Here is a 70,610-nt window from a genome sequence, read left to right as displayed (position 1 = left end):
GATCTTCCATCCCTGGTTCACTCCCCAAATGGCCATGATGGCCAAGTCTACCAGTAAGAAGCTAGGAGCCTGGAACTCCAACAGGGTATCCTACATAGGTGGCATGGTTCCAAACACTTCGGCCATCTTCCATGTTTTCTCAGACATATTAGCAGGGAGCTGAATCAGAAGCAGAGCAGCTGGGACTGGAACAAGTGCTCATATGGGATGCAATTGTCCCAGATGGCAGCTTAACTCGATGCACCACAATGCTGACTCCTGTGTTTGAACCCTAATCCACCTTTCATTACCTGTATGATACTGAAAATCCTGATCATCAGTCTCCTCAATTATAAATTAGGAATAGTAACAAGCACATTTAAGTAAATATAAGCCCTGGCACATATGTGCTCAATAAATGTTAACTGGTGTAGTTTTCAGTATCTGCCTAGAGATGTGTGTTATCTAGCCTGTTTCTAAATAAAGAGTGCAACTAGAGAACATCAATTGAAAAAGAGGTAGACTTTGATGGTTCAGTGGGAGTAGGAAGCAAGTACAAGTGATCAGTTTCAGGGTCTTCAGAATGGAGTCTAATGATAGTGCCCTGGTGGAAGAGCCTAGGCTGCTCGGGAGCTGTCTGAGTCACTGGGTTAAGAAGGTCAGAGGATCCCAAGAACACCAAGGGAGTACAGCAACATCAAGCACAAGTTTAACCACATTTATCACACTGTAAGAATACTTTGATTGTCTCATCTTTAAAAAAAAAAATCTTTACCCACTATGCCACAATGCCAGCCCCTCATTATTTTTAGTGACCGGAATATATAATATTGTATGAAGGCACTACAAATTCACCTATCCAGTTATATAAAGCAGGGTATTTTGACTATTTTAAGTTTTTCACTGTTTCAGATAGCAACTATTACACATTCTCTGAAGATAATTCACATTCATTTTTAAATACTGTAACTTATATTTTCCTCCATTAATGCACTTTGCTTCACTTTTCAATTTTATTATATTTTGTCTTTGTGATGTATTACATTTAAAAACTAATTTTCTTTGAAATAGTCTGTGCCTAAGACTCTTCATTTAACTAAACCTGGGTTGCAGGGGCAGGCATCTAGCTTGGCAGTTAAGCTGCTAGTTGGGAAGTCCCACACCATATCGGATAGCTTGATTTTGAATCCTAACTCTGGCTCTGCTCTCAATTTCGACTCCCTGCTAAAGCATACCTTGGGAGGTGACGGTGACAGCACAAGAAGCTGGGTTATGGTCACCTACCTGGGATCTCTGGATTGGGTTCCTGGCTCCCCCAGCTTCAATCTGGACAAAACACAACACTTGTAAGCATCTGGAGAGTAAACCAGCAAACAGAAATTCTGTCTGTTTCTCTCTCCATCCCTATCCCCCAACTAGATTGATTAAATAAATAAAATAATTTTAAAACAAGGAACAAACCTATGTTGCTCAATAATTCTGAATGAATATTTGTGAAGTGTAAAGAACCGAGACAAGAACTTAGGGCCTTATACTCCAGTTAACAAGCCTAGAAGTTCTAAGTTCTTGGCTATGGATGAACAATTAGTGCTAACAGGAAACTGAGGCTTAATTGAAAATGAAGGCAATTTGGAAAGACAAAATATAATTCTCAGGAGAACTAGGTAGATTCTTTGAGGTTGTCATTCTTTCTTTCCAGTGGAATAAATACTCATGGGTAGCACATTCGTAGCTAGAAGTTTGTTTGATGAATAAGGAAACAGCCTGAAGATTTGGAGGTTCTCCAGGGTCCCTATCAACAGCCCCTAATTGTTGACAGCATATGTCCCTTACTGGCTGCATAGTGTTGGAAAATTAGACACCAAAGCAATTAGGAATAATGAAGCTACACAGTTGTAATATTCAACTGTATTTTTCATTGTGTGTTCATTAAAAGGCAAATACAGAAAAATATACAAGTTAATTTTGGTCTCTTGTGTTCCTACCTTTCTTTCTCTTGTGTGCATTTATCTGTTCTTTGCTCTATTTGTATTTATAATCCTTGAAATTCATTCCCTTTTTGCTTCTTTTCCAATCTTGTCTTTCCATTTTTCTTTCTCACCCCTTTCCCTATTTTTCCCATCTCCTCCCTTTGATTAATCACAACATACTAATGAAGTATATTTTGTAAAAACAGTCACATCTGAGAGTCTTCAGAAATTGAGAAAAACACCAGACACATTTTCCATTTTTTGGAATTCAATGCACTTTAAAAAACGAGGGCTGTGGACATTTGGTTGGACACCTGCATCCCTTATCAGAGTGCTGGAATTTGAATCACAGGTCTGCTCTCCATTCCCGCTAATGCACACCCTGGGAGACAGCCAGTGATGGCTCAAATACCTGGGTCCCTGCTACCCATTTGCAAAACCCAGGAGTTCCTAGCTCCTGGTTTCAGCCTGACCCAGCCCCAGCAGTTGCAGGCATTTGGGGGCGACACAGCTGATAGATGATTCTCTCTCTCTTTATTCTCTGCTCTACAAATAAATAAAAATAATTTTAAATGTTTTTTTCCTCATACTATTTGTCTATTTGTTGAACTCTTCACTTAGTGTAGGGTTGATCTTCTGAGTATATAGTTAACTGAAAATAGATTCGTGTAAAAATTGAGAATGGGGATAGGAGAGAGGGGAGAAAGAAGGGTAGAAGAGAAGTATCACTATGTTCCTGAATCTGTATATGATTGCATATATATATATATACACATATATAATGAAATGTGTATATCTTAAATAAAATTTTAAGAATAAAAATAAAATAGTTAATGATGAAAATGACATCATTCATGTAGAGAAAATTTTTTATAATTGTAGAAAATGTTTACTTCCAACAATTAATTACACAGTGCACATATTTCTCCTTTTAATTCTGAAAGTGTGTTCTGCTATATGGATAGTTTCATTTGAAGATTATTTTATTTTTTAAAGATTTATTTATTTATTGAAAGGGGACACAGAAAGGGAGGGGGTATCTTGGACATCCTCCACTGCTTTCCCAGTCATATTAGCAGTGAGCTGGAAAAGAAGCAGAACATATAGAATTCTAACCTGCACTGTAATATCGGATGCCAGCATCACAGGGGGCAGCTTAACCTGCTGCGCTACAATGCCAGCCCCTGAAGATCATTTTAATGAAAAAAGGTGAGATGATTTGAGAAGGTGAAGCCTGGACCTCTTGATTCTCTTCATGAAAATCCTGCTATTACTTTTAAAGTATATTTTAGGGACCGGTGTGTGGTGCAGCAGGTTAAAGCCCTGGCCTGAAGCACCACCATCCCAAATGGGCACCAGTTCTTGTCCCAGCTGCTCCTCTTCCGATCCAGCTTTCTGCTGTGGCTTGGAAAAGCAGTAGAAGATGGCCCAAGTCCCTGGGCCCCTGCACCTGCGTGGGAGACCCAGAAGAAGCTCCTGGCTCCTGGCTTTGAATCTGCTCAGCTCCAGCCGTTATGGCCAAGTGGGGAGTGAACCACTGGATGGAAGACTTCTCCTCTGGAGTTCTCTCTGTAACTCTGTCTTTCAAATAAATAAAATAAATATTAAAAAAATATATATTCACTTTGGGGTGAAAAAAAAGCAGATTGTTTACCTTCTGCTTAGATATGCAAATTTTCTGTACATGATTAACTGTCAAAGATTTTTTTCTTGTCTGTTTAACACCCCATGTGCCAAGTATCAAAAATGTATGTGCCTAGCCTAAAGACAGGTATTGTTTGATCATTGTAAAGTTACAAAAAATACAAGGGCCGGCGCTGTGGCTCACTAGGCTAATCCTCCACCTTGTGGCGCCAGCACACCGGGTTCTAGTCCCGGTCAGGGTGCCGGATTCTGTCCCGGTTGCCCCTCTTCCAGGCCAGCTCTCTGCTGTGGCCAGGGAGTGCAGTGGAGGATGGCCCAAGTGCTTGGGCCCTGCACCCCATGGGAGACCAGGAGAAACACCTGGCTCCTGCCATAGGATCAGCGCGGTGCGCCGGCCGCAGCGCGCCAGCCGTGGTGGCCATTGGAGGGTGAACCAACGGCAAAGAAAGACCTTTCTCTCTGTCTCTCTCTCTCACTGTCCACTCTGCCTGTCCAAAAAAAAAAAATACAAGGACACATCTCTCACAAGAGAAGGGAGTTGGTGCCAATGTACCTCTGGAGAGTTCCAACCTACTCTCTCTATATGCAAAAACCACAGCATGGTAATTCAGGCTCTGATGGAATTAATTCCCATTGATACTGCTGAGCATTGGCAAACTTTGTGCTGCACTATAGTGGACAGGCCCATTCTCCGGTGCCTTCTTGAAGAGTTTGTTAACACTAGTGATTGAACTGATTCTGAGGGTACACAGAATCTTCCATCTCCGCTGTCATCTCTGTATGCTTCCACCACAAATTTGGAGCAGTTGAGAAAGATGTCTTTCCATCCCTTACCATTATGTTTTTCTTCAATGCCAGAAAATTCTTCAAAAGACGCAAAGGCAGGTGGCCCTTCAATGCCTTTGCAACTCAGGGTTGATGTTAGAGGGATGGAAAATCAAAGGAAAAGCCTGTGCTCGAAATCAATACCATTGAATTCTAGAGTTGCTTTCACTCTGCATCATATTCAAGAGGAAAACACTCAGGAATAAGGAAATTGCAGTTGTAATTTTCAACCATAACACAACATCAGCTACATTTTGCTTTACTTTAAGATACTCAGATGAAAGGCAGGCTTGTTTGAATGCATAAGGTTATTACCTATCTTCTCTTTGAAGCTGCAGTTGTTTAGTAATCATTCTCAATTAAGTCGGTCTTACTGTTCTATGCATGGTTATGTTTCAAGTTCAGCAGGAAGGCAATTCTTATCAGAAAAGCCACCTTACTACAGAGCTGGGTAAAATTTAAAGTCACAAGAAAGTGAATATTTAACAAGAGTTAAGGCTTTTGAGGAAGCATGCAAACATGTTACAGAATTAAATTAGTCTGCATTTATACTTTCACTGCTATGTTCCTTGGGATGGTTATCTATGTATAAAGGCCTCAGATAATCATGTTTTCTATTTCCTAAATCATTGGAATGCTAGAACTGAAAGGGCTCCGGGGTGTGCCATTCACAATTGGGCCTGTTCCCTGGGATATGGACCCCACAAGTCATATTAAGTGGACCTCAACTTGAGGCTTAAGACATCGTATCTGGCTGAGTTCTTAGGAGCACAAAGACTGAAATAAAAACCAGCCTGATTTCAGTTGAATTTGGGTGATTAGGGCCTTGCAATCCCAATGCTGTCTCCCTTCCCAGCAATGTACCAGCAAATGAATTGATAAATGTTATAGCCAACACTAACCTATATATAGGCACCCTTATTGACTTAGAAAACAACACACTTTGAGGAACTCAACAATATGCTCTACAGTAAGATGAATCTCCTAGAGTGTTGATAGATATAATTTATATTGGCTTCAGAAAATACTTGAATCTATCCTAAGTAATGTATTTGAAATAAACTAGGGGGGCCAGCGCTGTGTGTAAAGGCTCCGCCCACAGAGCCAGCAGTAGAGAATGTCTAAGTGCTTGGGCCCGTGTGGGAAACCCAAAAGAAACTCCTGACTTCTGGTTTCAGATCAGCCCAGCTCTGTTTAATATGAGGGAAATACTAACTTGATCTGATCATACATCATGTACATGAACAAATCATCACACTGTACCTCATAAATATGTAGAATTAAAATATTTTTCTAGAAAAGAATTGGGAATGTGCTCATGGTTGTATCAACTTAGGGAGACTGGTAATGGCTTTCTAACTTGTCTATTTATTTAAAGGAGCAGGTTTTGTGGTACAGTGGGTTAAGCCTCCATTTGGGACACCCACAGCACATCTCATATCAGAAATCCCAGTTGGAATTCTAATGAAAGGCAACAGCGTTAGTCTTAGCTGTTGTAGGAATTAGGGGAGTGAATTAGTGAATGGAGATTCTATCTTTCAAGCAGATGAAAATAAATATCAATAAATATTTCATTAGTTCACTGAAGTCTTTTTGGCAACTTGTCGGTACCAAATAGTTCTCTTTTTCAAATATATACAAAATTTCGGGGCCAGCGCTGTGGAATAGCAGGTAAAGCCACCGTCTGCAGTGCCAGCATCCCAAATGGACTCCAGTTTGAGTCCTGGCTGCTCCACTTCCAATCCAGCTCTCTGCTATGGCCTGGGAAAGCAGTGGAAAATGGCTCAAGTCCTTGGGTCCCTGCACCACATGGGAGACCCAGAAGAGGCTCCTGGCTCCTGGCTCCTCACTCCAAATCATTGCAACTATGGAGGTTGCTGCTATCTGGGGAGTGAACCAGCAGATGGAAGACCTCTCTCTCTCTCTCTCTGCCTCTGCCTCTCTGTAACTCCGCCTTTTAAATAAATAAATAAATCTTTAAAAATAAAAATAAAAAATAAAGACCAATGTATACAAAATTTCATATGCTCTAATGATAGACCCAGGACACACAATTACTCTGGCAGTTAGTGAAAACCTGATTAGCAAGAAATGCCTCTTCTGGACCACAATTAACTGAGCGCTTGAGGGTGCTAACAGGAAAAAAGCAGAAAGGAAAGCATATTAGGTGAGAGTTTTAGGATTTACTGTTTTAAACTAATGTATAAGTAAGTATATGTGTATAGTATACCTAAGACAGATCTGTGCCCCCTGAGATCTCACAGGTCCCTCTGGAGAAAAAAAAATAGAGCTGGCAGCATAATAGTGCGGTCATGGGCTTGAAGAAGTTCTGAGTTGGTGATGGCACCTGTGACGACGACTAGAGCAGGCCCTGGGCTTGTCGCTCACCATGCAGATGGTAGAGGAGCTTTACTGCAACTATGATATCCTAGCTGATGTCACGGGGTAAGTGGGCCAGCATAAAGATGCCTATCAAGTGATACTGGATGGCGTGAAAGCTGGTACTAAGGGAAAACGATTAGCAGCTCAGTTTATCCCAAAGTTCTTTAAGCATTTTCCAGAATCGGCTCATTCTGCTATCAATGCGGTTAGACCTCTGTGAAGTTGAAGATGTATCTATTCGACAACAAGCAATTAAAGAGCTGCCTCAGTTTGGCACTGGAGAAAATCTTCCCCAAGATGGCAGACATATGAGCCCAACTTTTGCAGACAGATGACTTTGTGGAATTTAACTTAGTGAATAATACCCTGTTAAGTATATTTAAGATGGATGCAAAGCTCCTGGCCCAGCCCTGACAGTGGTAACTATTTGCAGAGTGAACCAGTAGATGTTAGATCTCCCTGTGTGTCTCTCCTCTATGCAATTCTGCCTTTCAAATAAATAAATAACTTTTTAAAAAAATCTTATAGATACTAAGATTTTTATTTATTTATTTGACAGGTAGAGTTACAGACAGAGAGAGAGACAGAGAGAAAGGTCTTCCTTCCATTGGTTCACCCCCCCCCCCCAGATGGCTGCTATGGCCAGCATGCCGCGCTGATCCATAGCCAGGTGCTTCTGGTCTCCCATGCGGGTGCAGGGCCCAGGCACCTGGGCTATCCTCCACTGCCTTCCCAGGCCACAGCACAGAGCTGGACTGGAAGAGGAGCAACTGGGACAGAATCCAGTGCCCATATGGGATGCCTGCACCACAGGCGGAGGATTAACCAAGTGAGCCACAACACCAGGCCCGATACTATTTTCAATTAAGCACATTTTAAATTTAAATTGTATTGACCTGTTTCATACATAGCACGTCAGCTAATCCATTTTTTTTAATAATGAGTGCAATTCTTTAACAATCGTGCTCTTCATAATGGCAGTGGTGCTAAGAATTCATAAAAATCACAATCTCAATATACAATACATATCTTGATATTCGAGTTGCAGTTTGTACTTTGCCCAGGAATAGATACCTCAGTGTCTCAGTTTCTACTTAGTTCAGAACTCAGCAATACAACCTCCAAGTACACTGAGAAATGAAAGACGTTCCCATCTTGCTTTTTACGCATGATCGTTGACAAGTCTTCAATGGTTGCTATCTAAGGGTGGGAGTAAAGGACTGATAAACCAAATCCCTGCCTTGATTCCCCAGGATGATCGCAACTCTAAACACAGTCTGTGCTTTCCTCCTGGGTGCCAGGGGTCTCACTCACCTAGTCCACAGCCTGCGCTTCCTTCTCGACTCTTGGGTTCCCTTTCCTTCCTCTGTCTGTGTATTTCCAACTTGCGAGCAGAGTATCACCATCTTTATTCAGGAATCCTCTCTTTTTAAAATTAATTAAATCATTTGTAGTTATTCAAAAGGCACAGAAGCAGAGAGACAGAGGTATTCCATCCACTAATTCACTCCCCAAATGCCCACAATGGCCAGGCTGAGCCAAGCAGAAGCTCAAAACTCAATCTAGGTGCCCCTTGTGGCTGTCGGGGACCTAGACACTGGAGCCGTCACCCATGGCCTCCATGCTACTCATCACCACAGGGCAGGAATAGACAGTGGAACCAGGACTTGAATTTTGGTTCTCTGATATTGGATATCAGCTTTTCAAATGGTGTCTTAATCACTGAGCCAAACACCCTCCCAGGATCATCTCATTTCATCATTTTAGGAGAACAGTGAAATGTAGAGAAAGCAGCAGCAGCAACAACATAAGGACAAAATAGAATTTGCAAACTGGCAAAAAATGTCTGAATCCCACAAGCAATCTTGTTTCTTTTTTTTTTTTAATTTATTTATTTGTTTGTTTATTTTTGAAAGAAAAAGTTACAGAGAGGCAGAGGCATAGAGAAAGAGAGGTCTTCCATCCACTGGTTCACTCCCCACCTGATGCCAGAGCTGTACCGTTCCGAAGGCAGGAACAGGAACCTCTTACAGATCTCCCACGCAGGTGCAGGGACCCAAGGACTTGGGCCATATTTACTGCTTTCCCAGGCCATAGCATAGAGCTGGATCATAAGTGGAACAGCCGGGACTTGAACCGGCACCCATATGGGATGCTGGCATTGCAGACAGTGGCTTTACCTACTACACCACAATGCTGGCCCTGCACTGTTTCTAAACATAAGAAATCCTTCTCTTCACATCTCTGATCCCTGATAAACTGACATGGATTTTCAAACTTTTTTACTTAAAAATTTTTTTCTTTTTTTAAAAAATTTAAATATTTTATTTATTTATTTGAGAGGTAGAGTTACAATAGAGAGAGGGAGACAGAGAGAAAGGTTTTCCATCTGCTCTTTTGCTCCCTAAATGGCCATAATGTCTGGAGCTGGGCTGATCCAAAGCCAGGAGCTTCCTCCAGGTCTCTCATGTGGGTGCAGGGGCCTAAGCACTTGGGCCATCTTCCATTGGTTTCCCAGTCCATAGCAGAGAGCTGCATTGGAAGCGGAGCAGCCAGGACTCTAATTGGTGCCCATATAGGATGCTGGTGCCACAGGTGGAATCTTAGCTTACTATGCCACAATGCCGGCCTCTGTTTTCCATTTATTTGAAAAATAGACACAGAGGAGCCAGTGCTGTGGCGTAGTAGATTAAGATGCCATCTGCAGTGCCAGCATCCCTTATGGACACTGCTCTGAGTCCCGGCTATTCCACTTCTGATCCTGCTCCCTGCTAATGCTCCTGGAAAAGCAGTGGAAAATGGCCCAAATAGGCTGCCTCCCAAAGTGAGCATTAGTAGGAAGCTGGAATCAGAAGCACAGCGAGGATTCAAACCTGTGTGTATTAATGTGGATACAGACATCCCACACTGTGTCTAAACTGCTGCACCCAATGCGTACCCTATGTTTAAAGAGAGAATTTTGAACTGATTTGGGGGAATCAGTAGGCTAAGGGCTGACTGTGATATCAAACAAGTCAACAATAAGGTTTGATCCAACTTTTGTCATCTATAAAATGGGGAACAATAATGGTTGAGAATTTTATTGTGTTTTATTTCCATTTATTTAAGGGACCAAGAGACAAGGAGAGAGAAATGCAGAAAAGACAGTGCTCCTACTTTCTGGTTCACTCTCCTAAGGCCCACAACAACTGGGGCCCTGAAGCCCAGAGCCAGGATTTCAATGCTGGTCTCACATGTGAATGGGAGGAATGCAATCACTTGGGCCACCCTGTGATGATGCCTCCAGAGGTCTGCACTAACTTTAATCAGGAGTTGAACCAGGTACTGAACTCAGAGGTTCCCAATATGAGACATAGGAATCCTAACCAACATCTTTTAAACCTGGAATTTGATACACAAAAAACACTGGATAGACTTTTAAAAAAAGCAAAACCGGGGCTTGTGCTGTGGCAGAGCAGGTAAAGCTCCTGCCTGCAGTCCCGGCTGCTCCACTTCTGATCCAGCTCTCTGCTGTGGCCTGGGAAAGCAGTGGAGGGGGGCCACTGCACCTGTGTGGAGACCCGGAAAAGCTCCTGGCTCCTGGCTCCTGGCTCCTGGCTCCTGGCTCCTGGCTTCGAATCAGTGCAGCTCCGGTCCTTGCAGCCACCTGGGGAGTGAAGCATTGGATGGAAGACCTCTCTCTCTCTCTCTCTCTCTGTGCCTCTCCTCTCTATGTGTAACTGTGACTTTTGAGTAAAATAAATAAATCTTTAAAAACAAGGTCACTTGGGAAACCCATATCCCATTACCTGCTTGAGTTCCTGATTTTTTTTCCTCATCCGAAGCCAGGAGTCAGGAGCTTCTTCCAGGTCACCCACATGGGTGCAGAGGCCCAAAGACTTGGGCCATCTTCCACTGCTTTCTCTGGCCATAGCAGAAAGCTGGATGGGAAGTGGAGCAGCTGAGTCTCAAACCAACACTCATATGGGATGCCAGTGCTTCAGGCCAGGGCATTAACCCACTACGCCACAGTGCTGGCCCCAGTTCCTGATGTTCTATTTCCCAGTCAGCTTCCTGTCAATACATTCTGGGAGCAGCAGATGGCTCAAGTCCTGGGGTTCCGGTACCCGTGTGGAAGACCTGGACGGAGTTCCTGGCTCCTGGCTGTTGCCGGCATTTGGGATGTGAACCAGCTTACAGAAGATGTCTCTCTCTGCCTATCTGCATTTCTTTTTAAAATATATTTATTTATTTATTTATTTATTTATTTGAAAGGCAGAATTACAGAGAGAGGGGATCAGATTGGGGAAAGAGAGAGGGAGCGGAAGAGAGCTCTTCCATCCACTGGTTCACTCCTTAAATGGCTGGTCCAGGCTGAAGTCAGAAGTCCAGGGCTCCATCTGAGTCTTCCAAGTGGGTGTCAGAGGCCTGGGCAATCTCCCACAGCTTTCCAAGAAGCATTAGCAGGGAACTGGACAGGAAGCAGCTGGGACACAAACCAGCACTCATTTGGATGTCAGCCTTTCAGACAACAGCCTAGCTTACTGCACAACCCCAGCCCCAACTCTGCCTTTCTTGCAGACGAATATAGATAAACTTTAAAAAAAAAAAAAAAAAAAAAAAGGAAAAGAAAATGTAAGTGGTACAAGAAGTTTAGCTTGCTTCAGGCAGCTGGTCTGGCCCCTGCACTCTATTTTTTCCACAATTCCCTTGTCAAATCCCTGGTCACCTTCTCTTCAGGAGTCTCTAGCAGGTTTTTTTTTTTTTTCCCCCTTAGAGTTACCTTGAAGAATTTTTCAGCTTCCCAATGTCTTGTTAAGCACACCTTGTATTAAAGTTAAATGTTGACCGAAAAGGGTCCGGAATGGCATTTGTAATTCAACTATGCGCTAATCACCTCATGAATAAGCAAATACACGATTTAACATTCACAAATGGTGAGGGAGGAGGGGACAGAGGGGAAGGGAGAAAGAAGAGCACCTTTGGTAACAGGAAGTGGGCGGAGACTCTCTGAAGAGCACTCTTAGGCTAGGGACCATCGTGGAAGTGAAAAGACCTTTCTTTTTATCAACTTCATTTGTCTTCCAAGTATGGAGAATTCTAGAGGCAAGGAGGTAAGTTGAGTTTTGGTGGGTTTGTATCGCTTCTCGGCTTTTTGACTAAGATCAAGTGTAGTGTTAATGGGTTTGTTTCTTGTGCTTGTGGGTCTCCTCCCGTTTCTCTCCCCTTTTGAGCTCTCATGATCTCTTGACAAGAAAACAATGAAACAATGTGCCTTAGAATTTTCTCCTCATACCTAAGAAAGAAAAATGTAAATCCTTGGATATATTTACACCCTACAATACTGGAGCAAGGAGACAAATAAGAAATGAGGATTCCTCTTTGATTTTTGAAGAGATACCTTATCTTGTCAGAGAAGAATCTGTGGCTGGAAGGAGATGGCAATTGGAGGAAAGGGGCGGTGAAGGGAAAAATTTCAGAGTCTGGGAAGGGACAAACCGCCTTCATTTTCTTTGGGTAAACACAGATCTGAACGCAAAGGCGCTGGGTCTGAATTCCTCTCCTGTTCCCGGAGTCCTTAGACCTGCGGAACGCTCCGCCGTGAGACCTGCTCTCGGGCCGTGAGGCAATGAAGGAGGAGAGGCCTAGAGACCTGTTCCGGAGGCGCTGAGCCGCGGTGACCCAAACAGCTGAGCATGCTCAAAGCCCCTTTCCGGAACCAGGTCATTTTTAGCCTTCTCAATTTAAGACTTTTGTGTGCCCTAAAGAGAGTGCTCGGAGTAAAGGTAATGCAAATATGCAACTAGAATACAGATGTAAAACTGCTATAGAGATGTAAAAGTGCCATGCAAATGTAAATTTGTCCTGTACTCCTACTTTGAGGGTGATAGAAAAGGATTCAGGTTTAGGAACAAATTTACCTAGGCGTTAAATTATCTCTAACGTGCTTTTCTTTTAAAAAATTAATTAACCAGATGCAATACAGTTCATAGATACAATTCTAAGAATATAATGCTCCCTTCCACCCCCTACCCCCAAATGTGTCCTTAACTTTTGTGTCCTTAATTGTGTAACCTCTGGGTCTCAGCTGCTGGCAACTGAAAGATAAAGTGGTTGCAAGATTGTTAGGAGGATTAAACAAATGACTCTGAGGAGTCTGTGCAGCCAAATGCCCGGGGCATGTATCTTTGTATGGAACAGCTTTATTCCCACTGCTTGTTTGTTATTTTTAATTCGGTTAACCAATATTTATTGAATGCCTATGATGAAAGGGGAAGCCTACCTTTGTGCCTACAATCAAATGGAATCACAGGCATTGATCAAATTATACAAGCAAATATAAAATGTTTTTTTGACAAGTGGAGGGAATGAGGTGACCTGTAGGTGATTTAGTCTGGAAGGACTAGAAAGGGTTCTTAATGAAATGATACTAAAAGTGAGACTCTGAAAGAGGAGTAAGATTTAAGAATGTAAATAGAAGTGGGAGCAGGAGCTGAGGGATGTAACTTCAGGTTACAGTGATAACTCAAGAATTCTATAATGAGAGCTTGGGAAACAGCAGCTTCAGATGGGGGTAGGATAAGAGGCCGGCCGATAGATTATGTTCAAGACATTTATTTATCTTCACTAAGATTAATCCTAAGAGCAATCAGCTGGTGAAGTTTTCCATAGCATAACTCTGGTTTCCATATGAGAAAATAATTTATTAGAAAATAGTCAAGAATGAAGGAATGGGGGCGCAATTCCACGTGAGGGGTGATGGATGTAGACAGTGATGATGTAAGGGCTTCTTCCCCCAGGACTGAGCCTGTTTTCTTCTGCTTCTTTCGTTTTTATCTGAATGTTCTCCTGTACTTTCAAACTGGCTTCCTTCTATTTCCCCATCATTGTTTCCATCTTATGAATGGAGCTGTTATTAAGATGATCCCTAGAGGGGAATCCATCCCAACAGCCCAGTGCAGTGACTGTCTTGGTGCCTCAGCAGCGAGTTGTATTAGGGCAGGTATGCTATCTTCTAGTTTGAACTCAAAGAAATTGCTGACTAGCTTCTGTATCCCCAGAGAACCGCCACAGGATGGTCGAGGGAAGAAGAACAGTGGGCCTTAACTCAACCAAGCACATCTTTACCAAGAACATCAGAAAAGGAGGGGAACAAACGAAAAAGATCTATGAAAGATGATAAAGGTAAGAGGTTTACAAATCTCAGGTCTCATTTCCTCAGAAACCTGAGGATTTTTTCTGAATGTATGGAAGAGGCAGGAAAGAAATTTGCCCCCTGAATCCTGCAAATCTGAGATTTCCTTTGAAGCCTATGTAAAATTGCACTTCACTGAAGCCTTGTGGCCGCCTTTAACTGATCTGTTTCTACATTCAGATTCCCACATCACATTTGGTTCTGATAATCATTTGCCTTAACTTGCTGCTTGGAGTTAAGACTCTCAGGTGTGGGGGACAGTTTGAAATCCATTCTTTTTTTTTTTTTCCTTTAATTTGCTTAATCATTGTTTTTTCTTCCTTTTTCTTTTCTTTTCTTTTTTTTAAGATTTATTTTATTTATTTGAAAGGTAGAGTTACAGCGAGAGGGAGGGAAGAGAGATCTTCCGTTTAGTGATTTACTCCCCAAATGGTCACAATGGCAGGGCTGGAGCAGACTGAAACAAGGAGCTTGGAACTCTACCCATGATTCCCACAAGGGTGCCAGGGGCCCAGCTACTTGGGCCATGATCCACTGTTTTCCCACATTTGCAGGAAGCTGCATAAGTCTAAGAACAGCGAAGTCCCCTCATAAAATTTAACACCAAATAAAATCTTAAAAAAAAAAATTCAGAACCACCTGGGTGCTGCCATGACTGAGGCAGCTGGCAGATTTACGAGTGTTTGTGGTTGTATGTGTAACTACTGAGTTTATGAACTCAAAGTCTTAACACTTAAGTCATTCTCCTGGAATGGAAGTGCAATGTATAGTGCAGCCACCTGAATTCTCTGGACTGGGCAGTCCACAGAGGAGCAAATGGGAGCAGTGGGAAGCTTTTGAAGTAAAGCTGGCATCTGGAGGTGCCAGGTCCTAGGTTTGAAGTTCTGTCCCATGGAAGCTATCTGGTCTTTGGCAAGTAATTTAACTGTACATTAGGGGATTGGAGCATGAGAACTAAAAGTGATTGTAACTACAGAAAATCTGTTAATTTTATACCATTTTCCCTCAGTTGCCTGTCCTAAGGAAAGGGGACAGTGTGATGGCAACCCAAAACCTCGGAAGAAGGTACCAATTCCTCCGTTACCTGTAGATCTGCCACCCATCGACCTGGTTCACAGAGACATTTTGCGGGCCTGGGGTCAAAAGCTGAGGTTAAGCACTAAAGGCCCGGTGAGTTTCCAGCATGTGAGACCATGGCACTGGGAAAAGGAGTAGGAACACTGCTTTCAGTACTAACTCATTATTCTCTTTTAGAAAATAGATCTGTATAAGCGACTATGTGAATATGCTTACCCACACCAGAAGGTAAGTGCCTTTTCTCTCTCTCTCTCTCTCTCTCTCTCTTTTTTTGGAGCATTGAAAAGTAAAAGGTTCAGTTCTTCTCTTGATTGCTAATTTTAGCACCAAAGAGTGAGAAAAACTGTCTTAGTCCTTTCCTCCCTCTCCACTCCTAGTTTTAAGGAAGAACAATATTCTCATATCCATTTTTATCATTGCTACAAATAGTAATAAAAATGAAGTCAGGCTTTTTAAATTGATAATAAAAATTTTGTATATTTATTGCACGCAACTTATGTGTACACTGTAGAATGACTAAATCAAGCTAATTAATATGCATTGCCTGACATTCTTTTTTTCTGTCGAGAACATGTAAATCTAATATTAACAATTTTCAAAAATTCAGTGCCTTATTATTAGCTATAGTCACCATGTTGTAATAGATCTCTTTAACTTAACTTCTCCTATCTAACCTATTTTACCTTTGACCAGCTTCTTCCCACCTAAGAGGCCACGCTTCTAATAGCACTTTATTCTTTAGCCTTGTTTACAGGCTATTCCCAGCACAGCAAAGGAGGTCAAGATCAAAACATCCTTACAAATAAAATCAAAGGTGGGCAAAGAGGAAACATCCCAGGAAAGTGCTAAGAAAACAGTGTGTTCCGCGGGGACCGACCCCCCTGAAGTGGCTCCTCCACTCCAGGAGGGCGTACCTGTGCTCCTGGAGGACGTGAATACAGTTGAGGTGACAACTTCTGCCCCAGAGGCTGTGCTGGCCTCTTGGGCCAGAATTGTCGCTGGTGCTGGGAAGAGGAAGGCAGTGGAAACACCCCCAGAGGCCTCCGGTAAGCCCGAGACCTGACAACTTCCCGGGCAATACTGAGGATGCTGGTTGGGGGACCACACTGAAAACTATGCTCTAAGTTATCGGTGGCACAAAAAGAGGATAGTAGCTGTTTGGCTTCATTTCTTTCCCCTCCTTTAGTGAATTTAAAAGCGAGTCTAGAATGTCTGAAATCCTCTGAATCTTCTGGTGTCTGTTACATGAGTAACATTAACAAACTTTTGAAACAGTCCTCAGTTTGCTCACTATAAACTGAATTAATATAAACTTTTTATTTGTAAAGATTTATTAATTTTATTTCTTTGAAAGGCAGAGTGACAGAGAGAATCTGCCATGGCTGGTCCAAGCAGAAGCCAGGAACTCCATCCAGGTCTCCCATGTGGGTGGCAGGGGCCAAAATATTTGGGCCATCCTCAGCTGCTTACCCAAGCATTAGCAGGGAGCTTGATCAGAAGCAGAGCAACTGGGACTGAAACTGGCACTCTGATACAGGATGCTGGCATTGCAAGCTGCAGCTTAACCACCGTGCTGGCCCCATAAACTTCCTATTGTTAAGACCTAGAGGAAGTACAATGAAAGATGTCTATAAACTGCTTGACCTATTTCACGCAGTCCTTCCCAGATCGCTCTAAGTTAGTCTATCATTTGCCCACCAGCACTAAACCTCTTCCAATTAGATTTTTTTGTTCTTGTTAAGGTTTCGGGAGGAACTGTTTTGCATAAAGGTACAGGAGAAGGTGGGGAGGGGTTCATAGGTTCATGTCTTGCAGCTGGCATTTAAGAAATCCAGTAGAATACAGAGTGATAGGCCATAATGCAGTCTTGAGCGTGAACAGGTGGTCCTGATGTGTTCATACTTAATATCTTCCTTTCCCCAGGTGACAGATGGTGTGTGGTCCATGGGAAAAGTCTCCCTGCAAACACACATGGTTGGGTTCAGCTGCAGTTTCATGCAGGACAAGCCTGGGTTCCTGAGAAGAAAAAAGGAAGAGTGAGTGCACTCTTCTTGCTTCCTGCAAGTAATTTCCCACCCCCATACCTGGAGGACAATATGCTGTGCCCCGAGTGTGTCCACAGGTAATTACTTGTTGCTTTTCTTAATTAATATTACTTAGCTGTGTATTTCAAGCCTAAGTTGTCTAGAAAGAGTTGGAAGATAAAGATATGTTATCTCAAAACTGAAAGAGAAGGGGGAATGGGAGAAGATGAGAGAGAGAGAATGGCAGGGAAAGAAGGAGAAAAGGAACATTATATTCTTAGATTTGTTTCTATGAACTGTATTGAATCTTAAAAACTAAAAAAAAAAAAAAATTTTAAATTTCTCAAGAAAAAAATTTGAAGAAAATTATTTTTCAAGTAAGCTTATCATCTAGAAAAAGAGCATTTATGTGTGAAAGCTAAGGCGTTTAGATTCCTGGAAAATGATTCTAGAGGAGCAGACATTGTATTGTATTTGATATATGCATTACATAGTACTGTGTACACTACTTTGTCTGTTATCACATTTTTTATATGCCTGTAAAGAAGGTATCTGTCTTTTTCCAGAAGGCCCTTATATTTAGTTTTACAAAGAACTAATTAAAGAAATCTGTACAGGGTTTTAATAAAAAATGTGTAAGTAAATTTTTTTATTTTTTTATATGAAAATTTTGAAGCATTTTTCCAGGAGTAGAGAAAGGGATAAGGAATTTGAAGTCAGGCAGCTCTTTATCCCTGGGTAATAGATCATTGAAAGATTTTTTTCTTTTTTAAGTTTTATTATTTGTAAGGCAGTTACAGAAAGAGAAGGAGAGCCAGGAGGTTCCTCCCCAAGGACTTAACCATCTTCTGCTGCTTTCCCAGGCCGTTAGTAGGGAACTTGATTGGAAATGTAACACCCAGGACACAAACCAGTGTCCACCTGGGATACCAGCATCACAGGCAGTGGCTTAGCCCGCTGTGCCTCAATGCCCATGCCCCACTCCACATGCTCAAAAGGATTCCTAAAGGGGATTTTGTATTCATTTGTGGTACAGAAGGTAAGAAACTAACTATGCCCTTGGGCGTGACTTGGATGAGAGACCTATGGAGAAACGACAGAAAACAGACTCCCTCTGAAGAGGGCTTGTCTCCCCACCTTGCTTTACTTGTCCAGGAACCATCCTGGGCTTCATGCCAACCTGTTGGCTCAACTTTAGTTTCCAGATTACTGAACACTAGAGGTTCAGGGCAGCTGACAGAGAAGAGAAACCAGAAGTAAATGTGCCCTCTTAGTCTAGACTTCTCCATCAGTCCCTGGAGAAAGAGAGGCAGCATCTGACAGTTACCTTCTCCCACAGAGGCAACTGTGTGAATGTGTGCTTGTCTTTCCTCCAGTTTGGCTGCCCTGCCCTGCTGCAGTTCTCTTGAGAGTCTGCATACCAAGCAAGTTCAATAGAACTGAGGTCACTTTGAATAATAACCTCCATGGGCCACTAGGCAAATAACAAAAATCGTCTTTGGGCCCTTGCCTATACAGTTAAAGGCTTGATTTGCCTGGCCAGTCTTCATATGAATACTGCTATGAACGACAGTCACCCAGTGTGCTATGGAACACATGAACTTGCTTCTATCTAAACCATGGGTTTCTTCCAAGAATACAACTTGATCATTCTTCTTGGTCCCCATTTTTTTAAAAACAGACATTTTGTTTGCTTTCTAGGAATAAAATCTTATCAAAAAGCCTTCAATGGGACTAGAATATCAGGATTTAAAGGACATTTACAGCTTCTGCTTCCTTCTTTGACATCATCTAAGTTCTTGAGGAGTAGGGAGCCTGCGGAACCATAGCCATGACTGATGATGTAAATTCAAGGCCCATCCCCTCACAGACCTACCTCTTCAAGAACTACTGGTCACGTCACTACAAGCAACTTTGCAAAGGTACCTCTTGGGCCACCAACACCCTCAACAAGGGCATCTCTGAGTCCATTGTGATGGTTGTGAGCATCAAGCACCCGGAGATCATCCTGCACTTCCTATCATGGGAAGACAAGACTGTGTCCGTTTGTGTTTGTGTACTCCAAACAGGCCTGTGGGGTCTCCCATCTTGTGGTTCTTTTCTCTGTCACCAGCAAAGGAAGTTCATAGCTGAAGCAGTGGTTTCCTGTCCATTCAGCAAATAGTCCACGAGAGCATATAGGCTCTTGAGCTCAACCTGTTGCCTCTTCGTAATTCTGCCTACTGAGATCATGCGTCATATTGTCTGGGTTAGCATGCAGCGTTACTCAACTGCTTTCCATTAGAAAACTAAATCCAGCTTGTAGATTCTGTTTTGTTTCACAGTATTGTTTATCCCCTTCAGCCCTTTCACCCTCTCTTTGTGTGAGCAATAGTGCCTAGAACAGACAGGGGCCAAGTGGTGACAGAAGAGCCAAAAGAACTGAGTCAGGATCAGGACAGAGATCTCTTTCTAGCTTTCACCTGCCAACTTCCTACTATGTGTCAGGTATGATGACAGTAAACAATGGCCACTGTGCATCCTGGCATTCAGAATTATTTCATACATGTTAACATGACTAACGAGTTTCTTTGCTCTCTGAGGGATTATGCATCATTTGGGGAGAAAGCTCGTGTTCTGCTATGTTGTCTGGTTATACCCAAGGTCATTTACTAATGTTCCCTGCTGCTTGATTCTGCTAATGTGATGTGTTCTTTCTCCAGACCCCACTCCTCCTCTCCCTCCTGTGCTCCCAGAATACTTTCAGAAGGAAGAGAGACAAATAATTAAATCTATTTTTTAAAAAGGATTTATTTATTATTTGGGGCCAGCACTGTGGCATAGCTGGTAAAGCTACTACTTAACAGCACCAGTGTCGCATATGGGCATTGGTTCAAGTCCTGGCTGCTCCACTTCTGATCCAGCTCCCTGACAATGAACCTGGGAAAACAGTGGATGATGGCTCAAGTACTTGGGCTCCTGCACCCATGTAGGAGACCCAGAAGAAACTCCTGGTTCCTGGCTTCAGGATGCCCCAGCTCTGGCTGTTTTAGCCATCTGGAAAGTGAACCAGAGGATGGAAGGTCTCTCTCCGCAGCCCCCCTCTCCACGTAACTCTGTCTTCAAATAAATAAATAAAACCAGAAGTTAGGAGCCTCTGTGGGTCTCGTGGTTGCAGCAGCTCAAGCACTTGGGCTACCTTCTGCTGCTTTTCCAGGCCATTAGCAGGGAGGTGGGACAGGAGTGAAGCATCCGAGACTCTAGCCAGTGCCCATGTGGGATGCTGGCGTCACATGCAGCAGCTTCACCTGCTATGCTACAATGCCCACCCCCAAATAATTGGATTCGATTACTTTTGCCCCAGATGAGTTCCATGGCAGAGGGAGGATAGGGTATGATGATTGAGCTGCTGTGGGGGAGCCCAGAGAAGATCTGCATTCATTCCCCATCTGAATGCTAAAGTCACAACCATGCAGATAGGTCTGGGCCCACAGCTATGTGTGGTGTGAACAACATGTGAAATATAATAGGAACAATAGAAATCTGGAGCCAGAACTTCAAATTTTCCTTGGTTCCAGAAAGGAATGGAAGACTCCATGAGCAGATTCTAAAGTAACTGAGCTGAAGACAGGTTTAGCAAGATATCATTGGTAGAGGCAAAAGGGTCTGTAAAAAAGAAAAACAGTGAACTCCTTGACAGGAATCAAAGGTGGATGTGACACATCTCCTGAGGAGGGATAAAGGGACATTTTTAAATTCCAATTTATTACAGTGGCGTTAATTTACCAAAAAATGTTCCATATAAATTTCTGTATGTTAACAAGTTAGAGCTTACAGATAAAAGTTGAAATTTGGCATCTTAATTATGTATACCTAGTACCAGAAGGAACGGTAAACATTGAAATGTGTTTGGCATGATGCAACGGGAAGTCAAACAAACATCACTGGTCATGTGAGTCTAATCACAGGGAAGCAATAGGTCCTGATGACACTAACTATCTCTCTACAGTCATTAAGTAACCTTAATACTCAGATGTACTCTTTTCCCCATTTCTAATAAGCATATCTTTACAAAATAAATTATGCTTCACCATTAAGACAATTTGTCTACTCCTAATATACTCACATTATGAAGTGAGCCTTGTTTGGGTAGTAGTTTCTTGAGCATATCTATATGTAAAAATCACAGAGCTATGCACTTAAGATGTGTGTATCTTTTAAAGAAGTGGAGCAAGCCAGATCTCGAACCAGAGCCCATTTGGGATGCCAGTACTGCAGGTGGCAGGTTTACCCACTATGCCACAGCACTGGCCCCTTAGAATATTCAAACCTAAATGTTGTTACACATGTGTTTATTCTGTATCTAATTAGCTAGTTGGGTTTTTTTTTTTTTGTAATATTTGTAATATATACATAGTTCTATATAACCCCAATAATTATCATAATCAAGAACTTTGTAAAACATTAATTTGAGGGAAGCCAGTGCTGTGGCACAGCAGGTTAAAGCCCTGGCCTGAAGCACCGCATCCCATATGAGCACCAGTTCTAGTCCCAGCTGCTCCTCTTCGGATTGAGCTCTCTGCTGTGGCCTGGGAATGCACTAGAAGATGACCCAAGTCCTTGGGCCCCTGCACCTGTGTGAGAGACCTGGAAGAAGCTCCTGGCTCCTGGCTTTGGATCGTCGCAGCTCCGGCTGTTGCGACCATCTGGGGAATGAACCAGCAGATGAAAGACCTCTCTCTCTGTCTCTACCTCTTTCTGTATCTCTGTCTTTCAAATAAATAAAATAAATCTTAATAAAAAAAATTTGAGGTGTCGGTGTTGTAGTGCAGCAAGTTAAGCCTCTGCCTGCCTGCGACTCCAGCATCCCATATGGGTGCTGGTTCAAGTGCCAGCAGTTCCACTTCTGATCCAACTCCCTGCTAATGTACCTGAGAAAGCAGTAGAAAATGTCCCAAGTGTTTGGGCCCCTGCACCAAGTGGGAGTCCTGGCAGAAACTTCTGGCTGTTAGCATTCAATGGGCCCAGTCTTGTTGCGGACATTTAGGGAGTGAACCAGTGAATGAAAGACCTATCTCTCTCTCTCTCTGCGCCTCACCTCTATAGTAAATATTTAAAAAAAAAAAAGGTTATAAGTAAAACTTGCAAAGATATTTTCATATGTGAAAAGATCATTTTTGAAACATGATATTTTATCCCTCTTGGACACTCTGGTTTCCAATATATCTTTAAAAAACCCCATGTTTGGCATGGTTAAGCATAGCTGGTACATAATGAATACTTATACAACGAATGAATGAAAGGTTTAGAATGAAAAAAACAATTCATGTTTCTAAACAGATTTGTGTGTTTATTTGTAGGACAGACTGACGACACAAAGAGAAAGATTTTCTATCCTCTAGTTCATGCCCCAGATGGCCTCAACAGCTGGGGCTACGTCTAGGTCAGGCAGAAGTCAGGAGCCCCAACTGGCTCCAACTGGTGGATCAGAGGCCTAAACACCTGGGGCAGCTTCTGAAGCTTTTCCAGACACATTAGCAGGGAGCTGGATTGGAAGTGGAGCGCAGTGCCATGTGGGATGCCAGCGCTGCAGGCAGTTGGTTAAACACTGCACCACAGAACTGGCCTCAGCAAATTTTACTTCTGGGCAGCAATGTTTGTCTCTCCTCACTATTTTATATGAAGCCCAAAGATGGTAGTACAATCACTATTTCAACTGCCATTTCTTATCTGTAGGATAGATAACATTGTTTGAAGGATAGAACTACCTATAGTGAGGGAAAACAAGAAGCTAGGGGAGACACAAAAATGAAGGAACTGGGATGGGAAGACTTAATGAGGACTAACTTGGTCATTATCTTTCATTTAGACCAGAATGGCATGGGGAGGCAAATAGTTCTTGAAGGTGTTATTTCTCTCAAGTGAGTCCATCACCTAATAGAAAATTTCCCTGAGAGAAACTTGGACTAACATTAGACTGAAGAATATGAATTGAACTTAAAACAATGAGGAAAAGGGACATCACAGCCTGTAGGAAGGGCCTGTGGAGATTTGAGCTGAATAGCAAACTGGAAGGCCAATATGTTCAGAGCCAGGGAACATAGATTATCAAACAAGAGTGGAAAGCAATGGAGTCCCAGACAATGCAAGGTTTTTGTTTTGTCTTTATCTTAAAAAGCATTGGGAAGCCATTAGGAGTTAAGGGACTGGGCTTAAATGTCAAATTTGTATTTTGAAAAGATTCCTTGCCTCAAATGCAGAGAAACAGCCAGAGGACAGATGTTGTGTATTCTGAGACCAGTTAGGAAACATTTGTTTTTGGCGAAAGATGCTCATTTGGGCTCTGGTGAGTGGTGGGAATGGAGGTGAGATTGGCAGGCATCAGTAATGGCCTAGGTATTGAAGGTGAGATAACTCAAAAAGTAAAGAAAAGGGTGAGCCTCAAGTGGATACTTATCAATAAATTATCATTTCCCCTTGTTCATTTTCTAAATTTTTTTTTTCAAGATGTATTTCTCTATTTGAAAGTCAGAGTTACACAGAGAGGAGAGGCAGAGAGAGAGAGGTCTTCCATCCTATGGTTCACTCCCCAATTGACCGCAACGGCTAGAGCTATGCCAATCTGAAGTCAGGAGCCAGGAGCTTCTTCCGGGTCTCCCACATGGGTGCAGGGGCCCAAGGACTTAGGCCATCTCCTATTTCTATCCCAGGCCATAGCAGAGAGCTGGATTGGGATTGGAGCAGCCAGGACTCAAACCAGCACCCATATGGGATGTCGGTGCTTCAGGTCAGAGTGTTAACCCACTGAGCCACAACACCACACCGCCCCCTACTTTGTTTTTTCTTATTTCATTTATTTGAAAGGCAGAGAACCAGAGATCTCTCATGTGCTAGTTTATTCCCCAAATGCCCACAAAGCCAGAGATGGATGAGAGTGAAGTCAGGAGCCAGGAACTCAAGAGTAAATCTCCCCAGTGGTGGCAGTGATCCTATGTACTGTCTCAGGGTGTTCATTAACAGGAAGCCGGAAATTAGAGTGGATCCGGGGCTTGGACCCAGGCCCTCCCATATGAGATGCAGGTGTCCCAAGCGCTACTTTAACTGCTGTGCCACAAGTGTGCATTTCTTGTTCACTTTTATATTCTCTATCATCTCTTATCAAAACCTTCTGAGAAGCATACAAGAGGACAATCCATGTCTCTACAGTAAATAAGATGACATTTCTGATAACCATTTTGCTTGTTTCCTATTCATTATAATGTAAGAATAGGTGGTTTATAAACTGTGGCAATGGTTTTCATGTAGTCATCGAATCAGCAGGATCCACATTAACCTGAAACTTGCTAGAAATGCAAAATTGTGGGCTCTGCCTCAAACCTTCTGAATCTGAAGCAATGGTGATGGGAGCCAGCAATGTAAGGTTATTAAGCCCTGCATGTGAGCCTGATACATAACAGACTATGAGAACTGTCGACCTATTTTTTTAGAAAATGTTTTTTAATATTTTATCATCTCTTTGCATTTATAACAATTCACTTCAACAATCACAGAATTCTTCCAGTGACACAAACCGTGTTGCAAATGAAAGCTGGTAGTGATGCTTATCAAAGTACACAAGAAAATTGATGTTAAATATAAAAACACTTTATATGTTAACTTGTTACCAAAACCTTTCTTTTTTTGCAGCCTGGCAACCATCGACCTTTTTTTTTTTTAAGATTTATTTATTTATATAAAAGTCAGAGTTGGGGCCAGCACCGGGGCCCAGTATGTTAATCCTCCGCCTGCGGCATCAACATCCCATATGAGCGCCGGTTCTAGTCCTGGCTGTTCCTCTTCCAATCCAGCTCTGCTGTGGCCTGGGAAAGCAGTAGAAGATGGCCCAAGGACTTTGGCCCCTGCACTCACATGGGAGAGTGGGAAGAAGCACCTGGCTCCTGGAGTAGGATCGGCACAGCTCCAGCCATTGCAGCCATTTGGGGAGTGAATCAGCAGAAGGAAGACATTTCTCTCTCACTGTCAGTAACTCTACCTCTCAAATAAATTAAAAAAAAATCAGAGTTACACACAGAGAGAAGGAGGGGCAGAGAGAGAGGTCCTCCATCCTCTGGTTTATTCCCCAGATGGCCGCAATGGCTGGAGCTGCTTATTTATTTATTTGAAAGGCAGAGTGACAGAGAAATCATCTGTCTGCTAATTAACCCCAAATGCCAACGATAGGGTGGGTTAGGCCAGAACCAACAACCCAGAACTCCACATGAGTGGCAGGGATTCAAGTTCTTGGGCCCCCACTCACCTTTCCAGGGTGCTTAGCAGGCAGCTGGATTGTAAGTGAAGGCAGGACTCCACCTGACTCAGCTTGTGGGCCTAGCAAGAGGTGGCCTGACCACTGAACCACAACGCATGCCCCTTATTTGATTTTTTTTTTTAACTACAGAATTCTTCACAAATTTGCATATCATCCTTGGCAGGGGCCATGCTAATCTTCTCTATATCATTCCAATTTTAGTATATGTGCTGCCGAAGCAAGCACCCCTTATTTGATTTTTAAGATGAAGACAACAACTCGCCCTCACAAAGCTGCTGGATTTTAAAAAGTAACAAAAACAAAATAATTATTATAGCACTAGAAAAGTACTAGGTACTTGACCAAGAGTAATTGAGTAATTGCTCTAGCTCCTATTATGTATTGTCTCTGACTTTCCTGCACAAAGGTGATCCATAATTACCTACTGTGTATTAGTCATTTCAATGGCTGTGTGGCTTTTGGGATTTATTTAATCTCTCTAACATTAGATTTATTGAAGTATAATTTACATACTGTACAAGTTACCCCTTTTAATATATAATCCTATTAGTTTTGAAAAATGCATGTGGTTATGTTAGTGCCATCACAAGGTGTAGACCATTTCCTTCCTATAGGAAATTCTTCTTCTTCCTTGTTGGTAGTAAATTATTCTCCAGCTCCCGGCAATCAAGGTTCTATTTTCTTGGCCAATGTGGTTCAGCAAATTAAGCCACCAGTTAGGACACCAGCATTGCATATCAGTGTGCTTGTTCAAGTCCTGGCTGCTCCACTTTTAGGAGCAGTACATCATGGCCTGAGTGCTTGGGTTCCTGCCACCCACACGGAAGACGCAGATGGAGTTCCTTGCTCCTGACTTTGGCCTAAGGCAGTATAAGCTGTCAGGCTTTTGGGGAGTCAATCATTAGATGGAAGATCTCTTTCTCTGCCTTTCCCTATCTCCCTGTCACTCTGCCTTTAGTATATATAAATAGGGGCCTACATTGTGGCATAGCTGGTAAAGCTACCACTTGCAGTGCCCACATCTCATATGGGCACTGGTTCAAGTCCCAGCTGCTCCACTTCTGACCCAGCTCTCCGCTATAGCCTGGGAAAACAGTGGGAAATGGCCCAAGTGCTTGGGCCCCTACACCCACATGGGAGACCTGGAAGTTCCTGGCTCCTGGCTTGGATGGCCCAGCTCTGGCCATTGAAGCCATTTGAGGAGTAAATCAGCTGAAGGAAGACTTCTCTCTCTCTCTGCCTCTGTGCTTCTGTAATCCTGCCTTTCAAATAAATAAATAAATCTTTAAAAAAAAAAGAAGCCAATTATTATTTTTAAATAATCAAATATTTGTAATTTTTTTCTTTGACTGAAGAAACTTTTCCAAACCAACTATGCTATTTGGTATTTTCATCAAAAGTGTGAGATTCAGTTGCTTTACATAATTGCCAGCACTTTGTGTGATCAGTCTTCAATTTTACCTGTTCTAACAGATGCATAGTTGTGTCTTACTGTGATGTGAATTTGTCCTCCTATTTTCTTTGTAGTCAGAACCCAACTTTATTATTACAACCAATTTCATTTTTAAGGGAAAGGGTTTATTGGGGAACACCCAACAGACCGGAGTGAAGGGGCGGCGAAGGGAGAGAGAGAGAATAAGAGAGAAACAGAGAGGAGAGGAGCTAGCAAGGAGAGAAGAGAGCAGAGAGAGGAGCCGAGAGAGAGAGAGAGAGAGAGAGAGAGAGCGCGCCAAGAGCCCAGAGGAGGAGGCTAGAGAGGAACCGAGAGAGCGCATGAGAGAAGGGCCACGAGGGCGTGTGTTCAGGAACATACCCTTTTAAAACTTTGCCTGAGGGCAGGCAGGGAAGCTGGAGCAGTGAATCCCATTAGGATGGGGGTGGAGCCTGGCTCAGGTAGCTGGGCCATGGGGCCACCTGGCTAAAACTGCGCCATTTCCTAACATTCCCCCCTTTTTTTATAAAGCAGGATTTGTATGGGGTTACTTTAGTCCCAAAGTCCAGGAGGGGTAGAGGGACAATGATCTGTCTTTAGAGCTACTTCCTGCTGACATGGGGCGATGTCTCAAGCTGCTGTCTCCTGGGTGGGGAGCTGAGTATATCCCTGTAGCAGCATTTGGTTGACCGCCTGGTTGCTGAAGGCCTTGGTTCCATCCATTATCACCTGCTGTAAACACTTAAACAGACACTGTAGACAGCGTGAGAATAGTAATCAATGATCCTAAGAGTAGCATTAACCAGGTAATGAGAGGATTTTATAGAGGAGAGGAAATGGAGGGGGGGGGGGTCTCTGGACCCTTGTGGGGACAGTTTGATGGATGTGGCTTAAAGCTGTTTCCAGCCAAGACCGGGAGAAAGGCCACTTTTGCAGGTAGCTGGGTTTGTCTGTAGAGAAATTCTGAACAATCATACAACATTAAGGCAGGGAGAGGGCCATGAGTACACACAGGTTGGGAGTAGAGCCATTGGTGGTAGAGTAGAGGTTATGATTACAAAGGAATGAGACCCAAATGGGCAAGAAACAAAGGACAGTCATTATTAGAGAACCTAAGAAAAGTGCTATCTGAGCTACAAGTAAGTTTTCTGATTGAACAACCAATTTTAAATACAGAAAATAAATCTATTCAAAAAGATGCATTCCTTCATTTAATCAATGGTAAAAAGCCTTATTAAATAGAAAGATAGCCTAAACATCATTTATATTTAGACAGAAACACAGTTCATTAAAAATGTCGCCTCAGTGTCTTGTGGAGTGTCTGTTAATGTATTTCCCCATTTTTGATTAGGTTGTTTGTTTTACTATTGACTTTTGAAAGTTATTTACATATAAATTTAGAATCAGCATGTGACTTTTCATACACAAAAAAAATCCTACAGAGATTTTCATAGGTTTTCTGGTTACAGGAATAAGAACCACAGTAGCATTTTTAAAGGCCCAACAGGATAGAATAACTTGAAGAAAGTGATATTTAGCATTGTGTTTTTATGTGATACATGTGGGAGCAGAAGGGTATTGGTACATTTCCTCATTCATCATAAAGATCACAGCCTGTACTCCTATAATAAAAGGCAGATTAACAAAAGAAAAACATAGCACACTTATTTAGTCTGTGTTTTGTGTGACATTATGCTGTGGGGATGGGGATCCTCAAATTATATTGAGACATTTGTAAACCTGGGTGGGCTCAGAGACTTAGCCCAGTTTCTTGTCTTCCCATGTTAAGACTACAGCTGGGAGATATAGATAGAAGGGAACGGAGGAGTAAGATTTATTGAAGGGTGAAAGAACAGTAGACACACAGGCATAAATGCAGGTACCCGCAAGAGAGGATTACCAGGAAAAAGGATATGAGTGAGTGTGGGCAACTTCAAGGGGGAGAGAATCACACCCACCCAGGCTGGGTCCTCCTTTTTACAGGAGAAGGGCGGTGCTCAGGGCAGGGTCTGATGAAAGATACAAAGGAGACAGGAATTGGGTGGGGCTGCAGCACATGTGGGAGGTCTAGGAGAGTGTCATGGCATCGGGGGAGTGATGGAAAGATTTAGCTGCCTGTGGAAGAGATGGCGTTCTGAGTCTTCAGCCATGTTGACTCAGCATGGAAGATAATGGGATCTGGGTGGTGCACACGGCTTTCTGTTGGTGTTGACAGTCCTTAGTTCCTTTTTCCCTTTTTTTAAAATTTTTTTAAACTTTTATTTAGTAAATATAAATTTCCAAATTATAGTTTATGGATTACAATGGCTTTCCCCTCAAAAACTTCCCTCCCACTCACACCCCTCCCATCTCCCACTCCCTCTCCCATTCCATTCACATCAAGATTCATTTTCAATTATCTTTATATACAGAAGATCAATTTAGTATATATTAAGTAAAGATTTCATCAGTTTGCACCCACACAGAACATAAAGTGTAAAATACTGTTTCAGTACTAGTTATAGCATTACTTCACATTGGACAACACATTAAGGACAGAGATCCCACATGAGGAGTAAGTATACAGTGACTCCTGTTGTTGACTTAACAATTTGACACTCTTGTTTATGGTGTCAGTAATCTCCCAGGGCTCTAGTCATGAGTTGCCAAGGCTATGGAAGCCTTTTGAGTTCGCAGACTTCGATCTTAGACAAGGTCATAGTCAAAGTGGAAGTTCCCTCCTCCCTTCAGAGAAAGGCACCTCCTTCTTTGATAGCCCCGTTCTTTCTACTGGGATCTCACTCACAGAGATCTTTCATTTAGGTCCTCCTTTTTTTTTTTTTAAAGATTTATTTATGGGGCCGGCATTGTGGTATAGCGAGTTAAGCTGCTTGGTGCAGTGCCAGCATCCCATATGGGTGCAGGTTTGAGTCCTGGCTGCTCCAATCTGATCCAGCTTCCTGCTAATGTTCTGAGGAAAGCAGCAGAGGAGAGCCTCAGTGCTTGGGGCCATGCACCCACGGGGAAGACCCGGAAGAAGCTCCTGGATTTGGCCTGGCCCAACCCCAGCCATCTCTCTCCCCCGCCCCCATCACTCTGCCTTTCAAATAAATAAACTACATCTTTTTTTCTTCTTTTTTCTTTTATTTTTTTCTTAAAGATTTATTTTATTTATTTGAAAGACAGAATTACAGAGAGAGGTAGAGAGAGAGGTCTTCATCCGCTGCTTCAGTCCCCAGAGAGAGAGAGAGAGAGAGAGAGAGGTCTTCATCTGCTGCTTCACTCCCCAGATAGCCGCAATGGCTGGAGCCGTGCTGATCCGAAGCCAGGAGCCAGGAGCTTCTTCTGGGTCTCCCACATGGGTGCAGGGGCCCAAGGATTTGGGCCATCTTCTACTGCTTTCCCAGGCCATAACAGAGAGCTGGATCAGAAGAGGAGCAGCCAGGATTAGAACTGGCACCCATATGGGATGCCAGCACTAAGGGCCAGGGCTTTAACCCACTGTGCCACAGCACCAGCCCCCTAAACTACATCTTTTTAAAAAAGATTTACTTTGTTAGTTATTTGAAAGGCAGAGTGACAGAAAGAGGGGGACAGATGGAGAGAGAGAGAGAGGGGTCTTCCATTCTCTGGCTCACTCCCCAGTTGACTGTAATGATCCCGGCTAGGCAGAAGTCAGGAGCCTGGAGCTTCATCCATGTCTCTGACATGGTGGCAGGGGCCCAAAGATTTGGGCCATCTTCCACAGCTTTCCCAGGTGCATTAGCAGGGAGCTGGAATGGAAGTGGAGTATTTGGGACATCAACTGGAACTCAAACAGGATGCTGGCGGCAGCTTAACCCGCTGCGCCACAACTTCTGCCCCAGCTCTTATTTCTTCCTGGCTCCCTGCCTCATCCACATCAATTATCAGAAATAAAGACACAAAGATTCAGAAAACCATCTAATTGGATGGTTAGGATTCATGAAGAATGGATAGTTATGTAGAAATGTGATTGGAAAAAGGAATCTAATGATAGTAGACTGAGGACAGGCACCTAGCAAGACCTATCTGTTGAGACTCTTCTTGGCCTCTCTGGGTAGCATTCCTCCCTTATACCCACAGGTATAGGCAGAATCCTTTAGAACAAGGGTCTTGTAACACAGCTTCATGGATGGTAGCTCAGAGAATTTCCTTATGACCAGTTCTTACTACACAGTGTAGTGGTGGTGGAAGGGGATCAGCATGATCTTGCTTCTGACACCCTTCCTATTTCCTTAGTTCTTTTTCAAAAATACTTTGAGGTAGCATTTGCTGAGCCTTGACATAGGGCTTCTTATTATTCCTGAAAGAGAATGCCTTTTGATTTTGTTCATACGTAAGAAAATGCCTAGAATTTAGTAGAATGCAGAAGTGTATTAGAAGCTCTGCAAAGTGGAAGAAAGCCCTGACGGAATGCAGTAGGGTTGTAAAAAGTAGGGAAGGCATTGTGAAATGTAGATAACACTCAGCTGAGTATTTGTTTGTTAAATTCTATGCCTTCATTGCCCTACATGACTACTAACTCAACTCAGTCCAACATAATGATTTGACTTGTGGGAAGGGGCTATAAAAAAAAAAGATGGCAGACATACGTGTTGGACAGTGCTAACAATCTGCAGAGGTGCCTGGCCTACTATGACACAGCACCGTCCCTCCCCCTCTTTAAGATTTATTTTATTTATTTGAAAGGGAGAGTTGGGGTGGGGTAGAAATATATATATATATATATATATAGAGAGAGAGAGAGAGAGAGAGAGAGAGATCTTCTATTTCACTCCTTAAATGGTTGAAACAGCTGGGGCTGGGCCAGGCTGAAGGCAGGAGCCAGAAGCTTCTTCCAGGTCTCCCTTGTGGATGCAGGGGCTCAAACAGTTGGACTATCTTCCTCTGCTTTCCCAGGTGCATTAGCAGGGAGCTGGATCACAGGTGGAACAACTGAGACCTGAATTTGCATCCATGTGGGATGCTAGCATTGCCGGCAGCAACTTAACCAGTTATGCCACAATACTGGCCCCAGTCTGGGAGTTCTTTATGTTTTTCAACTATTATTAGAGAATCTACAGTCAAATCAATTTCTTGTCTGATCATCTAAATTGCAGTCCCCCAGTCATTTACCCCTGGCTGCGACGCTCCCCTCCTAACCACACCCTTTGTGTTACAGAGAACAGAGACAGCAGACACTATCAGATCTGGATTCTGGATTTCAGATTCTTCCAAGAGAAACTGTTGCTCTTTGAAACAGAAGAGGTGTGTTCAAAAGAAAAACAAAAATCAAAAATATCCATTTCTTCTTAGTAAGAAGGTGAAGATCTGTAGCTACCACTCTAAAGCAGAAATAAATTCAGTAGTCCTTGTAAGTGGGAATTTTTTGAACTGGAAGATGTGGCCAAGTTAAAAACAACTTTCAGTGCACTTTTATTTTCTTCCTAAGGGAATTGAAGACTAGTAGCTCTGGCTTCCACAAGGTAGAAATATAAAGCCAAGTTTCCAAACTGTTTCTCAGGGTTCTATAAGATCCCTTATGTTTTTGTTTTTGTCTTCTGCCCTCATCTGGAGTTGTTCAACTTTATTCTATTGAGAGTATTTCAAAAAGTTTGTGCAAAAATGGAACTAAAGGAGCAGTACACATAGGTGTACACACATACAAATCCATGCATAGTTTTTTTTCATAGCATGTATTCTCCATAAACTTTGTGAAGACAGCTTACATGCATACATGGATTTTAAAATGTTTGCATCAGAATAGATTTAACTTTCAATTCCATTTTCCAGGAACTTTTTGAAGTACTTTCTTTTATATTGGTGATCTGTAAAAATTTACTTTTGTAGAGCATGTTCCTTTGATAAAGAAAAGATTTTGAAAACACTTCTCTAAATCAGAAATACTATGCATTTGTAAATATTTAACTGACAATATAGGAAAGAAATCACATATTTGAAATAGGTGATGCATTTATTGTTTTAGAACTATTTCCTATGCTTAGAATAAATATTAGAACATATTTTTTTCTTTTAAAACTCAGTTTACAGTCTAAGTGATTTATTTTTTTATTAGTTCTTCAGATTTATTTATTTATTTGAAAGAGTTAGAGAGAGAGAGACAGAGACAGAGGTCTTCCATCCACTGGTTCACTTCCTAAATGGCCATAGCAACTGGGGCTGGACCAGGCCAAAGCCAAGAGCAAAGAATTCTCTCTTGATCTTCCACATAGGTGCAGGGGCAAAAGTACTTGGACCATTTTCAGCTGCTTTCCCAGGCCATTAGCAGAGGGCTAGATAGGAATAGAGCAGCCTGGTCTATGAGTCTGTGCCCATAAGGATGGCTAGAGATTTAGGCAGCAATTTAACCAGCTTTGGCACAATAGCCACCCCAGCCTAGTTTTGTTTTGTTTTTTTTTTCAAACAGTTCAAAATCCTTTTAGTGGTTGGTTACTTTTTAATTTTTTAGCTCTCAGAGTATACTAAGCCCCCAAATTAAATCGGTGGCGTAATATATTTTAGAGTCATTTGTTGCAATTAATTGAGAGTCTTTTATGAACCAGGCAGTAAAGCTGAGTCCCACCAGTCTGTGAGTGCATTCCCACCATCACTTAGCAGGAGCACGGAGAGGGAATCAACCTCGAAAGGGAATTGAGAGCAGGAAGGGGAAGTGTGGATGCCGGGACAATGTGAATAACCAGCATCCACTGAGTAGTCTGAGCTGGACACCATGCAAGGCTCTGGAGACCCAGCATGGCCCATTGCTCTCTGGAGCCTGCTGTCTAACTGGGGAGAGGGAATGAAATGTAAAACTCCAAATACATACAGAATTACAGATACAAGTGATTTCTATAAAGGAAAAGAGTGAGAGAATGACAGGAACAGTCTTTATTAGTATCACTTCAAGAAACTGAAATCTAAGCATAGGGAATGAGGAGTAAAGAACTGCCAGTGTCCCTGTTAGAAATAAGAAGTCAGCAAGCACTGCCTCTGATCAACCAATTTACAGTAAACAAAAAGACTATAGGAATAAGTTAAATGGAGGATTGTGTAAGATTAGCAAAATCTATATAGAAAATTGGGAAATTCACATACTCTTTCAACAATAACCATAACAAAAAATTGTAAGGAAAGTAAGAGATGGAGAATGGATTAACAGATTAAAAAAATTTAAGGCGTGGGGCCAGCACCATGACTCAGTGGGTAAAACCACTGCCTTCGGCACCAGCATCCCTTATTGACACCAGTTCAAGTCTTGGCTGTTCCACTTCTGCTCCAGCTCTCTGCTAATGTGCCTGGGAAGGCAGTGGAGGATGGCTCAAGAGCATGGGCCCCTGCACCACGTGGGAGACAGTAGAAACTCCTGGCTTCGGATCAGCTCAGCTCTGGCTGTTAACAACCATTTGGGGAGTGAACTACCAGATGGAAGATCTCTCTCTTCTCTCTCTGTAACGCTTTCAAATAAATAAATACATCTTAAAAAAAAAAAAAACTCAAGGCACTTTCTAATCACCATGTGTAAAATTTATTTGGATTTTTGTTTAAAGAGGCTGTTAATAGAAAAATATGAGAAGAGAAAAATATGATAATGGAATTTTGAATATTGCTGAATATTTGAACATGGCACTTGTTTGCATAGTTTGATAAAATTAAATACCTATTTTTATGTTTAAATATGAAGAATATATTGTAATTATGGTATAGAAAAGTTTTTCTCTGAGTTTTTGAATACAATTTTTAAAAGATTTATTTATTTATTTGAGAAGTAGAGTTACAGACAGAGAGGGAAGAGATAGATCTTCTGTCTGCTGGTTCATCCCCCAAATGGCGGCACTGGCTGCAGCTGAGCTGATCTGAAGCCAGGAGTCAGGAGTCAAGTCTCCTTGGGCTGTGCAGTTTCTGTGGTGGGAGGGAAGAGCTGGGATTCCAGCCATTATAGGCACTATCTCTAAAGCCATCAGGTCAATGCGTCCAGACTTCAGGAGCATAAGAATGACCCAGAGGGCTTGTCCAAGCACAGATTTCCTGGGTCCCACCCTTAAGAATCTGATTCAAGAGGTCTGGGTGGAGCCTTACAATTTCAATTTCCAGCTAGGCCCTCAATAGACTGAAGTTGAACCTTTGGGACTATGCTTTGAGCACATTCTATAATAACTTAAACTGACCAGGGCTCCCTAGGTCCTCAGACTAAGGAACCAAAGCATTTTCCCACATGCAGAGTAAGCCCACTCCAGGGGCACTGATCCTAGTGCTGCCACGTTGTCTGGGAGTGACAGTTTCTTTTCAGAAGCCATGGCTCACTGATCATCTGCTGTATCTGCCATTCCCAAGCCCTTGTAGTTCTTCCACATTTTGCTTGCCTTAGTGCTTTGCCCCTTGCTGCTCATCTTCTGAACACCCAACCCCTCCCCGACTCAATAATAGTACCTAATCTTTGTATTGAAAACTGGATTTTGAAATTATTTGGTAAATGTCTACAATTTAAATATAGAATTTTCTAGTAAATGACACACCCGTGGAAATAAACCAGTTATAAAATACCTCCCCATATTTTGTGAATCTTAAAAAATTCCCTCCTTGATCAATTGTTTATCACCTGTATTGTTCTAGAACTGTGCTAAAATAATCTGTTCTTTCAATGGGAACTTGGAGCAGGAGTTTGTCACTTGTAATTTTCTATCAAGTATCACCTTAAAGAAATAAAGACAGAAAAATCTAATTTTTTTAATCAGAGCTACTGTATTTATTTGACATATAAACACATATAGTTAGAATGCTAAGTAGGCATTCTACTATTACTTAACAATCTAATTTCTTAGAAAAGGATTTGGAGCGAGACTACTCGATAATTGAACTATAACTTCACTTTGGACGAGACAGGTTATACAACTGATAAAATCATCACATTGTCAGATAATGAGGGAGGGGAAGCCGGGAGAAAGGAAAACGGAGGAGAAAGGAAAACAGAGCTGGGCTGGGTAACAGGAAGTAAAAGGATACATTTGCTTAAAAAAGGAGAAATCAGAAACCCTCGGGTCAAGAGACGTAAACTGCTGATGTCTTTAACATTGCCATCTTTACATTCTCCTGGCCGATCTGAAAATGTCAGACTCACATTATAGCAGCAGCGAGATGGTAAGTTTTGTTCTACTTATTAATTTTGTCACAGAGTTGCTTTTCAAAGTCTTTCTAGATCTCGTGTGTATTTCGCCGCAAACCTTAACTTCTGGATGTTAAGAAACCTCCGTCTGGTAACCTCCTCTTTCCAAGTAGATTGTTAACTTTTCTTTCCCACGTGATGGTAGCTGTGTGTCCGGGCGAGAGTAAAAAGTAAAGTTTCCTGTTCCTAGTCCAAAGAAAAAGATCTTTTTTGCAGGAAGGACCAAGATGTGCTGTAGCTGGGAAACATAAAAATGATAAAGAAATGGAGGGTTAAGGTAAAAAGAAAGTGAAAATGGGTAATTCAGGTAAAAGCAAAAATAAAGTGACCGATTCAGTTCTTTCCTCCGGGAGTCAGAAGAAACCAAGCCTGGCTGGCCTTACTGCCAAATAGGTTTCCAATCTAGGCTCCGGTGACGCGAGCAGGGTAAGAAATTAATTTAAGGTGTCATAAGTGTATTTAGTGGGCGCACTTCCCCAGGCTGGGTCGGGGGTCTGCTGAACTGGCCAATGTTCGGTGTGTGACGGTGGGAGAGTTACTTATCTGCTTTAAAGTTCACTTTTCTCCATAGTGAAGTAATACCTACAAATCATGTCACTGCTTTTTAGAAGCTGACCACCGTGACTGTGTGGGGGGAGTGCCTTGAAGAAGTGGTATACAAATGCAAAAATCACTACGGGCTAGCTGAGTCTGCGAGGAATGAGGAGCCATTGAATAGATTTAAATGAGGGTAGGAGGAGGGGCGTGGTGTCAGGTTTGGAAGTGTTAACCTAGGCTGCGATGGAGTCTGTTCACCCTCAGATTTTAGAGGAAAAGCTAAATTTACAACCTTACGCCAGCACATGTCACTCCATGGCATTGTTTAACTTCTGAAACTTGGTTTCCTCAGATGTAACACAGGAAAAAAAAAAGCAAATTGCCGGTGTTCTACCCAGAGCTGCCGTGCTGCCTGTGTGCTATAGAAAAGCAGTCAGTGTTAGTTCCTTCCGACCTGCTTGCTTTTCTCGTGGTTTTTCATTCATTAGATCATCACAGTAATACTGAATGCCTACTCTGTGCTGCAAGAGTTACTGCAATGCTACAGAGTAAAACACTCTCCCCTCAGGGCTCAAGAGCTGGAGAGACAGGCAAAGACCCAAGACTTCAGGAATTTGTAGGTTACACAAATTTCTGGGCTAATTTGAGTTTCCTCTTTAACCTGGAAAGCAGTGGCAAGCCATTGAGGAATTTTCAGCCAGCAGGAGAGCAATCTGGGCAGCAGGAATGGAGTCAGAATGCATCTGGGGTAACAGCTTATTGCTTGTGCCAGTGAGCTTGAATCTTGTGAGAGAAGAGAAGGCAGCAACACATTCCACACAGAGTTAAGAGATAAAATGAAAGTACTTTGTGTTTAGCTGATTGGGAGAAGACCATGAGGGAAATAATTCCCCCAAGCCCTACCCTTCTATTTTCTCTTTCCTTATCACCCTCTTGTAAATTGACTTTTGCCCCATCCTCATTGTTTCCCTTATCTAATAAAGGGTGTGCCAATCAATCACAAGGGATCTCAGTAACTTCTCTCCACCACGGAGTCTACTTCTGAAGGTTCCTGGGAAAATAAAACTCAAAGATAAATTTATTTTTTTTATAAAAAATAGTTGAAGTCTGTACAATTTTTTCATAATATGCATTTTCGTGACCCCTCTTTATACATGGATTCTTTTAACCAAAATAAATTTGTTTTTTAATTGCATCTTTTCATGAGTTTTTCTAAGTACCCTCATATTGTCATCTTGGGTTCTTATTCATTAATTGTACCTTGAAAGTAAGTAGTTATGTGGCATCAAATGAGAGTTGGTGATTGATTCTTCTCTTTCCAGAATTACTTTAAGGAGGCATTAGATGAGGACAATGTGATTTTAACATTGGTTCCAGTTGTAGAGGAACCTAAAAAAGAACATCTAGTGGAACCAAGTGTTTCTTCAACCGCAGATATCAAACCTGCAGATATCAAATCTAAGAAGCCTTGGCAAAGCAGTAAAGGTATGTTGACAGGGATTGCTCACTTAGCAACTCCAACTCTGGGAAGACCAGGAATAACATTTTTCTTCCTTATTCTCTGAGTATATGATACCCACATTAAATCTCACCTTGATTGTGCTAAGAGATCTCTCAAATGCCCTTCCTTTTCCCTTGCTGAGCTGCATGTTCTGCCTTTCTTCTAAGACTCAAATAGGCATGTAGAACCCTTTGGGCAGGGCATACTCTTATGAGTCAGCTGGACATGAGTTTAGAATCCCAGCCCATGGCGATCAATCTCTTCTATAAAAATGGGATTAATGCATACTTGCGTCTTATGAAGATTAATTTTAAAAGGTATCTAGTAGCTTTTTAAAAAAGATTTATTTTATTTATTTGAAAGGAAGAGTTACACATACAGAAAGAGAGGGAGAGACCGAGAGATGTCTTTCGTCTGCTGCTTCACTCCCCAAAAGGCTGCAATGGCCAGGGGCAGAGCCAAGCTGATGGCAGGAGCTGGGAGATTCTTTCAGATCTCCCACATGATGCAGGGGCCCAGTCACTTGGGCCATCTGCTGCTGCTTTTCCAGGCGCATTAGCAGGGAGCTGGATCAGAAGTGGAGTAGCAGGGACCAGTGCCTATAGGGGATGCTAGCTTCACAGGTGGCTGCTTTACTTGCTATGCCACAGTGCTGGCACCAGCCAGTAGTTCTTAAAATCATGACCCTTTGTATCTGTTCTCCATGCTTTACATAAAGGCATCAAATATGAATTTCCAGAGTGATTTTATTTTTGGGGGGGTCAATGACGAGGACTTCATGGTGAAGTAAATAGTGGCAGATCAGAGCCAAGCAGAGTGTGAGCTGACATGAGGTGCAGGATGCAGGCTGACAGGCAGACCACTCTTAAGGAAGGCAGAGTTTGGAGGTACTTTCTCTGATTCCTGTAGCAAGAGCTGATATTTCGTGATCAGAAATCTAGACATTTGAGGGGAGAAATTTAGTATAATGTTCTCTCCAAGTGGTTGTTTAGGGCCATAGAAAACAGACTGTTGTATGCAGTATACAAAACATGGAATTTATCGTGTAAACATAGGTTCAAGTCCCCAGTCTTCCATTTTAATGACTAGGTGATCTTGGGCAAGTGCTTTAATCCTTGAATCAGTTATCTCATTTATAATATGAAGAAAAGATTTGTCATGTATAAATTGGGTGTGGGTAATATAAAAATCTTTGTGAAATTTTAAAGAATCTAAAAAATATTAAACTATTACTACTTTGGTTCCGTTCTCTTTTAGTTGATTTTCCACAAGCAAACGAACAATTCAAAGCTTCCCCAAAACCTAAGTGCAAAAAAGCAGTTTTTCCCCTGCCAACCATTTTGCCCCCAATTACTAAGGTGTCTCGGAACACTTTGCGGAACTGGTGCCAACAACTTAATTTGAGTACAGATGGCCAGGTTAGTACACTGGTGGGAATATTTTCTGCTCAGATTAAGTATGAGAATTTGTCAACTTTTAACTTTTGTTTCACTCTTAATTTCCTTAGAAAATAGAAGTGTATCTGAGGCTCCAGAGACATGCGTATCCTGAACAAATACAGGTCAGTGATGAAATGAGGTTGCAGTGTAGAAGTGGTTCTCATTGTAGGTTGTTCACTCTGCTACCACTTTTATCCATTTTGTACCTGTAAAGTAGAATTTCTTAATAACCAGGGTTTCTGAACTGGGACTATTGACTTTTTGTTTGTTTGTTTTGGCAGTGGTTCTGTGCATTGTAAAATGTTTAGTATTCTTAGTCTCTACTCACTAGATGGCAGCAGCAACCCTACCCCCACCCCACAATTTGAACAACCAAAAATGTCTCCTAATTGAGCAACTCTGCTGCTTAAGAACCAATATCCCTAAACCTTTCCCAACTGATACATGTTCAGGTCAGTATAAAAAATGATAAAATTGACACAAAGTCCTGATGTTAATAGCAGTTTACTGAATACTCTTCATGAATTTTGTTTGCAGGATGTTCCTGACACACCACGAGAAGCCAAAATGCAGTCATGTCCAAGAAAAAGTACTAATAGAGCAAGGCTGCAGGACAGTTGTACTAGGAGCAATGGAGAGGAAGAAACTAATATAGTTGAAGTGATAACTTCAGCTCAGGAAGCCACGTTGGCATCTTGGGCAAGAATTGCTGCAAGAGTCAGTCAGCCCAAGGCTGTGAATTCGTCTTCCATTCCTACTTCAGTTGAAGCCTTTTTGCAGGAAGCCTCTGGTAAGATCAACCTTAAAGTGTGGATACCATTCCAGAGGACAATTCTATTGCGACTTCAAGACAGAGAGGTGGTCAAAGTGATGGAGTTAGTTAAAATACATGTAGATTAGAAATTGAATTCGGGAAGGATATACCTCCTCCTTTACTGATGGATAGCCAAGTTTTGTTTGGATGGTGATTGAGTGGTGACACTTTGTAATCAAATTTCAAAATGGGAAGAAAGTATAATCTAATAATGTGGTTGGCTATACATTGAGGTCTTCTTTCTCCTTTCCTTAAATATTCATAACATAATGAATAAGAAGAAAAATCTTAGTTGAAATCCTTGTTTTACTGTTACTAAGATATGTGATATTGTCATGTTCCTTAGTGTAAGCCTTGGTATCCTGATCTATTAAAAAGATTACAACTACCTATCTCAAGGAATGATTGACTTAAATGAGATACCTAAGGTGGCATAATGAAAACAGACAATAATGAAAAGGCTTGGGACCTCTGTTCTTTTTTTTTTTTTTTAAGATTTATTTTTATTTATTTGAAAGACAGAGTTATAGAGAGAGGTAGAAACAGAGAGAGTGGTCTTTTATCTCTGGCTCACTCCCCAAATGGCTGCCATGGCAGGAGCTGAGCCAGCACAAAGTCAGGAGCCAGGAGTTTCTTCTGGGTCTCCCACGCAGGTAAAGGAGCCCAAGGACTTGGGCCATCTTCTACTGCTTTCCCAGGCCAAAGCAGAGAGCTGGATAGGAAGTGGCACAGCTAGGACTAGAACTGGCGCCCATTGGGATACCGGCACTGCAGGCTGGGGCTTTAACCTGCTGCACCACAGTGCTGGTCCCTGAACCTCTGTTCTTTAAGAAATCTTGAGGCTAGGGTAACCTGCCTTTCTCTAACTCCTGAACTCTTGGTCTTCTTGCCATTTTTTATTTCATCTCCAGCAGATCCTATATTAGGCCAGCAGAAAGTCAGATCCTCTGTGGCTTGAAACCTTTTTTCTCACCATGCTTCTCATCCCTGGAAGTGTTCTAGATTCTAACTAAGGGCCAACTTGAGTGGCAGGGCATATATTGATTTAAAGATTTATTTTATTTATTTGAAAGATAGAGTTCCAGAGAGATTGATCAAGTTCTTTCATCTACTAGTTCACTCCCTAAATGACCACAACAGCTGTAGCTGGGCAAGGCCAAAACCAGGAGCCTGGAACTCCATCCTGATCTCTCACATGGGTGTCAGGGGCCCAAGCACTTGGGCTGCCCTTACTGCTTTCCCAGATACATTAGCAGGATTGGATTGGAAGTGGAGTAGCTAGGACTCAAACCCCAACTCGAATCGGATGCCAGTGTCGGCTTAACCCATTCAGCAACAATGCCGGGTTCTGTGGGGCACATTCGTCACCATACAGGGAACCCAGCTGAAGGGAAGACTAGGAGCCAGAATTGAATTATTGTATGTTCCCTAAGCTGTACTCCATTCCGTGAGGGAAAGAATGGATCTATTTTCCTAACTTGCGTGAAGTGATTGTCCAGCTCTGAAATTGTTGCCTGAGGAGCTGCCTCAAGATGGTGCCTCTTTCGTCAATAAGCCTTAATGAGCTAGTGTCATCCCACAGGACTTATCATTTTATGTTCCTCTTCATTTAGCATATAATAAGCATCTACTGTGGTCTAGGAGTATATCCAACTGTGGCAGATATTGTGCCGAACACACAGTCTCTTATTGTTTTATTGTCTAGCCCGAGAGACACCACTCTGCATACGCTGCCTACTTACAGTTAATGAAGCCCACTGTGACTGCTCCTTTCAATTTCAGACACGTGGTGTTTGTACTACTTTCTTTGTTTTCTTGAAAATATTCCTTTCTTTAATTGGGTTATTCTTTATAATAAAAATGTATATTTATTTATTCGAGAGGGGGAGAGAGAGAGAGAGAGCTTGATCTGTTGATTTATTCGCCCAGTGTTGACAATGGGCAGGGCTGAGCGTGCTGAAGCCAGCAACCAGGGACTCAGTCCAGGTCTCCCATGCAGGTGGCAGGTACTCAAGTACTTGAGCCATCACCTGCTGCCTCCTGGTATACAGACTATCTGGAAGCTGAATCAGGAGTGGGATTGGGACTTACAGCCAGGCACTCTGATAATGGGATGTGGGCATCCCAAACATCTAACCAGCAGGCCAGACGTCTGCCTCTTCCTTGTAATGTTAAAAAAAGACTCTGGCCTGTTTTCACTAGTTGAGGCAATACAGTGTAGTGGTTAGGTAAATAAATGATCTCAAGTCAAAGTTCCTGTTCCTATGTCTTGGCATGAGGAAGGTTTATTATATATATTTTAAAAGTTATTTTATTTACTTGAAATGCAGTAGAGTCATGGAGAGAGAGACAGACAGAGCGATCAAGAGATCTTTGCTGGTTCATTTCCCAAATGATCACAATAGCTGGGCTGGGCCAGCCCAAAGCCAGGAGCCAGGAATTCCATCTCTCTCTCCCACATGGGTGACAGGGGCCCAAACACTTGGACTATCATCTGCTGCTTTCCTAGATGTTAGTAGGAAGCTGGATTGGAAGTGGAGCAGCCTGGACTCAAACTGGCACTCCAATATGAGATGTTGGCATTATAGGCAGATTAACCCTCTTTGCCATAGCGCTAGCCCGTGGGGAAACTTATATTTAACATTACGAGCTATTGCGATCAGAAAAGCAAATGAAAGATAGATATTAAAAACCTTTATGAATAAATGTATTGATATACATCAACCAATTGGTATAATATTTTTATTTAAGATTTATTTATTTTTTTGAAAGTCAGAGTTACACAGAGAGAGGAGAGCAGAGAGGTCTTCCATCCACTGGTTTAATCCCCAATTGGCCGCAATGGCCGGAGCTGTGCCGATCCGAAGCCAGAAGCCAGGAGCTTCTTTTGGGGCGGTTGCAGGGGCCCAAGGACTTGGGCCATCTTCTACTGCTTTCCCAGGCCATAGCAGAGAGCTGGATCGGAAGTGGAGCAGCCGGGACTCGAACCGGCGCCCATATGGGATGCCGGTGCTTCAGGCCAGGGCATTAACCCACTGCACCACAGCACCGGCCCCTGGTATAATCTTTTATGCAATGCAAATATTCCACAAAAGGTAGCTATCATTATCCCCTGTGCTATATAATTTGTGAAGTTACATTATAGGGTTCTTGTGTTTGCATTTTTATGCATCTCTTTCAATAAATTTGTGAGCAGAATATGAGAACAAATTCAAGAGTGATCTGCAGGGAGATTATGTTGTGGAACAGTTTTTTTTTCATTAAACTTTTTTTTTAAAGATTTATTCATTTATTTTAAAGGCAGAGTTACAGAGAGGGCAAGGCAGAGGCAGAGGCAGCGGGAGGGGGTGTCTTCCACTGCTGATTTACTCCCCAGATGGCTGCAATGGCCAGGACTAGACCCACCAAAGCCAGGTGCCAGGAGCTTCATCCAGGTCTCCCATGTGGATGCAGGGGCCCAAGGACTTGGGTCATCTTTCACTGTGTTCCCTGGTGTATTAGCAGGGAGCTGGATCAGAATTGGAGGAGCCAGAATCAAACTGGTGCCCATATGGGATGCCAGGGCGGCAGGCAGCAGCTTTACCTGCTACACCACAGAGGCATTCCCTAAACTTTGCTTTAATGGAACTCAAAATTCTGCAACAGATTTTCGGTCAAGTTGTTTCATGAAAAAGTACTGATTTTAAAAACTTATAACTTAAAATTGCCATGCACACAAAGAAGTTCCACAAAACATTCTCCTTTCCCTTTGTAGGTTTTATTTTCATTTTCTTAAAGATTTATTATATTTATTTATTTGAAAATGAACCTTGAACCCTCCTAAGGCAGGAATTTACTTACAATCAGAACAAAGTAATACAAAAACAAGTTGCAATTTATTTCTTTCACAAGTGGTATACTTCTCAGTATACTTCTATAGCTTCAAAAAAGCTGATCAAAATGATTATAAAGTATAATTTCAATATTGATTTGAATGAAAATAATGTCATATACAATTGCTCTCTTATTCAGGTTCAGAATTTGTGCTGAGGTTTCATTGTAAGATTCTGTTCCAGGGGCTGGTGCTGTGGCATAGTGGATTAAGCCACTGTCTGCAGTGCCAGCATCACATATGGGTACGGGTTCAAGTCCCTGCTGCTCCACTTCCCTTCTGGCTCCCTGCTGGTGTGCCTGGGAAGGTAGCAGAGAATGATCCAAGTGCTTGGGTCCCTGTACCCTCATGGGAAATCTGGGGGAAGCTCCTGGCTCCTGGCTTCAGTAGGGCCCAACCCCAGCTGTTGTGGCCATTTGGAGAATGAACCAACCAGCAGATGGAGATCTCGATCTCTCTCTCTGTAATTCTGATGTTTAAATAAAGAAATCCTTTTTTTTTTTTTTTTTTTAAAGATTCTGCTCCATAGGTGTTTTTGATGAAAAGAATTTTTTGTTTTACTTGTTCACCAACACAGAGCCTACAAATGGAAAGCTCTGTCTATAACTGAGCAGTATGTGACTTAGCATCCAGTGTCACAATGCTGGTGTTAAATCCCATTGGTAGGGGCTGGCGCTGTGGCGTATCTGGTAAAGCTGTTTCCTGCAGTGCCAGCATCCCATATGGGCACCAGTTCGAGTTCTGGCTGTTCCTCTTCCAGTGTAGCTCTCTGCTATGGCCTGGGAAAGCAGTAGAAGATGGCCCAAATCCTTGGGCCCCTGCATCCGTGTGGGAGACCTGGGGGAGGCTCCTGGCTCCTGAATTTGGATCAGCTCAGCTCTGGCCACTGCAGTCATTTGGGGAGTGAACCAGTGGATGGAAGACCTCTGTCTCTCTGGCTCTGCCTCTCTCTCTGTCTTTCAAATAGATAACTAAATAGTAAATCCTAAAAAAAAAAAAAATCCCATCTGTAATACTTACATACTTAAACTTGACCTTGGGCAAGTTTCTTTTTCTTTTTTTTTTTTTAAATATTTTATTTATGTATTTGAGAAATAGAGTTACAGACAGAAAGGGAGAGGCAAGAGAGAAAGGTCTTCCATCTGCTAATTCACTCCCCAAATGGCCACAGCTGCCAGAGCTGAGCTGCCCTGAAGCCAAGAGCCAGGAGCTTCTTCTGGGTACACGGGTTCAGGGACCCAAGGACTTGGGCCATCCTCTACTGCTTTCTCAGGCCATAGCAGAGAGCTGAATCATAAGAGGAGCATCCAGGACACAAACCGGTGCCCATATAGGATGCTGGGGCTGCAGGTGGGGTCTCAGCCTCCTATGCCATAGCGCCAGCCCACAGATTTGTTTCTTTCTTTTGTTTGTTTATGTAATGTATTTGAAAGGCAGAGCAACAGAGAGATAAGGAGAGCGAGAAAGAGATCTCCATTTGCTGAATCACTCCCTACAACATCCAGGGCTGAGCCAGGCCATCCACTGCTTTCCCAGGCACATTAGTACGGAGCTGGATGGAGGCAGAGCAGCTGGGACTGTGAACTGACACCCTGATATGGGATGCCCGTCCCAAGCAATGACTTAGCTGACTGCACCACACTCTGGCTCCTATTTTTGGTTTCCTTATTTGAAAATCATAGAGACAGAGAGACAAATGGTCAAACATCATTTGCTGGTTCATTCCTCGAATGCCTACAATAGCCAGGGAAAAGGCCAGGCCAAGGAACGTAAAACTCAAGCTGGGTCTTCATATGAGTGGTGGGGATTCAATTGCTTGGGCAATTGAGACCTGCAGTCTCCCAGTGGGTGCTTAGCAGGAAGGTGGATTGGAAGCAGAGTAGCTGGGACTTAAAACAGACACTGCCATACAGGATGTGGGTCTCCCAAGCGGTGACTTAACCATTATGCCACATGCCTGCCCCTTGAGGTACGATCTTGATCTTTGTTGTTGACATTTGCTTCTTCTTCCCTCCCCAGGTGTCAGGTGGTGTGTAGTTCACGGCAGACTTCTCCCTGCAGATGTACCGGGCTGGGTTCGCCTGCAGTTCCGAGCAGGCCACACCTGGGTACCTGATACTCCCAAGAGGATGATTTCTCTCTTCCTGTTACCAGCCTGTACTTTTCCATCCCCAGGACTAGAAGACAACATGTTATGCCCTGAATGTACTAAGAGGTAACCTTTAAATATCTTTTTTTAAAAAATATGTATGTATTTTTTGAAAGGCAGATATACAGAAAAAAGAGACTAAGATACTATCTTTTTATTTATTTTGTTTGAAAGGCAGAGAGACAGACTCCCATTCATTGGTTCTAACTATGGGGGTGGCAGTAACTCAGATACATGAATCATCATTACAACTGCCTCCCAGGGTGAGCATCAGCAGGAAGCTGGAATTGTAAGGGAGCCAGAACTTGAACCCAGGTACTCCAATATGGTATGCTAGTGTCCCAAATGGGATATTAACTGCTGAGCCAATGGCCTGTTCCAAGACATTATCTTTTTTTTTTTTTTAAGATTTACTTTTATTTATTTGAAAGACAGAGTTACAGAGAGAGGCAGAGCCAGAGAGAGAGAGAGAGGTCTTCCATCCACTGGTTCACTCCTCAAATGATTGCAATGACCAGAGCTGAGTTGATCCAAATTCAGGAGCCAGGAGCCTCCCCCGGGTCTCTCACGTGGGTGCAGGGGCCCAAGAACTTGAGCCATTTTCTACTGCTTTCCCAAGCCATAGAAGAGAGCTGGATTGGAAGAGGAGCAGCCGGGACTTGAACTGTTGCCCGTATAGGATGCCGGCGCTTCAGGCAGGGCTTTACCCAGCTTTGCCACAGTACTGACCCCCAAGATGTTATCTTTATTTATTTTTATTTTTATTTTTTTTTAAGATTTGATTTACTTTGTTTGAGGGGAGGAGCCAGGAGCCGAGAGCTTCTTCCACGTCTCCACACGAGTGCAGTGGCCCAAGCACTTGGGTCATCTTCTACTGCTTTCCCATGCCATCACAGAGAGCTGGATCAGAAGAGGAGCAGCCAAGACATAAACCAGCACCCATATGGGATGCTGGCACTGCAGGCCGAGGCATAGCCCCCTATGCCACAGCGCCAGCCCCCACATAAAGCTTTTAAACTCACCATGCCTAGGTCTCAGGGCAAACTATTTAGAAGTCCCAGAATGAGATTCTTCTTCCTTCCCTCCCACTCTCCCTCCCTTCCTTCCTTCCTTCCTTCCTCACTCCTTCACTTCCTCCCTCCCTCTCTCTTTCTTAAAAATTAATTTCATTTATTTGAAGGGCAGAATGACACAGAAAAATGGAGAAAAACAAAGAAATCTTTCATTCTTTAGTTCACTTATGAAATGTCTGTAATGGCCATGGACAGGATGAAGCCTGGAACTCCATCCAGGTCTCCCACTTAGGTGGTAGGGAACCAAGTACTTGGGCCATCTTCTGCTGCCTTCCCTGGCACATTAGCAGGCACTGTGATACGGGACGCTGGCGTGGCAGGTGGCAGCTGAATCTGCCTCACTGAAATGCTGTCCCTACAGCATTTTCTTGTTTTTCCTTTTTTTTTTATTTGAAAGCTAGAGTTACAGAGAAAGGAGAGGGAGGAAGAGAGGTCTTCCATCCACTGGTTGACTCCTCAAATGGCCGCAACCCAGCTAGAACTGGGCCAGACTGAAGCCAGGAGCCAGGAGTGTCTTCTGGGTCTCCCACATGGGCGGCAGGGGTCCAAGCACTTGGGGTATTTTTCCACTGCTTTCACTGGCACATTAGCTGGGAGCTGGATCAGAAGTGGGGCATCTAGGACTGGAACCTGCATCCATATGGGATGCCAGTGCTATAAGTGGTGGTTTAACCAGCTAGACCTCAGCGCTGGCTCCCCCACTGGCATTTTCAATGATTTGGTGTGGACCGGTTTATCTTACTCTACCAATTTTTTTACAGTTCTTTTCTAACTTGTCTTACAGGAATAAGAAGATGATGAGAAGATTAATGTCAGTGGGGGAGAAAAAACACCACACTGTAAGAAAACAGAATATGCCACCCCAAAATATGCCACCTTAAACTGTGTTCGTGTTGTTTTTATCTGAGAGTAATTGAGAAGAAGCAGATACAAGGAGAATTCTTTGCCTTCCCGCTATTTAACAAAAAAGCCACTTTTTCACTAAAAAGTGGTACCTAAGTTTATGAAAGTCCCACCTCCCCCTCTCTACCAGGAAGGCCATATGGTGGAGTCCACAACAGATTGGCTTGCATCTGAATAATTCTGACCGTCTTCAGTGTCTCCTCATACCTCAAGTACAGACTTACTAAGTATTTTGTTATGTAGAATGTGATTTTGTTTTGTTTTAGAATGCTTGCTATATTTGAACAGTTTCAGGGGAAAATACAGAGTTCCCAGATATTTGCCCCACTCCCCAGCCCCACCACCCATGATTTTCTCAACATCTTGCATTCGTGTGATACATTTGTTACAATTTATGAGTCCATTTGGGCACGTTGATTAAAGTCCATACTTTTGCATTAGATTTCATTCTTTGTTTTGGACCTTCTATGGTTTTGACAAATGTTTAATAACATGTCCAATACAAGAGTACTTCAAAAAGTCCATGGAAAAATAAAGTTAAATGATAAGTTAGACCCACAGGTTAAGGTCACTTTGTCCCATATTGGAGTGTACATGGAATGATCAGCTCCTTCTTCTGACTCCAGCGTTTTGCTAATATCAACATTAGGAGGCAATGGTGGTGGCTCAAGTCACTGAGTTCCTACCACCTGTTTGGCAGGAGACCTGAATTGTGTTTCTGGCTTCAGCCCCAGCTCAGTCCCAGCTGTTGCTGGCATTTGTGGAGTAAACCAGTGGATGGGAGCTACTCTCTCTGTCCCTGTGCCTCTCACATTTTCCGAAGAAAAATACGTTTATTGTGGTGCAAAAACATTGAAGTCCATGCATAGTTTGTTTTGTAATACATATTTTCTTGAAATTTTAAAGACCCCCATTTATAATACAGAATAGTTTCACTGCTCTAAAAGTCTCTTATGCTCCACCTAGTTGTCCTTTGTTTCCCATTACCTCCTATAAACCATAGATTATTTTTTTTCACTATTTCATGGCTTTGCCTTTTCCAGAATGTCATATACTTGAAATCTGCAGCATGTAGCTCTTCGGATTGGCTTTGACATAGCAATATGCTTTGTTTTTCTGATGTACTTGATAGTTCATTTCTTTTTAGTGCTAAGTAACATTCCACTGTTGGATGTACTAAAGTTTATTCACTCATCCGCTGGAGGACACCTTGCTTCCAAGTTTTGGCAATCATGAATAAAGCTGCTGTAAACATTCATGTACGTATTTTGGCAGGGCACATAAGATTCGCACTCATTTGGGTAAATACCAAGAAGCATGATTGCTGGATCACATGGTACATGTATGCCTTGGTAAGAAAATGCCTTCTAAAGTGGTTGTAGCATTTTGCAATTCTACCTGCAATGAATGAGGGTTCTTGCTGCTTCACACCCTTCCCAGCATTTGGTGTCATTAATTTTGGATTTTGCTCATTCTAATAGGTATGTAGTATGGTCTCTTATCTCTACCTTTAATTTAGATTCCCTCATGACACACATTTAAATTTAAATGCTTTCATATGCATACTTACCATCTATCTGTGTGTCTTTAGGATTTTTTTTGATCTGCACATTCTTTAGTAGAGTTTTTTAAACTGAATTTTAAGGGGGCCTTCTATATTTTAGATTACAGTCTTTATCAAATTTTTAGCCTGTTTTTTTTTTTCTTTCAAATGTTGCTCCTCGCTTCTGGTTTGTATTGTTTCTAAACTTTAATGTAATTTTTCTTTGTTCCTTCATTCTTTTTCCCAGCTTCGATTTTCTCTTTATCTTTGATTTTTTGAAGTTTGAGCATAAGCCTAGGCATAGATTTTTTGTTTCTTATCCTGTTCCCTGTGTCTGAGATTTCTGGATCTATCATTTTGTATGTGTTATTAGTTTGGATATAACCTTAATCATTACTGCTTCAAATATTTTCTTTTGCTCCTTTCTCTTCAAATATATTCTTTTGTTCCTTCTGGTAGTCTCATTAGATATGAGAACTTTTTGTAATTGTCTAACAATATTTGCATATTCAGTTCTATCACTTTTTTTAAATTTTTAAATTTTACTTTTGCTTTTCAGTTTTTTGAGGTTTCTCTGGAAATCTTCAAGCTCATTGAATCTGTTCTTGTCTAATCTACTGATGAGTCTGAGAAAGGCATTCTTCCTTTTGAGTTTCTTTAAAATGTATATTGTTATTTTAACAGTGATCAGTGAATGAGCAAGACTTTAATTCTATTTATTTGTTTGAAAGGCAGAGTGACACATGCAGAAAGAGACAGAGATAGATAGATGAGATTTTTCCATCAGCTGGTTCACTCTCTCAAATGCTTGCAACAGATGGGGAAAGGTCAGGACAAAACAAGGAGCGAGGAAATCCCTCTGAGTTTCCCATATGAGTGGCAGGAACCCAAGTACTTGAGTCACCACTTGCTGCGTCCTAGGAAGCGCATTAGCACAAAGATGTATTGAAAGTGGAGCTAGAACTTGATCTAGGCGCTCTGCTTTGAGATTGAGGCATCTCAAGTAGAAGCTTACCTACTACACCACCACAACGTGAGCTTCTGTTTTTGAGTTTTCATTTACTTGCGTTACTGGTCCCTTCTTGCATGTTGTCTACTTTTCCCATCAGAGCCCCTGGCACATGAATCAAAATTGTCTTAAATTCCCAGTGTAGAGGCTGGCACTGTGGCATAGTGGGTAAAGCCTCCTCCTGCAGTGCCGGCATCCCATATGGGCACCAGTTCTAGTCCCTGCTACTCTACTTCCAATCTAGCTCTCTGCTTGACCTGGGAAAGTACAGGAAGATGGCTGAGGTCTTTGGGCCCCTGCACCTGCATGGGAGACCTGGAAGAAGCTCCTGGCTCCTGGCTTTGGATGGGCTCAGCTCCAGCCACTGTGGCCATTTGGGGAGTGAACTAGCAGATGAAAGACCTCTCTCTTCTTCTGCCTCTCTGTGGCTCTGCCTTTCAAAAAATAAATAGTAACTATTTTTAAAAAACATTCCCAGTTAAGAATTAAAAAAAAATTTTTTTTTTTTAGATTTTTAGACAGAGTTACAGAGAGAAGTAGAGACAGAAAAAGAGAGGAGTTGGCCGGCGCCGCAGCTCACTAAGCTAATCCTCCGCCTTGCGGCGCCGGCACACCGGGTTCTAGTCCCGGTCGGGGCGCTGGATTCTGTCCCGGTTGCCCCTCTTCCAGGCCAGCTCTCTGCTGTGGCCCAGGAGTGCAGTGGAGGATGGCCCAAGTGCTTGGGCCCTGCACCCCATGGGAGACCAGGAGAAGTACCTGGTTCCTGCCATCGGATCAGCGCGGTGCGCTGGCCACAGCGCGCTGGCCGCGGCGGCCACTGGAGGGTGAACCAATGGCAAAGGAAGACCTTTCTCTCTATCTCTCTCTCACTGTCCACTCTGCCTGTCAAAAAAATAAAAATAAATTACACTTAAAAAAAAAAAAGAAAAAGAGAAGGGTCTTCCACCCACTGGTTCACTCCTCAAATGGCTACAGTGGCCAGAGCTGAGCTGACCCTAAGCCAGGAGCCAGGAGATTCTTCTGGGTCTCCCACTTATGTGCAGGGGCCCAAGGACTTGGGCCATCTTACACTCCTTTCCTAGGCACATTAGCAGGGAACTGGATGGGAAGTGGAGCAGCAGGACTCGAACTGGCACCCATATGGGATGCTGGCACTGCAGGCTGGGGCTTTAACCTGCTGTGGCACAGTGCCAGCCCCCCTCCCACCTCCAATTTGGTAATTCTAACATCTCCCTTGTAGCTCAGTCTATATCTGATGTTTACTCTGTTGTCTCAAACCATGCTTTTTGTCTTTTGATGTATATATATTTTTGTTTCTTTTTGTTTTGTTTAAACCAGACATAATGTACTCAGTAAAAGGAAACCAGGTACTAGTGCAAGTGGAGATTTTTCTTCTCTTAAGCGTCCTGTGTACTTAAAATATTCAAAAGCTACTTAATGACCACAGACCAAAATATTTCTCGTTAAACTGAGACACCCATGTCCACTCATATTGTATGTACATACTTTTGTAATAAAATTAATAAAAGTAAATTTGCTGTTCAAAATTCCTATAAATGGAGTTGCTTAATAAAAGGGTATATGCATTTGCAAACTTTTAAATTACCTAAGTGTCAGACGCTTAAATTGGGCCCAATTCGTTCTTACAGAAATTGCTTAACAAACATTAGAAGTGGCAGGTCTTCAAACCATACACAGTCTTACAGATAAATGATTTTGTTTCTTCTATAAACACACAACAATACAGTGGAAGGAGTAGGCAACTATCCAATTATCACATGGGAAAAGTCTTGAGTTTTGTTACTTAGAATATCAACATAACAGTAATTTAATTATCATAATATCTCAATCAATAGAATTCTCAATTTGAGTTGAATGTGGCATATGTTTCTCAAAACCTGTAAAATTTGTCTCAAAACTGATGGTTTTCCATGAATCCTCTCTGCTTTAGTTGGTTATGTATAAGTGCTTAAGCCTTGGCTTATGGACTAAAAAAACAACACTATAGAATGTTACAATGCTGATAAATTGATCTTTTCTGCACACTAAAGCTAAATCTTGGTTGTATAGTTGTATCATTAAAGAAAAAACAGGTATTTTCAATTTTTTTTTTTTTTTTTTTTTTTTTTTTGACAGGCAGAGTGGACAGTGAGAGAGAGAGAGACAGAGAGAAAGGTCTTCCTTTGCCGTTGGTTCACCCTCCAATGGCTGCCGCGGCCGGCGCGCTGCGGCCGGCGCACCGCGCTGATCCGATGGCAGGAGCCAGGAGCCAGGTGCTTTTCCTGGTCTCCCATGGGGTGCAGGGCCCAAGCACCTGGGCCATCCTCCACTGCACTCCCTGGCCACAGCAGAGAGTAAACAAAAAAGAGACAGATCTTCCATCCACTGGCTCACTAGTGGGCTAGGCCAAAACCAGGACCATTATAATTCAGTCTGGCCTCCTACTTGGGTGGCAGGGGACTAAAGTATTTGAGCTATCACCTGTTGCCTTCCATGGTGTGTGCCAGCAGGAAGCTGGAATCCAAAGCAGAGCTGGGACTCAAACACAGGCTATCCAATACCGTATGCAGACCCCCAAGTGTTTAACCACTGTGCCAAGTGCTCTCCCTCATTAAAGAAGATGAATTAAAGGCCGGCGCCGCAGCTTACTAGGCTTATCCTCCGCCTTGCGGCACCGGCACACCGGCTTCTAGTCCCGGTCGGGGCGCCGGATTCTGTCCCGGTTGCCCCTCTTCCAGGCCAGCTCTCTGCTGTGGCTCGGGAAGGCAGTGGAGGATGGCCCAAGTGCTTGGGCCCTGCACCCCATGGGAGACCAGGAGAAGCACCTGGCTCCTGCGATCGGATCAGCGCGGTGCACCAGCCGTGGCAGCCATTGGAGGGCAAAGGAAGACCTTTCTCACTACCCACTCTGCCTGTCAAAAAAAAAAAAAAAAAAAAAAGATGAATTAAATATGCTACCTGATAATACTACAGAGTTCAGGAGTGACAGCAGTTTTTTTATTTGTTTATTTTAAGATTTATTTATTTATTTGAAAGGCAGAGTTACAGAGAGGTAGAGGCAGAGCGAGAGAGATTCGTTTTCCTTCCACTGGTTCACTCCCTAAATGGCTGCAAAAGCTGGAGCTGGGCTGATCTGACTCCGCGAGCCTGGAGCTTCTCCCAGGTGTCCCATGTGGATGCAGGGGACATCTATCGTTTTTCCAGGTCATAACAGAGCTTGATTGGAAGTGGAGCAGCCAGAACTGGAAATGGTGCTTGCGTGGGATGCCGGCACTGCAGGCAGCGGCTTTACCTGCTATGCCACAGGGCCGGCCCCAGGAGTGACCGCAGTTTTTAGCAGCTGTGAGGAATATGGTAATAATGTAAATATGCCCAGGTTTTGTTTTTGTTTTTTAAAGATCTCTTTATTTTTTAATTTTTTTTTTATTTGACAGAGTTAGACAGTGAGAGAGAGAGAGAAAGGTCTTCTTTCTGTTGGTTCACCCCCTAAATGGTTGCTACGGCCGGAGCTATGCCAATCTGAAGCCAGGAGCCAGGTGCTTTTTCCCGGTCTCCCATGTGGGTGCAGGGCCCAAGGACCTGGGCCATCCTCCACTGCCTTCCTGGGCCACAGCAGAGAGCCGGACTGGAAGAGGAGCAACCAGGACAGAATCTGGTGCCCATATGGGATGCTGGCACTGCAGGCGGAGGATTAACCAAGTGAGCCACAGCACCGGCTCCTAAGATCTCTATTTGAAAGACAGACTTGAGAAAGAGGAGAGAGAGAAAAGAGAACTTGTATCCACTATCCACTAGTTCACTTCCTATATGCCTACACCAGCCGAGGCTGGGCCAGGCAAAGCCCAGGAGACAGGGTCTCCCTTGGGTCTCCTACATGAGTAGCTGGGACCCAAACTCTTGGGTCTTTATCTGCCGCCTTCGGAGGCACATTAGCAGGGAGCAGGATCGGAAATGGAGCATCTAGGACAAGGTCATATCTAATGTGCTCATCGCCGTGAGACAAAGTTTTTCTGTAGTCAGGTGCAGGATGCTTGCTCTCACCACTTCTACTCAGTATAGAAATGGAAGCCCTCACCAAAGCAGTTAAACAAAAACAAAATCATAAAAATTTAAAAAGCAGATGTTAAACTATGTCTATTCATGGGTAACATGACAATACAAAGAAATACTAAATCATTTCTCAGCCTTAGCTTTATCTAAGAAATACAGCAAAGTTGCAAAATACAAAAAATCAAAACAGGGGCTGGTGCTGTGGTGTAGTAGGCTAAGGCTCCACCTGTGATGCCAGCATCCCATATGGGCACTGGTTCCTGTCCTGGCTGTTCCTCTTCCAATCCTGCTCCCTGCTTATGGCCTACAAAAGCAGTAGAAGATGGCCCAAGTGCTTGGGCCCTTGCATCCGTGTGGGAGACCCTGAAGAAGCTGCTAGTTCCTGGCTTCGGATCTGCACAGCTCCAGCCATTGCAGCCACTTGGGGACTGAACCAGCTGATGGAAGACCTCTCACTCTGTCAACAGCAACAACAACGAATCAACAATGTCATTTGTGAGTCTATACAGTAACAATGATGATCTTAAAAAGGAAATTAAGGGGGTCAGCATTGTGGCATAAACGGTAAAGCCACCACCTGCAGTGCCAGCATCCCATATGGGCGCCAGCTCCAGCTCCAGTTCCAGCTCTACTTCTGATCCAGCTCTCTGCTATGGCCTGGGAAAGTGGCAGGATAGCCCAAGTCCTTGGGCCCCTGCTCCTGTGTGGGAGACCCAGAAGAAGCTCCTGACTCCTGGCTTTGGATTGTCACAGCTCCAGCCATTGTGGCCAACTGGGGAGTGTACCAGCAGATGGAAGACCTCTCTCTGCCTCTTCTCTCTCTGTGTAACTCTGATTTACAAATAAATAAATAAGTCTTTAAAAAAAGGAAATTAAGAAAAGGATTCAGTTTACAATAGCATGAAAAAGTAAGATCAATTTCAAATGTAGAGACATTTGTAGCTTTTTTTTCTGCTCACTTGTTTTGATGCATTTTTATACATATAAAATTAATTGAGAGGCAGAGACAGATAAAAAGAAGAGTTACCATCCACAGGTTTACTTCCCCAATGGCCACAATAGAAAGGACTGGGTAGGTCCCAGCTGAAGCCAGCAGCTGGTAACTTAATGTAGGTCTTTCAGTGGACAGCTGGAAGCCAGTTATTTGAGTCATCATCACTGTCTCTGAGTTCCTATTAGTAGGAAGCTGGATTCAGGAGCCAGAACCACATGTAGAACATGGGTACTCCAATATGGGATGCAAATGTCTTTATGGCTAGGCCAAACACTTGTTGTTTATAGTTTTTTTTTTTTTTTAAGATTTCTTTATTTGAAAGGCATAATTATAGAGGGAGAAAGAGAGAGAGACAAACACACACACACAGAGAGAGAGAGAGAGAGAGAGAGATCTTTCATCTACCGGTTCACTCCCCAGATGGCTGCAACAGCCAGAGCTGGCCAAGTTTGGATCCAGGAATTTCTTTCAGGTCTCCCACGTGGGTGCAGGAACCCAAGCACTTGGGCCATCTTCTACTGCTTTTTCAGCTACATAGCAGAGAACTGGATAGCTGGGACTTGAACCGGTACCCACATGGGATGCTGGCACTGCAGGCTGTGTCTTTACCCACTACACCACAGTGCTGGCCCCTAGTTTTACAACATTTTAAGCCTCTTTTTCCATTTTTTTTTATAGTTTATTCTATAAGACAGAAGCTGACATGTTTTTTCTCCTTAAATACTTCATCATGCATCCTCTAGTAAGAATAGGATATTCTTTTATATTAGCATGATATTATAGCACCTAAGAAATGAACAGTGCAGGTAATATTCAGTTCACATTCAAATATGCTAAATTGTCCCCAAAACATGTTTTAATTCTTTTAAAAAATCCGGAATCCAATTGAGTTTCAGACATTGAGCTTGATTGCTGTATTTTTCGAGTTGTTTACAATCAAGAAAGGTTTTTTTTTTTTTTCAAATGATTTAACTTTTTAAAGAGAAAAGGGTAGTTTTCTTGTACCATATTCCACAGCCTTAATTGTCTGTTTCCTCATGGAAACATTGACTAATTTTCTGTATTTCCTATAAACTGAAAATAAATACTGTAGGTTTGAGTAGATTCATTTACAACGCTTTTAGCAAAAATACCTAATAAGATTGAGAATCTCTGGGAAGGCCTGTGGTACAGCGGGTAAAGCCACCACTTGTGGTGCCGGCATTCCATATGTTGCACCAGATCAAGTCCTGGCTGTTCCAAATCCAGTCCATCTCCCTTTTAACGATTTAGTAAAAGCCTCTGCACCCGTGTGGGAGACCTGGAAGAAAATTCAGGCTCCTGTCTTTGGCCTGGCCCAGCCCAGGCTGTTGTGGCTATTTGAGGAGTGAACCAGTGGATGGAAGATCTCTCCTTCTGTCTCTCTATTTGTGTCTCTGTATTGAGATTGAGAATTTCATATTGTATAATGCACACTAGGAGGTGTTTAAATCAAATTGTCATATTCAAAATGTTATAACTTTATTAAGGTGATCACCACCACAGTTCTTTACAATACAGGTGGAGTCTTCACTTTGGAGTTTGTAACTCCTCTGTAGGGTGATACTTTGGCATCCAATGGTCACCTGTGTCTGAATCAATTACTAAGTTTGAGGTCGCGAAATCCTATCAGCTTTTATTCATCCATTAGCTGGCTTTGTGCTGCAAAGAGCTTCTCTTCATTATAGCTTCATGTAATAAAATGTGTTTTAAAAGTTAATACATTTAAGGCTGGCGCTGCGGCTCAATAGGCTAATCCTCCATCTAGCGGTGCCGGCACACCGGGTTCTAGTCCCAGTCGGAGCGCTGGATTCTGTCCCGGTTGCCCCTCTTCCAGGCCAGCTCTCTGCTGTGGCCCGGGAAGGCAGTGGAGGATGGCCCAAGTGCTAGGGCCCTGCACCCCATGGGAGACAAGGAGAAGCACCTGGCTCCTGCCTTCGGAACAGCGCCGTGCGCCAGTCATGGCGGCCATTGGAGGGTGAACCAACGGCAAAGGAAGACCTTTCTCATCTTTCTCTCTGTCTCTCTCTCTCTCTCTCACTATCCACTCTGCCTGTCAAAAAATAAATAAATAAATAAATAAAAAATAAGTTAATACATTTATTTTTAGAATTCTGAAAAGCATTTATTTTATTTTTTAAAGATTTGTTTACTTTTTATTTGAAAGGTGAAGTTACAGAGAGAGAAGGAGAGAGAGAGAGAGAGAGTCTCCATCTGCTGGTTCACTCGTCAAATGGCTGCAGTGGCTGGGTCTGGGCTAGGCTGAAGCCAGGGGCCTAGAGCTCCATCCAGGTTTCCCGTGAGGGTGTCAGGGGCCCAAGCACTTGGGCCATCTTTGAATGCTTTCCCAGGCACATCAGCAGGGAACTAGAATCGATGATTCAGACACTGCAGGCAGTGGTACAACGACGACTCCTATCTATTTATTTGAAAGGTAGAGTGACAGAGAGATGGGGAGTGAGGAAACGTCTTCCATCCAGTGGTTCACTCCTCAAATGTCTGTAGCAGTCAGGGCTGGGCAGACCAAAGGCAGGAGCCAGGAACTCCATCTGGGTCTCCCAAATAGGTGGCAGGTACCCAATCACTTGGACCATCATGAGCTGTCTTCCCAGGCACATTAGCAATAAGCTGGATCAGAAACAGTAGTTGGGACTCTAACCGGCACTCTGATAAGGGATATGGATATCACAAGTAGTGGCTTAGTGGCCTCTATTTTTACAATTTTTTTAAAAAGATTTATTTATTTGATTGTTTGAGAGGTAGAGTTACAGAGAGAGACACAGAGAAAGAAAGAGATATTCCATCTGCTGGTTTATTCCCCAAATAGCTGCATTGGCCAGGACTGGGCCCATCCAAAGTCAGAAGCCAGGAGCTTCTTCCAAATCTCCCATGTGGGTACAGAGGCCTGAGCACTTGGGCCATCTTCCACAGCTTTCCAGGCCATTTTCAGAAAGTTGGGTCAGAAGTGGAACAGCCAGGACTTGAACCAGCATCCATATGGGATGCCAACACTGCAGGCAGAGGCTTAACCATGGCGCTGGCCCCTATTTTTACTGTTTGAACAATTGATTTTGAATTCAGCTTTTAGTTATGTGCTATGACCAATTAATATTATGATGCATTGAAAATAATCTTGTTGCATTGAATCAGTGATTAGCTTCTATTTTCCATGTACTAATTTTTTCTTTTTTTCTTTTCGTTTCTTTCTTCTTCTTCTTCTTTTTTTTTTTTTTTTTTTTTTTTTTAGAGAGAGAGTTATAGACAGTGAGAGAGAGAGATAGAGAAATGTCTTCCTCCCGTTGGTTCACTCCCCTAATGGCAGCCATGGCCGGTGCTGTGCCGATCCGAAGCCAGGAGCTGGGTGCTTCCTCCTGGTCTCCCACGCGGGTGCAGGGAGCCAAGCACTTGGGCCATCCTCCACTGCCCTCCCAGGCCACAGCAGAGAGCTGGACTGGAAGAGGAGCAACTGGGACAGAATCCGGCGCCCCGACCTGGACTAGAACCTGGTGTGCTGGCGCTGCAGGCGGAGGATTAGCCAAGTGAGCCACGGTGCCGGCCTTCCATGTACTAATTTAACTAGTTTTATAATATATTGGTCTCATGAAAAGAGTGGAATTTTCTTATTTTTTATAAAATTTTATTTTTAATATATTTAATTGACAGCAACTGTACATGTTTATGAGGAATAATGTGGATTTCAATACATATAGACTGTGTAGTGATCAAATCAGCATAGTTAGCATATCTATCACCTGGACATCCAACAATTCTTTGTGCTGAGGACATTCAAAATCCCCTTATTATCTGTTTCAAAATATTTGGTTAATTGTCACCAGTCATAGTTATCCTACATGCTATAGAATACTAGATGTGATTCTTGCTGTGCAGCTGTACTTCTGTACCCATGAACCGTCCTTTCTCCATCTTTCCCTCTCACACTCCTCTCAGGCTCTGGCAACCAGTATTTTTTTGTGTCTTTGAGATTAGCTTTTGCTTCCATATATGTAAGTGAGAACACGCAGTCGTTGTCTTTCGTGCCCAGCTTATTTCAATGTACGTAACATCGTCAGTTCCACCTGTCTCAGCTTCAATGACAGAATTTCGGTCTTTTGAAAGGTTAAATATTCCACTGTGTATAAAATCACATTTTAAAATTTAATTTGTTTTTTAGTTTACGAGATAGACAGAGAGGGAGGGAAAGAAACAGAAAGACACAGAGAGCTCCCATCCGCTAGTTTACTCCCTAAATGTCTACAGTGGCCAGGGTTGGTCCCAGCCAAAACCGGGAGCCAGGAGCTCAATTCAGGTCTCCCGCATGGGTGGCAGGAACCCAGCTACTTAAGCCAGCACTGCTGTCTCCCAGGTGTGCATTAGCAGAAAGCGGAAGTCAGGAGCCAAAGTTGGCTATCAAACCCCAGGCACTCTGAGGTGGGATGTGGGCATCTTAACTGGAGTCGTAACCACTAGGCTAATTGCCCATCTTGATCAATATTTTTAAGCCTAAATTTTCCTCCTAAGAACTTTTTTAGTTGTATGCATAAACTGAAATTGTACATTTTTCATTAATTTTGGTAAGTTTTCAGTTACTATTTATTCAAAACATTTATTGCCGGTAGTTAATCTTTTCTTCTCTTCCAAGGCCCTTGTTAAGTATTATAACCTTTCTTCTTTCCTTGCTCTCACTTACTATATTTGAATTTCATTCTGGAAGATCAGGAATGAATGGCCGCTTATAAAGGGTCCAGAACAGGAAGTGTTAGATTCTTCCCTCACTCTGTCAGACCATGTAAATTCCAGAATCAATCTATGCTGCCGTGAAAGGCAGTTAACTTTGCTCCTCAGCAAGCTGGCAGGATTCCTACCACCTCCATGATCACTCAAAGGAGAGGAAAAGCCAGGACATGCCAATACTGCTTCAGCCACAGCCATAGTCGCTAAATTGTTTTGCCCTTCTTTTCCATTAAATTCTATCTACTCCTTTAAAGTAAAGGGCTTCCCTTTTTGGACGTTCTCCAAACCCCTCTATTTCATACCTATTTTAAAATCTAGCTGTCTGCAATTTCTCATTTTTGTCCTCGCACTGTGGGAGTAGGAGAGGAGCACAGATAAGGAAGATGTTATGGTCTCAAGTGGGCACTTCATCTCACCCTTTACACTTTTATTGCATACAGTTAGAATTCTGCAAGCTCGAGACTATATGTGTTTATGGCCTGCAGTATATTTTGTGAAATTAACATGAGACTATCCTGAACTCAGGCTATTGATGGCTGGTGGCGCAGTTGTCCAATAGTTAATCTATTTTAGAGGGAGTCCACATGGGCAGGGAGAGAACAGAAAGATCAAATGTCACTTGAAAACCTTCCTGCTGGGTTGCTTAGTTGGGCTTTCTGCTATATAGAATCAGGGCAAGGTGTTATGATATCTGTCTCCTTAAATGTCACTAATGAATGGTCTTCTAGCGTAAACATTCCTTGCCTAAAGCCTGTGGCCTGAAGACCAGCACAGAATTAAAAAACATGTATCATCAGTCTTTGAAATAACCAAGAAGGAATCTAATCCAATAACCCAAAGAAAGCCAATTCTGACTCTATGTTATTTATTGTTTAGTATTTCAGTCTATCATTCTTCATTAAAAGTTCTCTTCATTCCATTTTCCCCCCTGTGGTAGAGCACAAAATACCCTATCTTTCTTGACCTCAAAATCAATGTATATCACTAAATGCTGCTCTTGATTTGTAGTTAGAATTTTAGGCTTTCCTCTAGGCACTAAAGTAACAAGAATGTATTTTCAGGTTATGTAACCCAAGATGAATGAATAGAAAAGCAGATAATTTGAGAAGTGTTTGTGATCTATAAAACAGCATTATAGTGATTAGGACTCCACAGTGAAGATGGTTGGCCAAGTGACATAGTTCTACCCAAAGAGATTCTTTTTATGGATCTGAAAAGCTGCTGAAATAAAACCAATGCAGCCAGTCTTATATTTGTTCATTCAACATGTATCAAGGTTCCTTCAAGGAATGAAATTCTGTTTGTTTCTGGTGGAACAAATTGACTGAACCACTGCCCATGCTTGCACTGTAGTTAGGGATACATACAATTGAAAGGTAATACCAGGGCCGGCGCCGCGGCTCACTAGGCTAATCCTCCGCCTTGCGGCGCCGGCACACCGGGTTCTAGTCCCGGTCGGGGCGCCGGATTCTGTCCCGGTTGCCCCTCTTCCAGGCCAGCTCTCTGCTGTGGCCAGGGAGTGCAGTGGAGGATGGCCCAAGTGCTTGGGCCCTGCACCCCATGGGAGACCAGGAGAAGCACCTGGCTCGGGCCATCGGATCAGCGCGGTGCACCGGCCGCAGTGCGCCGGCCGCGGCGGCCATTGGAGGGTGAACCAACGGGAAAGGAAGACCTTTCTCTCTGTCTCTCTCTCTCACTGTCCACTCTGCCTGTCAAAAAAAAAAAAAAAAAAAAAAAAAAGAAAGGTAATACCAAAGACAGGACAGATGAGAGAGATGTGCTTAATTCAAGCAAGGAAGGGACAAGAAGGAATGGGTCCATTTAAGCTTAATGCTAGGGACCAAGGTAAAAAAAGACTAAGAATGGTTTATATCTATTAGTGACTTCAAGGTGCCAGGGACTTCATGGGGTGGAGTGTGTGTGTGTCTGTGTGTGTTGTGGCGTATTAGGTAAGGCTGCCATCCCAAATGAGTGTAGGTTTGTTTCCCGGCTGCTCCACTTCCAATCGAGCTCCCTGCTAATGGCCTTGTGAAAGCAGCAGCAGATGACCCAGTGATCACTGATGTCATAAATAAGAGTGTCAATTGTTAAATCAATAACAGGGGTCACTGTGTACTTGATCCCTATGTAGGACCTCTGTCCTTAATGAGTTGTACTATGAGAATTAATGGTAAAATTAGTCTTCAAATAGTACTTTATACTTTGTGTGTGTGGGTGCAAACTGTTGGAATCTTTACTTAGTATAGAGTAGGTCTTCTGCATATAAAGATAATAAAAAATGAATCTTAATGAAGAATGGGATGGGAGAGGGAGTAGGAGGTGGGACAGGAGTCGGGGTGGGAGGGCAGGTATGGGGGGAAGAACTGTTATAATCCTAAAGCTGTACCTATGAAATTTATATTTATTAAATAAAAGCTTTCTAAAAACAAAAACAACAAAAAGATGACCCAAGTACTTGGGCCCCTGCCACCCACGTGGGAGACCTGGAAGAAGCTCCTGGCTCCTGGCTTCTGCCTGACCCAGCCCTGGCCGTTGCAGCCCTGTGGGGAGTAAACCAGCGATGGAAGATCTGACTCTTTCTGTCTCTCCATTTCTCTCTTAACTCTGCCTTTCAAATAAATAAATAAATCTTACAAAACAAAATTTGTGTAGACCTTACTGAAAAAAATAGACATGGCTGTTCTTATAGGGCTCAATGTATGGTGTAGAGTGAAAAGGATGGCCAGTACTAGTCAGTGCTAGAGGGGTCTTTATCATACATTTAGGGAAAGACTTTCTAAATAAATTACATTTGTACCTGATGAAGGAAAAGGGGCCATTCGAGAAACTGAGGCTTGGAGAGATTAATAATTTGCCTGAGAAAATTGGACTTTGAAGATCCAGAATTCAAATCAAGTTGGCCTGATTCTTAAGAGTGGTTATTTCTGGGGCCAGCACTGTGGCCCAGCATGGTAAGCCACCCCCATGATGCCGGCATCCCATGTGAATACTAGCCTGAGTTACAGCTGTTCAACTTCAGCTCTCGCTCTCTTCTAATGAGCCTGGAAAGGCAGCAGAAGATGGCCCAAGTTCTTGGGACCCTTCCTTCCACATGGGAGACCTGGATGAAAATCCTGGCTCCTGGCTTCCGGCTTTGGTGTATGCCTTCTGTTGTGGGCATTTGGGGAATGAAGCAGTGGATGGGAGATCTCTCTGTCTCTCTCTTTCTAACACTACCTTTTGAATAAATAAATCTTTTGTAAAGTCATACTTTCCAGTTAATTATTGAACAGTTCCCTAGAAAATAAGCTTACTGAGGGCATACATTATATTCTTATTGCTTCATCTTTAAATCTAAGTCATATAGGAGATTGATTACTTATTATTGAATGCTTGCCTTTGAAATAATTAGCTCTTTATGAAGGAAAGAGCACAATATTAGCACACTAAAGTAATCATGTTCCACAAGGAGTAAGAGGCTTGCTTTCACAAACACCCGAAAATTTGGGTTAGATACCAAAGTGTTGCATTCAGTTCACTGCAACTTCCCTGGTTTGTTAGTTAAACTTTGGGATGTTAAAATAGGCTAGGACAGGGGCTGGCGCTGTGGCGCAGCAGGTTAACACCCTGGCCTGAAGCGCTGACATCCCACGTGGGCGCCGGTTCTAGACTTGGCTGCTCCACCTCCGATCCAGCTCTTTGCTGTGGCCAGGGATAGCAGTAGAAGATGGCCCAGGTCCTTGGGCCCCTGGGTCACCCATGTGGGACACCCAGAAGAAAGCTCCTAGCTCCGGATCGGCGCAGCTCTGGCTGTTGCGGCCAATCGGGGAGTGAACCATCGGGTGGGAGACCTCTCTCTTTCTGCCTCTCCTCTCTCTGTGTAACTCTGACTTTCAAGTAAATAAATTAATCTTTAAAAAAAAAGGAGTTATTAAAAAAAAAAGAAATAGGCTAGGACATATAATTGGAAGGAAAGTATCAACTCTATTTATTTACCTCCCATCCTACAAAATGAAAAAAAAAGTTTATGTTAGAAAGCAAATAAAAAGATTAAGGTATGGGTGAAAGAAAATTAGGGATAAATATTCCCATCATTATTATTATGTTTGGAAAGACTATATCACAAAAATAACAGTAAAATTAAACATTTAGGAGAGGACATTAACCCACCATGGCATGGTGGGTTAAGCCATCATTTGAAATACCTATATCCTTTATCGAAGGGCCAGTTTCAGTCCCAGCAGCTCTGCTTCTGATATAACTCTCTGTTAATGTGCCTGGGAAAGAATGGTGGGTTGAGTGTTTGAGACTCTACAACCCACATGGGAGACACAGATGGAATATCTGGCCCCTGGCTTTAGCCTGTCCCAATCTTGGCTATTGAAGTCATCTGGGGAGTGAACTAGTGTATTGAAGATCTCTTCATCTCTCTCTTGTCACTCTGCCTTTCAAATAAATAAATAAATAAATAAATCTTTTAAAAAAACATTGAAATAAATCAAATAAAATTTAAAGATGATAACATTCGGCTGGCGCCGCGGCTCAGTAGGCTAATCCTCCGCCTTGTGGCGCCGGCACACCAGGTTCTAGTCCCTGTCGGGGTGCCGGATTCTGTCCCGGTTGCCCCTCTTCCAGGCCAGCTCTCTGCTATGGCCCGGGAGTGCAGTGGAGGATGGCCCAAGTGCTTGGGCCCTGCACCCCATGGGAGACCAGGAGAAGCACCTGGCTCCTGGCTCCTGCCTTCGGATAGGCACCGTGTGCCGGCCGCAGTGCGCCGGCCGCAGTGCGCCGGCCGCAGCTGCCATTGGAGGGTGAACCAATGGCAAAGGAAGACCTTTCTCTCTCTCTCTCTCTCTCTCTCTCTCTTTCTCTCTCTCTCACTGTCCACTCTGCCTGTAAAAAAAAAAAAAAGATGATAACATTCTTCATAGTTTACTGTTTGAGGGCTAGGAGTGTGTACGTGTGTGTGTATTTGGTAGTTCAAAATTTGTAAGTTGTAGAAAAGGACTAGTGTCTCTCTTCATATGGAAGTTTAAGGTGTTTTGTGTGTCTCTGCAAACTATTATATGAAAATTTAGGTGAATATTTCTAGTCTTTCATTCTTTCAAAAATACAGCAATAAATAATTTTCTGCATATGTTATTAGATGCTCCGATGAGTCTATTTTAATGATTAAATTCTTATAAATGAAACTGCTAAGCAAATGGTACTAGTCATTGAGAAAATGTTGCTAAATTGCCTTTAATAAAGATGTGTCAATTATGCTCTATTCAGCCCACAGTGTGTAAGAAGACCTGTTTCTTCACACTCTAAAACAACATAAAATCAAATTTTAAGCATTACCAACTTGGTCCATTTACAATGGTAAAACTGTATAGTTTTTTTAAAACATGAACTTTATTTTAACTACAATTTTACATATTATATTTAGTTGGGCTTCTCATGGCTGTGATAGTATGTTGGGTTTCCTTGCTTTGAATGACCTTGACAATTCTGAGGTATACCAATAGGACAGGTATAATGTATCTATTTCAAGAGTGATAGGAGCAAGTTCTTTTGGGACTCCCATGTAGATGCAGGAACTCAAACACTTGGGCCATCTTCCGCTGTTTTTCCCAGGCCGTTAGCAGAGAGTTGGATCAGAAGTGGAACAGCAGGGACACAAACCAACCGTCACCCATGTGGGATGCCTGTGTCTCAGGAGGTGGCTTTACTTGCTAAGCCACAACGCCAGCTCCAAGAGAACTCTTCATGAAAGCAACATGTAGCGTTGTCATTTCCCATCTTCACCCCACCTCTTGCTGCAATTCTTCAGTTGATGGCCAGTGTTCTTACACAGTGGAACTTCACAGTTCCGTCAGGCCTGGACTTCCACTCTGAAGTCTCCAACGTCTCACCCTCTCTGAGCCTTGATGTCTATCCTCAGCACAATTTGATGTCTTTTCATGCCCTCATACTTACCACACTTCACTTCCAGTGACAGAGTACTCTTCCTAACTCTTTTGCCTGGTTAAAAGTTACTTGTACTTCAGGTCTTAAATAAAACGTTATTTTCCTGATGAATGGGTCACAGTCTACCACTTTTCTTTTTTTACATTTTTTTTATCCATTTATTTATTTAATTTGAAAGGCAGAGTTACAGAAAGAGAGTGAAACAGAGAAATAGATTTCCCATCTGCTGTTTCATTCCCCAAGTGGCCACATTAGCCCAGGCTGGGCCGGCTGAAGCCAGGAGCCAGGAGCTTCATCCAGGTCTCCCACATGGTTGGTAGGAGCCCAAGCACTTGGGCCATCCTTTGCTGCCTTCCCAGGCACATTAGCAGAGAGTTGGAATGAAAGTGGAGGAGACCAAACAAACTGGTGACCTGTATGATGCCAGTGTCAGAGCCTCAGGCAGTGGCTTAACCCACTGTGACACAATACAGGTCCCTGCCATTTTTCTTAATCTTTCTTTAACTCTTACATCTACCAGGATGGTCAAGAGGGTTAGGAAAACTTATTTTTAAAAATTTTAAATCTTATCTACATGAAAAGCACAGAGAGAAAGAGAGAGAGGGGTGGGAGAGATATCTTTCATTCACTGGTTTGCTCCCTAAATTCCTACAACAGTTGGGACTGGGCCCAGCCAAAGCCAAAAAACTGGTACTCAACTCTTGTCTCCCATGTGAGTGGCAGAGACCTGACTACATGAGCCATCACTGCTGCTTCCCAGCCTGTACGTTAGCAAGAATCTGGGATCAGGAGCACAGCCAAGACTCCCACCCAGACTCTCCAATACGGGATGTGAGCATCCCGGGTGGCATCTTAACTGCACTGTCAAATGTTGGCATAGATTATTTTTAGCTATGCAGAAGTAGACAAGAGTGCTTGATTAAGGTACTTATCGCTTAAGGTGGCTACTTAGTTTATGTGTAAAATGAGAAACTGACATGATTGGAAGTTTTTCAGTGCTCATCCCGAGAGAAATTATTCCAGGAAAAGGTTGTTTTCTTATTTATTTTTTGTTATTTTAAATTCAATACTTTATTAAGATCTAGAATATTAAGATTATTAAGAGTACTAGTTGGCTTTTGCTACTATAATGAGTTACCAGAAACTTAGTTGGTGCAGACAAATCTATTATCTTACAGTTCTGGAGGACAAAAGTCCCAAAATCATGTGTTGGCCAGGCTGCATTCCTTCTTGACACTCTAGGGAAGAACTGTTCCACTTCACTCCAATCTTCCAATCTGTTTCTTTCTTTCTTTCTTTTTTTTTTTTTTTTTTTTGACAGGCAGAGTGGATAGTGAGAGAGAGAGACAGAGAGAAAGGTCTTCCTTTCCCGTTGGTTCACCCTCCAATGGCTGCCACGGCTGGCGCGCTGCGGCCGGCATACTGCGTTGATCTGAAGGCAGGAGCCAGGTGCTTCTCCTGGTCTCCCATGGGGTGCAGGGCCCAAGCACTTGGGCCATCCTCCACTGCACTCCCGGGCCACAGCAGAGAGCTGGCCTGGAAGAAGGGCAACCGGGAAAGAATCTGGCACCCCGACCGGGACTAGAACCCAGTGTGCCGGCGCCGATAGGTGGAGGATTAGCCTAGTGAGCCGCGGCGCCGGCCCAATCTGTTTCTGTTGTCACATCTTTTGCGACTGAAATCCTCCTTCCTGTCTCTTGTAAGGACTCTGGGATTACATCAGGCCCACTAAATTAATCTAGGATAGCTTTCCTCCCTCAAGGTCCTCAGTGTGATCTTGTCTGAAGTCTGATGCACATGTAAAGTATCAGTCCCAGGTTCTGCGATTGGGACATAGGACATCTGTGGGTGGGTGACTATTACTCCATCACACTAAGATAAAGTCTTTGTCTCCAGTTGTTCATACTCTTAGCCAAAGGAGCTATGAGAATCCACAAAAAGTGCCCAACTGAGCTTTAAGTTCAGACTAAGGAAGAAACTTCACCAAAGGGAAGGTCCGGAAACCAAGTAGTATTTAGGATAGAAATATAAATTGAGGGTGTTTTGATCCAGGGAACACTGTATCTGAAGCATGAAAATGAGAGAAACTTCTCTTAATCCAGGCTTCCTATTCTATACCACTCTTTTTTAAAAATTTTTTTAAAAAGATTTTTGTATTTATTTGGAAGAAAGAGTTACAGAGAGTGAGAGGGAGAGAGAGAGAGAGAGAGAGACCTCTTCCATCTGTTGGTTCGTTCATTCCTCAAATGGCCATGGCAGCCAGAGTTGGGACCAGCTGAAGCCAGGAACCAGCAGCTTCTTCTGGTTTTCCCATGTGGGTGGCAGGGACCCAAGCACTTCGCCATCTTCCTCTGCCTTCCCAGACACATTAGCAGGAGCTGGATCTGAAATGGAGAGGCCAGGACTCTAACTGCCTCCCATATGGGATGCCAGTGCTGCAGGTGGTGGTTTTACCTGCTACACCGCAGCACCTGCCCCATCACTCTGTTGATGATGTCCTTTCCTATATCTTCATCAACCTGTTAGGGACTGAATGTGCCCTGCCCCTCAGATTGATGTATTGAAATCTAATCTTCAGAGTATTTCCCAGCCCCCTCAACACAAATGTGATCAACCTGTAAATTCTGTCTCAAAACCTGTAAAGTGAACCTCCTCACAGGAAGAAATGACATGTAGATGAATCATCAGTTGTTGTTCTTTCCTACTTAGAAAACAAGGAAACTAATGACATTGCTGGAGGAGGCTATCTCATGTGAAAAGAACATTTTAAAGTTCATAAGGCTCAAGGGCCAGAATTTGGCTTTTTCATGAAAAACTGAGTCTTGACGTTGATTCTTTCTATTTATTCCTTCCTTCCTTCCTTCCTTCCTTCCTTCCTTCCTTCCTTCCTTCCTTCTCTTTCTCTCTTTCTTTCAAAGGATTTATTTATTTACTCGAGAGGCATAGTTATAGACAGAGGAGAGACAGAGAGAGCTCTTCCATTCACTGGTTCACTCCCCAGATGGCCAGAGCTGCACCAATCTGAAGCCAGGAGCTGGGAGCTTCTTCCAGTCTCCCACACAGGTGCAAGGCCATCTTTTACTGTGTTCCCAGGCCCAAAGCAGGAGTTCAATCAGAAGTGGAGCATCTGGGACTTGAACCGGCACTCATACAGGATGCCAGCACTACAGGCAGATGATTAATCTACTACACCACAGTGCCTGCTCCTTGAAGTTGAATCTTGAACACATATCTATTTCAAGAGTTATAGGAGCAAGTTTGAGGCAGAAAGAGTCTAGTATAATGTAGGAATCTAAGAGGAACCACATTTTCATAAATCAACTTGAGATGAAGACTTTGCTAGGATCTATAGGGAATGTGGTTTTGTAAATTTCACTCAGACATTCAGATATAGTTGAGGAGCTGGCAGCGAGCTACTCATCATTATTGCACCTCATTATCCTGGAAAGGAATAGAAGACTTGTGGTTTAGGGGAGTTTTATGCAATATTATCTTTGAATTATAAAAGCAATATACAAGAAGAAGTGAATGTTAAATCACGTTACCATGGAAATTAACAAGAATGAGATAATTCTACTTATATGAAAACTATCTGGCACATATTAAATGAAAGAGAAACTTTTAAAATATCTACAAAATTTACTAGTTATACTTTCTTCTATTAAAAACAGATTTATTTATTTGTAAGTCAGAATGATAGGGAGAGAAGAGAGAGAGAAAGAGAGACAGAGAGAAAAATCTATGTGCTGGTTGACTTCCCAAATGCTCACAATAGCTGGGACTAGGTTAGGCTGAATCTAGGAGCCAGAATCTCCATCTGGGCCTCCCACATGGGTGGCAGAGATTCAAGCATTTGAGTCATTATCTGCTGCTTCCCAGGCACATTATCAGGGAGCTGGATCACAAGCAGAATAACTGGGACTCTAACCAGCACTCTTATGTGGGATGTGAGCATTGAAAACAACTGCTTAACTTGCTTCTCCACAAAATCTGCGCCTACTTAGTGATTCTTTCTCAATGAATTCAGGAGCTAGGAGCTTCTTCCAGGTCTCCCATGCAGGTGCAGGGGCCCAAGAACTTGGGCCATCTATTAGTGCTTTTCTAGGCCATAGCA

General features: G+C 42.8%; 2 protein-coding genes and 2 non-coding genes across 16 annotated transcripts; 3 read left to right on the top strand and 1 right to left on the bottom strand.

Moving 5' to 3' along the window:
- Positions 1-11,665: 11,665 nt before the first annotated feature.
- Positions 11,666-19,584, top strand: DPPA4 (developmental pluripotency associated 4). Of its 10 annotated transcripts, none has more exons than XR_016232427.1 (8): positions 11,666-11,893; positions 12,307-12,565; positions 13,841-13,964; positions 14,984-15,144; positions 15,229-15,279; positions 15,794-15,865; positions 16,975-17,173; positions 18,777-19,584. XR_016232427.1 is itself a non-coding variant. In XM_089330745.1 (8 exons), the coding sequence occupies exons 2-8, from the start codon at positions 12,476-12,478 to the stop codon at positions 18,811-18,813; spliced, it is 966 nt and encodes a 321-aa protein (XP_089186871.1). In that variant the 5' UTR covers positions 11,666-11,893; positions 12,362-12,475; the 3' UTR covers positions 18,814-19,584. The 10 variants fall into 10 exon arrangements, 9 of the variants coding, with proteins under 9 accessions (XP_089186871.1, XP_089186870.1, XP_089186873.1 ...); XM_089330745.1 differs by having other exon boundaries at positions 12,362-12,565; positions 15,794-16,097; XM_089330744.1 differs by having other exon boundaries at positions 12,355-12,565; positions 15,794-16,097.
- Positions 19,585-25,481: 5,897 nt separating this feature from the next.
- On the bottom strand, positions 25,482-25,587 carry LOC127483043 (U6 spliceosomal RNA). Its single transcript, XR_007909017.1, has one exon. It is a non-coding gene; the product is annotated as a U6 spliceosomal RNA (small nuclear RNA).
- Positions 25,588-35,624: 10,037 nt separating this feature from the next.
- Positions 35,625-49,054, top strand: DPPA2 (developmental pluripotency associated 2). Of its 4 annotated transcripts, none has more exons than XM_089330736.1 (7): positions 35,625-35,908; positions 37,793-37,955; positions 39,229-39,389; positions 39,479-39,532; positions 39,948-40,200; positions 46,115-46,310; positions 46,419-46,589. In XM_089330736.1, exons 1-7 carry the CDS (start codon positions 35,876-35,878, stop codon positions 46,480-46,482), a joined length of 924 nt encoding a protein of 307 aa, XP_089186862.1. In that variant the 5' UTR covers positions 35,625-35,875; the 3' UTR covers positions 46,483-46,589. The 4 variants fall into 4 exon arrangements, with proteins under 4 accessions (XP_089186862.1, XP_002716892.2, XP_089186863.1 ...); XM_002716846.6 differs by lacking the exon at positions 46,419-46,589 and adding an exon at positions 48,102-49,054 and having other exon boundaries at positions 35,628-35,908; XM_089330737.1 differs by lacking the exons at positions 46,115-46,310; positions 46,419-46,589 and adding an exon at positions 39,742-39,862 and having other exon boundaries at positions 35,651-35,908; positions 39,948-40,091.
- Positions 49,055-64,058: 15,004 nt separating this feature from the next.
- Positions 64,059-64,184, top strand: LOC127483072 (small nucleolar RNA SNORA36 family). The gene has a single exon (XR_007909039.2). It is a non-coding gene; the product is annotated as a small nucleolar RNA SNORA36 family (small nucleolar RNA).
- The last annotated feature ends 6,426 nt before the right edge of the window (positions 64,185-70,610 follow it).

Source organism: Oryctolagus cuniculus, chromosome 4, assembly GCF_051225735.1.
Source record: "Oryctolagus cuniculus isolate XC-2025 breed Fujian yellow rabbit chromosome 4, ASM5122573v1, whole genome shotgun sequence".
Lineage (NCBI taxonomy): Eukaryota > Metazoa > Chordata > Mammalia > Lagomorpha > Leporidae > Oryctolagus > Oryctolagus cuniculus.
This window is presented reverse-complemented; position numbering and strand designations above follow the sequence as displayed.

Excerpts from the sequence above, each read along its gene's own strand:
- DPPA4 (XM_089330745.1), top strand. The coding sequence starts at position 12,476 with ATGCTCAAAGCCCCTTTCCGGAACCAGGTCATTTTTAGCCTTCTCAAT. Across the intron at positions 16,098-16,974 it reads AACACCCCCAGAGGCCTCCG|GTGACAGATGGTGTGTGGTC; the intron begins GTAAGCCCGAGA and ends TCCTTTCCCCAG. Across the intron at positions 17,174-18,776 it reads TGCCCCGAGTGTGTCCACAG|GAATAAAATCTTATCAAAAA; the intron begins GTAATTACTTGT and ends TTTGCTTTCTAG.
- DPPA2 (XM_002716846.6), top strand. The coding sequence starts at position 35,876 with ATGTCAGACTCACATTATAGCAGCAGCGAGATG. Across the intron at positions 35,909-37,792 it reads ATTATAGCAGCAGCGAGATG|AATTACTTTAAGGAGGCATT; the intron begins GTAAGTTTTGTT and ends TTCTCTTTCCAG. Across the intron at positions 40,201-46,114 it reads CTTTTTGCAGGAAGCCTCTG|GTGTCAGGTGGTGTGTAGTT; the intron begins GTAAGATCAACC and ends TTCCCTCCCCAG.